Source organism: Eleutherodactylus coqui, chromosome 1 (assembly GCF_035609145.1).
Source record: "Eleutherodactylus coqui strain aEleCoq1 chromosome 1, aEleCoq1.hap1, whole genome shotgun sequence".
Lineage (NCBI taxonomy): Eukaryota > Metazoa > Chordata > Amphibia > Anura > Eleutherodactylidae > Eleutherodactylus > Eleutherodactylus coqui.
In genome coordinates, this window is record NC_089837.1 from 242,546,790 (window position 1) to 242,615,246 (window position 68,457).

Below are 68,457 nucleotides of genomic sequence, written 5' to 3' on the forward strand. Positions count from 1 at the left end.
TGTAGTTTTTATTGGTACTATTGTGGGGTACAAACAACTTTTTTGATTACTATTATTACATTTTTGTGAGGCAAAATGCTAAAAATTAGCATTTTGCCTCAGTTTTCTAGCATTTTCTTTTTACGCTTTTTGCCGTGCAGGATAAAATGTGGGTTCAACTCAGTGTATGTGTTGCTACAGACACGACGATATCAAATATGTGGGTTTTTTCTTGGGGGATGGGGGGGGGGTTAATGCTACTATGAGAAAAAGCCCCCAAAAAGGGGTTTTTTAACATTTTTTTTTACATTTTTATTTTTTGTACATTTTTCTTTTCTTTTACACCATTTGTGTCCCTCTGAGGGACTTACACAATACCAGCTCTGATCGTTAAGATAAGGCATTGCAGGACTTCTGTCCTGTAATGCCTTATCGTGTATTACAGCGATCATAGGCAATGGCAATACAGGACGCCGGTATCTGGCGTCCTGTTGCCATGGCAGCCAGCCAGGCTCTCTGCGATTACATTGCAAGAGCCCGGCAATGTCACAGAGGAAGCGCTATCCCTATGACGTAAGGGTACGTCCAGTTGCGGAAGTACCCCGCCTCCAGGACGTAGCCCTTACCTCATATAGAGGGAAGGGGTTAAAGCGGCCACCAGGGGGTACAAAAATTACAACTCCTACAATGCCTCATGCACGAGTTTGCATTCAGGACTGTACAAACTGTGTCATTACGGAATTTTTCAGCCTGATCAGTAAAACAGTGGATCCCAAAGCTCATAACCATTGAGTACCAATGAAGAGCTAAGCAGGGTGGGGCTGGACCGCAGGTAAAGTAATATCTCTGCAGCCTTGTAAAGCAAGTTGTAGCATTATATTACAAGGTTACATGTTATCGCCTTATGAAGTGTATAGCTTTCACTTTGAACTGCCGAAAATCCTTTAAGGCTCATCACCTCTCCAGACCATGAAGAACTACTGATACCAGCATACTGTGTAACTCAGTAAATGCTATTTTTACGGATGACGGTAAGACTGTTCCATTAGTTATCTTTTGAGGCTCTGACTTACTATTTGCTGTAGTATGTAAGCCTTTGGTGGTTTATACTTGCTTCTATTAGTTTTTTTGCTTCGGTTATTGCTTGTGGCAGCTGTATGGTTATATAGAAGGGACATTATAAAAAACGAAAAGAAACGATTAGGCATCGAGCTCTAGGGATCAGTGAACTTCACTGGACAGGGAACGGCTACTGTAGGCGAATTCACAGTTTACTACTCAGAAAATGAAAATATCCGAAGGAATGGTGTCGCCTTCACTACAAACAAAAGCTACCCAAGCCCGGCCAGCCCAAACGCTAACTGCACTCTGTCGCAGGACTTGGGAAACCAAATTGTGCCCAAGAGATTGCGCAAGGTCAGTAGTTTTCGTGCTGCTTCCCAAAAAAGGCGGCCTGAGAGAATACTCAAACTTCCACACGAAAGCCCTAATGTTGAATGCAGGCAAAGTCCTACTGAAGATTATACAAAAACGCATGATAGTGGAACGGAAACTCCCTGATGCACTAGGGGGTTTTCGTAAAGGAAGAGGAACAAGAGACCAAATTGTAAAGCTGCCTGTCCACGGGCAATGATCCGCGAGCAATTTATCGTCTGCGGATCATGCTCTGTGGAGCTTTTCATAGGGTTACGAGTGAAGAATCATAGCGATTCTCTGCTTGTGGGATTTATATCGCAGCATGCGATTGCCACGTTTCTCCGTGGTGAGCCTATCTATCAGATAGGCTCACCTCGAAGACCTGTCAGCGCTCCTCCCCTGCGGCAGAATATCGGCCGTGGATGGGGGGGCCTAAATTGGAAATAGTCTGGGAATTCTAGAAGGAGGTGTATGAACCTCCTTCCAGCAAAGCCTGTGATAGCTTTGTACATGACAAGCTGTTGCCATGGCCAAGACAAGTGGGAGTCCCGGGACATCTGGGGCAACTCATACAGTAGTTGTATGCGAACCAAGAGGCTGCGGTCAGCACCTCCAGAGGTAACATGGAACGGTTCAGAATCAGAAAGGCATGCGCCAAAGCCGCATCTTATCCCCTGCATTGTTCAACCTTTATGCAGCAGCGATGCAGAGGCAATGCAATATAGATGAATCCAACATTGGAGTCAAGACCGGTGGATGAAACACCCAACAATCTCACATATGCAGATGATAGAACCTTGCTGACAGGAAGTTAGGAAGATCTTCAACAACTGACACTAAAAGTTAAAGAAGGTAGTGGAAAAGCAGGCTTATACTTGAGTATCAAGAAAACTAAGATCATGCCAACAGCTGGTACAAGAAAAATCAAGGTGTTCAAGACTTCTTCTTCAGACCGAACATCAACTGCAGTGGAGAATCAGGACCTGCAATATAACGACGAATTGCGCAAGGCTGCAGCGAAATATTAAGTATGGATAAGATCTGGGAAAACAAAGACATAAGCATTGCAACGAAATTCCGGATAGTCAATGCAATCATTTTCTCAATCATAACTTACAGCTGCCAAAGTTGGACACTGAAGAAAATGGATTGCAGGAAGATAGAGATTGTATATAGATTTTGTATTTTAATGCATATTTATTGAAATGCTACGTGCTAATATACTATTTGCACCTCCTACTACTTATGCTGTGCTGGGGTCAGAAACGCTCTCTTTTCTCCTTAGTGAGAGCACCTAGACCAGTGGTGGCGAACCTATGGCACGGGTGCCAGAGGCAGCACGCAGAGCCCTCACTGCTGGCACATGTGCTGGCAGCTGCCCACCACGGTAGTGAATACCGGCCAGGTTGCCACGGCTCCCCTGCTGGTATTCATTTAGCAGCGCTGATCCTGGTGAACCTTGTGATGTCAGTCTGCCCTCGAAAAACTCCTCCCCCCCTCTACTGATGTCTTCTCCTTGGTTTCATGAGAGCAGAGGGGAGGAGGCGTCCGGACGCACACACTGACTTCACAGCGTGCACCTGGGATCAGCGCTAGCAGTGGCGCCGAGCAGAGGAGCATCGGTGCTTCAACAAGGAGGAGGGGGTAGGATATGGGTCTTGGGGGGTGCTATTACTACTGGGGCCGATATAGGGAACACTATTAGTAATAGTGTCCCCTATATCGGACCCAGTAGTAAAAGCATTACCACTGGGGCCGCTGTGGGGGTCACTATTACTATTTGGGCCGCTGTGGGGGTCACTATTACTGTGGAGACCACTGTGGGGAACACTATTGCTATGGAGACCACTGTAGGGAACACTATTACTGCTGAGGCCACTGTGGCGGTCACTATTACTACTGGGGTATGTTGACACTTGGCGAAAATGCTGCAGAATGTCCTAAGGGGAAATTTCTGTGTCAAATTCTGCAGCATTTCCGCATCCAAAAAGCAGTCAAAATCTGCATGCTGTCTATTTTGAAACAGCCTTGTCCTTTTTATAACGATGGAGGTAAAATCATACGTCGTGATAAGCCCCGCCCCCTGACGTGTTGGCACTTTGCGATAAATAAGTGGGCTTTGGGTTGCAGTTTGGGCACTCGGTCTCTAAAAGGTTCGCCATCACTGCTCTAGATGGTGAGTGAGGAGACTCAAATGGCCATGAATCTTCACACTAGCAAAAAGCAAAAGAATCTCCCCTCACTTTATTCATGTCAGTCCGTCTGTTTCTGCCTGCAGGGAGAATATACTCACGTCCAGAGAACCACTCGATCAGATGGTTTGCATTAACTGATGAATACGGGACATACGGGAATGTGGACACATAAAGAGTATATTCCTTGTTTTTATTAATAGTGCTTCACATAGTCAGACAAGCGGAAGAACGCGTTTCAGCTTTCAAGTGTTACTTACTCCTCTGGGTAATATGCAAATAAGAGAGGTGGAATAATACCTCCACAGCGCCACCTATTGGAAGGCAGCATTCCTTCAAGCCAAAGTTAGACTCTTCATACAAGCCTTGTAGCAATTCCCAGTCATTGTACAAGGCTTGTATAAAGTCTAACTTTGGCTTGAAGGAATGCTGCCTTCCGATAGGTGGCGCTGTGGAGGTATTATTCCACCTCCCTTCTGAAGATGCTGGTTATGGTGGAGCGCAGAGACTAGATTTGCTCTGGTTTTCTCATCGCTGCAGCTCGGTAATTTGTACGGACGATCCCACAACTAATTGTGTAAGGCGACCACTAGGGGGGGGGGGGAGCTGCTGCTGCTGTACCGACCAGCAGCAGCTCCAGGACATCTCCGGCACTCAGCAGCCGCTCTCCTCCTCAGCCAGGCAGCTCCTGAGCTCAGGGCTGATCACCTTCCGGCAGCAGCAGCGCACACTCTATACGTCACACACCGCGACATTATAGACTCAACCAATCGATAACCTGTGAGATCCATCCATCCCGTCTGTAGAGATAACGGTGCTGCTAATGTACTTACCGGCTAATGGTCTATAGCGTGCATGTCCGCCACATACGTGCGCGGGTAGAAGTGGATGCGTGGCGGTAACTCGCTCCCAGAGCGGAGCCAGCAGCTGAAGGGTAAAAGGGGCGGTGGAGAAGGCCAGGCAAGAGCAGTCGATGTCAGCGTCATCGATCCTTTCCTGAGCGTGGCCGGTAATCCTCAACGGCAGCTGACGCCGGCGGAGCCCTGTAGCAGCCCGTCTCGCTTCCATGGCCCATTAACCATGACGGACTACGCCGAGGAGCAGCGCAACGAGCTGGAGGCTCTGGAGTCTATATATGCCGACTCGTTCACAGGTGAGACACGGCGATCCCGGCGAGGGCTGCTGTATTGGATGGGTGACATCTGTCGTCCTGCGAGCGGCTGAGGACTACTTCTAGCTGCAATGCCGGTCTGATTCCTCTGGGGTAAGCTCTTATAAAGAATGCCCTGTGTGCCAACTTTCAAAGTTCTGCTCTATCCCCAGGATAGGCATTGGCATCTGGTGGGGCTGAGCCACCCTAGGACGAGGATCTGTGCCCCCGCCAAATGAATGGATTGGCAGGCGGGCGTGTGCGCTGCCGCTCGTCTCATTTCCATGGGATTGTTGGAAGTAGCCCAACGCTGGGGCTATTAATGGCAGTCCCATTGAATTAGTGGAGTGGCGGTACATGTGATTGACAGCCGCTCCATTTGCGCAAGGATATTTAGGATGCCATCCTCAGGATGATGGGGGACCTGCAGCGATCAGATACTACCCTGTTTCCCTGAAAATAAGACATACCCCGAAAATAAGACATAGCATGATTTTCCAGAATTTTTGAGGATTTAAAATGATTTTTCAGGTTTTTGAGGATGCTTGAAATATAAACCCTACTCCAAAATTAAGCCCTGCTAACAGTTAATTTAAAAAGTCAATTTAAATAGTGTCCAGGCAGCTATACATGTAAAAAAGTTAAACCTTTTTAAACAAAAATTAATGTAAGACACTGTCTTATTTTCAGGGAAACATGGTAGGTGGCACAACCCCTTTACCTCTGATGTCGCACCCAACTTTACTGATGTTTCATCTCCTATGTTGGAAAAAGTGGCGCACAGGGCGACTAGCGGCTCGGGAGCTTCAGTGAAAATAGGAGATTCCACAATCTTTAATGGTGTCCATGAAGTTTTTACTTCTGATACTGAGTATTTGTTCTAGTTTGCCCACCAGCCTGTTGGGGCTCGTTCACACCAGCGTTTGGCCTGCGCTCAGGCTTTTTGTCTCTGCTCCTTTGTTGGAGCAGAGAGATGGAATTAAACAGTTCAGTTTTCCCCTCCATTGATTTCAATGGGCTTAAAAAAAAAAATTTTAAAAAAATGCAAAGCTGCCAGATTGCTTCCACTCCATGGAAAAGAAGCAAACTGAAAGCTTTCTGGTTGATTTCAATAGGCATAAAAAAAAAACGGAATGCGATGAGGGGAAAAACTGAACCATTTAACCTCAAGCAATGGAAGAGAGAGGCCGATAGCTTGAACGCAGGCTGAATGCTAGTGTGAATGAGCCCTCAAACTACTAAATCGGTGACCTTTGAAGTTGTCCGATAAAAGGAAACAACCAGGTTGGTGACCCTGCTAGCAGAGGAACCTCAGAAATACTGCGTTTCCCCCAAAATAAGACCCTTTCTAATAATTTTTGCCCCAAAAGAGGTACTAGGTCTTATTTTGGGGAATGACATTTTATTCATCTAGCAGGCTCGGTCTAAATCCATCCTGCTGCTCTCCATAGCTCTGACGTGGTTCCCGCAGTCCTCGGCCGTCCACACAGGATTATGCCCTGCTTACGTGGCTCAGCCAATATATAAATCCCGCTTTCTCAAAGCGATGGCTGTGATTGGTTCTTCAAGCTTGCTAGCTAATCGCAGCTATTGCTTCATGGAGGCAGGATTAATAACTCCTGTAACCAGGAAGTGATCTTGTGTGGCTGGCTGAGGACTACGGGAGCCGCAATGGGGATCTGGAAAGCAGCGGGAAGCACCTGGACAGAGCCTGCTAGTTAATGTATTCATTTTTTTAATGTAATCTAGCCAGGGCTTATTTTCAGGGTAAGGCTTATATTTAAAGCTTCCATGAAAATCCAGAAAATCGAGCTAGGGCTTATTTTCAGGGCAGGTATTATTTTGGGGAAACAGGGTATGAACATCTGCCTAAATGCCACATTTGTCGATATACCTACACCAGAAATCAGTTGTAGATGCACTTCTAAATCTGTCCTCGTATATTCAGATTGTGGGATCTGCTGTCGTTATGCGGACTTATAGTTGTCATGCTATAAGAGGAGAATCTTTTTTTAAACCTGTTGTTTTCTCTCCTTTCAGTCTTCTCTACAACCCCAGAGAGTTTCTCCATCACTGTGTCTTCAGAAGCTGGAGAAGAAGAAGAAAGTGCGTTTTCGGAGAGTTCCATTCTGCTTGCGTGTTTCAGTCTTGTACACGGTCTCTTGTGAAGTTGTCCATATGTGGTTATGTGGGATGGAAATAGATATTCTAGACTCGAGTCTTCCCACGTTTAATGCCTCCAGAAAGAGTTTCTTGTAACTATACATCTCAGCTGACATCTGTCATCTTCGCAGTGAATTTATGTGCTGCTTGCACATAGTCTCAGCCACCGCCAATAATCCTAGTGTAGGCTGCCATGAAGAACAAGATGGTGGCTGGGTTACAGCGCAGGATCTCTTGTAATACTGTGATAGTTGTGGTGGGGGAATTAGTAGGGAGACGTCTTGTCTACCTGATGCGGTTATTCACAACATGGAAGGGGTTAAATGCACTCTTTACTCAGAGAAGCCCCAGCAGCTCCAAGTTAAGGCCCATTTACACCAGCCGATGATCGCTAATTGGCGATTGTTTTAGCGATAATCATTGCGTCTAAATGTGCGCCCATCGCGCGCTTTTCGGGAACTGCTAGCTGATCGTTAAATTCAGTCCAACCTAAAAATCGTAGGTCAGCCTTATCAGCAGTTCTCCACGGGGAGTGCTGATAGCATTGTTTTCCCCTGGAGAACAAAGGATCTGAATGCAGATAATAGCCTGGGGCTATTAACTGCATTCAGTGAAGGCTTTAGTTGCATACATAATTGCTATTAAGTAGCTGAGTAGTTACTTAAGGCCCATTTACACCAGTCAATGATCGCTGAAAAAAATCACTAATCGGCGATCGTTTTAGCGATAATCGGTGCGTGTAAATGTGCGCCCATCGTCCGCTTTTCGGGCACTGCTGGCTGATCGATAAATTCAGTCCAACCTAAAAATCGTTGCTCACTTATCAGCAGTTCTCCACGGGGAGTGTTGATAGCATTGTTTCCTTGTGGAGAACAAAGGATCTGAATGCAGATAAGAGCCCTCGGGCTCTTAACTGCATTCAGTGAAGGCTTCATTTGCACACCTAATTGGTATTTAAGTATCTGAGTAGCTACTTAATAGTTTATGTAAAATGATCGCTCAAAGCTGTCACTCAAACTGTCCTTTGAGCGATCGTTGGCCCATGTAAACCAGCCTTTATTCTGGTTTCACACCTGTTGGATCCTCCCAGTCGTAGCTTCTGAGTGAAAAGCAAACAGACCCCATTATAGTCGATGGGTTCTGTCCTGAGGCGGATTCCCCTTTCCTGCTCTCCACCCTTAGTCTTGCTGTTACAATCTGCCTTGTCTTACAGATGTACAGGTAACTCTGAAGTTTACCTATGTGGAGTCCTATCCAGATGAGGCTCCTCTCTCTGAAATAGTTTCCCAAGAGAACCTTGAAGATAATGACGCTTCTGCTGTGTTGGCCTTATTGCAGGAGCAGGTAAGTCCTACATTTTACCAGATTTAGTTTTTGGACTTTTGGTAACTATTCTTCAATTCCTAATAAAGACACGTGTTAATGCACATGTGCTTCTATACCTGTACTAGTGAGTCGGACATAGTATACATTGTATACCCACAAGCCATGGGACTGCTCCTGAGGTCATGGTAACAATAGTTCTGAAAGCTGTAGAGCTGTGTGCAGATTGCAAGCCACTGTATTCTGCCACAGAGCAATTTCATCATAAAGAAAGTGATTCCAATAAAAGTGTAGAATGGAGAAAAAATACTTAAAGCTGATGTGGCAGGCAGCAAAGATATAATGTGCCCCCATCCACACCTAAAGGGTGTTCTTCAGTCCTTGCCAGTGGCCAATCAGCTGCCCCCCATCATACAAGTCTTCACTCTGGTTTAAAGGGATTGTATGAGTTAAGAAAAAAGTCTGCTTTCTTCTAGAAACAGCGCCATTCATGTACGTGGGCTGTTTCTGGTACTACAGCTCTGTGCTATTCACACCTTTATGGACATGTTAGGCTAGGTAAACAAAAATAATTTATGCTGAAGCATTGAATTTCCAATACCCCACCAAACCACATTCAATTGGAAACTGATAATTGTTTTTAGGGTATGTTCAGACCATTAAAATCCACATCGGAGAAATCCGCCTCAGATTGAATTTTTGTTTTTTTTAGTGCATGAACATCTTGTACTCCCCCTAGCTAAGGATTTGGTTTGGTGGTCCACATCTCATATAATGAGTGATCAACAGTGTTGTTTCTTGTACATTGGATAAAATTTGAAGAACTAATCCTGGAATCTTCCGTAGGCTCAGGAGAACCTCGGGATGGTGATGATTTTCACTTTAGTGTCTGCGGTCCAAGATAAACTAAATGAAATTGTAGACCAAATAAAAACTAGAAGAGAAGAGGAAAAAGTAAAGCAGGAAAAGGAGGCAGAAGAAGCAGAAAAGGTAAGGAAGCGTTCTTGGTTGTCAGTATAGTGCTGCTGTCACTAGAAGATGTGCATGAAGCACTAATTCCTAAGGCAAAATTGACATGGGCGAGCGTGATATGGGGCCATGAATCCCACCCCCAAATCACGCTCCCCACCATGTGCATTTTCCAGGGATGAGAGGCAGTTGACTGCCATGGCAGAGGATTGTGGAATTTCTCACATTGTTGTCAATGGGAGACCTTACATCATGTGTACCTAGCATGTGGTGCGATGCTGCTGCCGGCCCCATTGAAAACAATGGGTGGTGCGATGCGAGAGCACGCACAAGATGGAACATTCGGTGTTTTTTTTCCTGCGTAGCATCGCATTGTGCTGCCATGCAGGAAAAAATCGCTAATGTGAATGAACTCATTCAAAAGAATGGGGTTCAGTCTTGCAACGCCCAGATCTCATGCAATTTTCTCACTTGTGTGAAGGCAGTCTAAGGATGCCATCTCACTGGTGAGAAAATTACGTTGCGATGCTATGCAGGATAAAAATCACAGTATGTCCTAACTTTTTGCAATATCGCCCATTGTTTTTAAGGGAGCCGGCGACTGAAGCGCCAGCTCCATTGAAAACAATGGGAGAATTCCACTACTGTGATAGCCCCAGTGGGGGATTTCTTCATCCTCACAGAGATGCGAGGCTGTTTCCATGTGAAAACACCTTGCATCCACAGGTTTCTCATGGATAGCAAGGGGGTGTATTGGGGCGTGATTAACGGTCCAACATTGCCCTCACCAGTGTGACGGAGCCCTAAGGCTGCACTATTTTTTTATTTTTTTTTTGTTCTTCGCGACGCAAACACCTTCTCAATCGTATATCCAGAGCCACAACTTTATCCTTTTCCTGCTGCTCCTACCCAAATGTAACATTTTTTTTTTTTCTTGGAGGATTGCTTATTTTTAATGGCATGATTTTAGGGCACATATAATGTATTGAGTAACTTATTTTTTGTGGGAAGGATGGCAAATCAGCCATTTTTTTTCTGTTCATTGACTGCATTGTATAAGGACTTTTTTTCCATTGGTACCATTTTGCATTACATAAAGCTTATTGGCCAAAATGAACACCATTCGAGATGAAATTCCAGTTCACCTTTGCGAAAAACTTCTTCCATCAATAGACCGTATACATAAACCTAGAAGCGCATATAAAGTATAGCTGATTTAAAACACACCCTGATTAGTGTACCCCATAAGAGGGGAGCTAAAGATTGGGCAGTTTCAGTATTTGTTGGCAAGGAGTTATTTGTACGTTTTACACTATAGCTCCAGCTGTATCTCCCTTGAGGCATCCTTGAATTCATGAGGAGGATGATAGGGGTATAATGGAGTGTATAAGGCTGCCCTTCTCGGGGGGATGACCCTGTTTGTCAAGAAGAGCGAGGATAGAGCATGTATGGTGGTATCTTTGGTAATGTATTGATGTAGCAAGTGTAAACTTGAATTTTTGTAATGCTTTTTATGATAACTTAACTCGACTTAAAGCATTGTAGTTATCATGATGCAGCAGTCATGTTAACAATTGCCACATCTGTAGCTAGGTGGTATCCATCAGCTGAATTGCTCTAGGAGACACTAGGTAATCCTTTAAATTATTATAAATAATGCATAAAGTAAGTAATTTAAAATGGTCTTTAAGTTTATGTATACTGATTAAATCATTACCTTTTCAGCAAACCTTTTCTTACGGGGTAGCCACTGTAACAAGTAGCAAATCACTTTATTTAGGCCACATTCTCATCTGCAGGTCTATGTTGGCTGCTCTTCTTGCTCAAGAAAACTATTCAGTAGAATCCGTAGAATTAGGAATAATAGTTATAATCTAAAGGCATCTGCTATTTCCTATACACAAAATACTCAGTGAAAACCAATGTGGAGGTCCCTTTTGCGTTCCCCCTCCCTCCTCCCCACTGACCTACTTTTGTAGACTTTGCTAGAATTTTTCAGAAGTCTCAGCAGGATTTTCTTTTATTCTTAACACGTCTGATTAAAATGTTTTCCAGTAAACAGCATTCCAATGACGTTTGTTGTACAAGGTGGCCACGGGAATGTAGCCCGGCACAACACTGTTATAAAAGCTGTTAAAATGAAAATCTGTCTTCCTTGCTCATAGCAACCAATCACAGTGCAGCTTTCAGCAGTATAAGAAATGAAAGTTGTGCTGTGATTGGTTGCTTTGGGCAGCAAAGCTTTTATTTTAGCCAGCTTTCATAAGAGTGTGATGGTGGGGTACTTTTCTGTGGCAACCCTGTAGATGCTATGGTGATGATGAGTGAGTGTGAGACATAGGGAGTAGTTTATATAATGCATCCACAGGGTTGTTTTCATAACAAACTGCAGCTCAACAGGCTTAGGCTGGGTTCACACAGGGCGGATTTGCCGCGCGGAATTCAGCCACGGCAAATCCGCCCGCGGCCGCTAATCTCGGGATTAGCCAGCCATATGGACGAGATTTCTGAGAAATCTCATCCACACGCCCGGCCAATCCGCTGCGGTAAGTCCGGCTGAAGCTGCGGCCGCGGTTTCAAGAGATGCAGCATGTCTATTTATTGTTTACTTTCGTCGCGGCCACGCTCTCCTCTATGGGAGCGCCGGCCGCAACGGAAAAGCGAGCGGCCGGGCCGCTTCAGGGAATACGGCCGTGTCGGAGTCTGACACGAACGTGGGCATGAGGCCTAAGGTGTGTGTGTGTGTGTGTGTGTGTGTGTGTGTGTGTGTGTGTGTGTAAATATTACATATATAATATGCTCAAGGAACCCCACAATCAGCATGGGTCATCAATATCTTAGTCCAAAAGAACCCTGTTAATGCTTCTGTATTACAGCGTGCGGTGCGTGTTGGTATAAAACTGACAGGCAGACCATTAGGCCTTACCGCTGGCACCCAAATGTCTATTTATACATTTTTAGGAGGAATAAGGATCTATTTACATGGACAATTAATTCTGTATGAATTCTGTCCAATTGCAAGATAGACAGAACTCGCACTTGATTAAAAAAACATTAATTTCATTTAAGTTAATACACTTGCATTGCGCTATATATATATATATATATTATATATATATATATTAGTTCATTATCGAAGCGTATTCCCCCCCCCCCCCAACTCCACTGCAAGATTTGTCAATTATTTTCTACTGAAGCGTGAAAAAAACCCGCATTGCACTCGTATGCCATGTTTTTCAAGCATTTTACTATTGGAACCACATGCAATTTGTATAAGACCGTGTTTTCCCCAAAATTCATCCTACCCAGTAATAAGGCTTACCCTTGGTTTTGGGGGAGGCTTGAAAAAAAAAGGCCTTCCCTGAAAATAAGACCTAGCTAACCTGCATAAAAATAAAAAATCAATACTCTCCTGGTCTGTGGCATCCCGATGGTCTCCACTGTGATTGGCTCGTTAAGTGTCATCAGCCAATCACAGTTGGCGCTCGATGAGCCAATCACAGCCATTCAGTGATGTCATTCACCGAGTGGCGCTGATTAGTTCATCGAGCGTCGACTGCGATTGGCTGCTGGCGCCTGATTAGCCAATCACAGCGCTTGCTTTGCTGGAGGCGGGGTAGTCAAAGCACTGTCACCAAAAGAAGCTGAGATGGCGGACTGGGAGGAGATAGTAGTTTGCGGCAGCGCCGCCGGAGACCATTGCGAGGCATCGGGATGCCGCAGACCAGGTGAGTAGAAGGGCTCCCCCTTCCTGAAAATAAGACACTGTTCCTCTTTTGGGGCAAAAATCAATATAAGACAGTGTCTTATTTTCAGGGAAACACGGTATGCATATGCGGCGAAAAAACAGATGTAAATATCTTGCAAATTACACGTTTTAATTCAAACGCATTGTACACGCCAGAAACTTTCACTGGTCTGCATCTCCCTGGTGTGTGTATATGCAGGGACGGCACAATAGAGAGGTCTAGGAAAAGATGGTTCAAAATAATTTCCTGGGGAATACAATTATTTGCTAAATCCTACACAAGGAGAAGGTGGTCAGCTGCCTGTTGTAAGATGTGTTGTGACGTGAACATTCTGTCTTTTAACGTTCAGCTTATCCACATGGACATTAGTTATCTGCAACTAATCCTTCTTTTAGATACGTTTTCATGGAACTCCTGTAACTATTGAAAACTTCCTTAATTGGAAAGCCAAATTTGATTCAGAGATGGTAGAAATGAGGAGAAAAAGACAAAAGGAAGAAGAGCAAGCAGGAAAAATTAAATTATCAGGTAAGTCTGCTGTCACCTGCATTGTATCTGTTCCCGATAACATGGCCGCACTACTTACACCCATTCAAAGACTGCGCTGTAGAAGCGAGTGGTGTCGCACAGTAGTGCATTTTTTGGGGGATATAAGGCGCAGACATGATCAAGAGCAGGTTATGGGCAGATGAGTGCTAAAAAACTGAAGTTTTATGTAACCATTAGCAGATCAGTAGCCAATATTTGTAGAGCTGTCATAGTACAGTCATACCTCTAGTTTCTTTGTCTTCTACTTTCGCGGTTTCCAGTTTTGCCTCTACTTTCACTGTTTGCTTCTACTTTCGCTGCCGGCCCACATGACCTCGCTGCTGACGTGGCCCACAGATGCTCCAATCGCAGCCATTCATGGATTGCTGTAATCACGGCCATTGATGGGTGAATGGCTGTGAATGGCGCATCCAGCGCTGGCTGTGATTGGCTGAGCAGGCTGTCACTCAGCCAATCGGAGCTGGAGGCAATCCCTGTCACTAGCAAGATGCTCTGCCGGCTTGACAAGTACCCGGCAGCCTGCACTGAGGTCTGGGGAGCAGCCCCCGAGACACCGACAGCACCTGCAAGTTGAGTATTGATTTTTATTTTTTTTTTGTTTCTTCCTCTCGGGTAGTGTGGTTAGGGTGTTTAGCGCTGCCAAAAAACGCAGTATATAGTTGTGACGCATTTTCGGCAGCGCTGAAACTGCTGCCCATTCATTTCAGTGGGCGGCGCAGGGCTGAAAACGGCCAAAGATAGAACATGCATCACTGTCAAAACGCAGCGTTAGAAACTCTGCGCTTTGACACGTGTGTGAGCAGCCCCACTGAAATAAAGGGGAGAGTTGTACAGTGTTTAGCTGAAAAAGTAGCGCTAAACGCTGTACAAAAATGTGGTTGGGTGTGTTTTGTTTTTTTTTGCAATGTCTGGAACAAATTAATTGGATTTACATTGATTCCTATGGAAATAATTGCCTTGAGTTTCATTGGTTTCAAGTTTGGCCGATTGCTTTCAGATGGATTACCAAGGAAACTAGAGGTTTGACTGTATAGTAGAGTGTCCATCTACCAGGATGTTGACATCTCTTGACTTTGTTCCAATCCAATAGTAATGCTGTAACAGTATTTTGGCATGTTTTGTAAGTTATTGCCCACACCATGTACGTATCCTAAATTATTTTGAGGATACACCATCAAAAGTCAATCGGTGGGGGCCCTCCACCCAGGATCCCGGCCAAACAGCTGTTTGCTGGGCTATTGCGCTCTTGCACTGACCTGATTTCTGCAAGAAAAGTACAGCTCCGTTCCTAGTGCAGTGGCCAGGCTTGGTATAACGCGTAATGTTCTTATTAATGTGAATAAGAATGTTGCCTGGAGACTGCACTTGGAATAGAGCTGTCTGCTTCCTGCACGTGTGCACTGCCTTGGTGAACAGCTAATTGATGGGAGTACACGACTTATGTACTATTGATGGCCTATCCTGAGGATAGCCCATCAGTAGTTTACAACTGGACAACATCTTTAAACTTGTTTGTTCTTGTGCAGGAAAGCAGTTATTTGAAAGGGATCATAATCTGGACACCTCCGACATCAAATTTCTGGAAGAAGGTCAGTTATAAAAGTTACATATTAGTCATGCCTTCTGTTTATATGTTCATAGGATATAAATCACTGACAGCATTCTCCTTTACAAATAACCTGAGCCATCCCTGCATTTAATACATTTGTATATATGATTATCTTTATTTGTATAGCGCCAACTTATTTTGCAGCGCTTTTGAGGCACATGGGGAACTCAAACAATACGAAAATTACTGAAATGACAAAAGTTACATATGGTATTCAATTATTTGGAAACAAAAGGGGTGGGGGTGATACAGAAGGTACAGGGACAGGAGGTGGAGCAAGCAGAAACACAGGAGTGGGACGATAACGTGATATACAGTTTTTAGGACACAAACTGGGTGGGTGTAGTACAGGAAGCATGGGGCAGGAAGGGTACGTGATAGGCAAAAGTGGAAAGGCATAGGGAGGGGCAGGGGGCATACTGTGGGGGTAGACACTAGGTCAGGAGGTATGGTATGCCTCTCAAGAGGTGTGTTTTTAAGGTGCGTCTGAAGTTTCGTGCATCAGGAATTTTTGGGGTAGAGCGTTCCATAGGACAGGTGCTGCTCTGGTGAAGTCCTGTAGGCGAGCATGTGAGGTTCGTATTAGAGGGGTGTTTAATCTGAGTGTGTTAGCGGAGCACGCGGGTGGTGTATAAACAGGAGGAAGGTGATGTACGGTGGCACGGCGCCATGGAGGGCTTTGTGGGTGTGGGTGATTAGATTGAATTGAGTTCTGTAGTGTATGGGCAGTTAGTGCAGCGACTGGCATAGTGCAGAGGCATCTCAGAAGCGGCTGAACAGGAAGAAGGGTCTAACTGCCACATTTAGTATGGATTGGAGAGGGGAGAGTCTGGTGTGGGGAAGGCCCATAAGCAGCGAGTTACAGTAATCGAGCTGGGAATGGATGAGTTAGCGTGTCTGTGGTGAGGAACGGACGAATTTTTGCATTATTCCTGAGGTGCAGGTGGCATGTTCGGGCCAGAAATTCGATTGGGGGGGTAAAGGAGAGGTCAGAGTCCAGGCCCCCACCCCCAAGACAGCAGGCCTGCTGTCTGGGGGTTATGATGGTGCCAGATACTGATATGGAGTTGGGGGGAGGTCGGCTGGTTGAGGGTGGAAAGACAAGGTCAGGTTTTGAGAGGTTAAGTTTTAGAAAAAGGGAGGACATAGTGTTAAAGACAGCAGACAGGTAGACAGTGATTATTTTTATTTATTTATTTTTTTGAGTAACGGTGCGGAGATAATGGAATTGTTCATGTTTTTATGTCAGTTTTCTCCACCAAGTTCTTGGGGTGAAGTAAAAGAATGTCTTAATGATTGACTGAAACAGAAGCTAGTTTTCACTATTCCACTCATAAAGAATACATTACCAGCTGCTTCCAGACCCTATAACTCTACCAAATCTATGCATGTAGTAAGGTCTACCTGCAGGATATGACATGGTGACATATAAAGCTGTATGTTATGACATATGGTAAAACGTATTCAATTAAGGTGGTGATCTACTATAACTGCTAACTTATTGTGCTCTATACTCAGGTAGAGCCACTAGGTGGCGCACACTTTTATCCTAGTGGTGATCACTTATTTATAGGGTGGTTTCACATCTGTGCTCAGGGAGCAGAAAAGAGGAATTTCAGTGGCTGAACGGTTTCCGAACTATAATGGCGCCCGTTCGGTTTCCGCTCAACTGCCTGGCTTTTGGATGGAAGACAAATCACTGCATACCATGCTATTTCTTCCTGTGTTTTTGAGCCTAGTCCGTGACGGAACCTCTGGCTGGAGGTTCCAACACAGATGTGAAACCGACCTTAGTAAAACGTTTGTGTGTTATGCAATATGTTGTAGATACATGACTGTTTGCTCTTTTCCTTGCAGCTGGTAACAGCGTTGAAGTGGATGAATCTCTATTCCAAGAATTAGATGATTTAGAATTGGATGATGAAGATGATTTAGATTACAACCCTATTGATCTAGAAAGTGACTGATCACCATGGACTCATCTCTCTTCAAGAGTCAGGAAAGTCACAGTATCTGTGACTAATAAGTATACATCCACTGCTATTAAGTTGTTTCTTTTTTTTTAAGTCCTATTTTAATTATCAGGAGATTCTTCTTCTGAGCACTTCAACGATCACAACAAATAAAGCTACTTAAAATCACTTGATTACAAAGTTTTTGGGGGTTTTATTTTGTGTATCATGAAAGTAAATAAAAAAATGTTATATGTCAGCGATGGAGTTGCAAACCAGTTGGGCTGTGTCATTAATTTTAAGGCCATTTTGAATGCCACCATCTTGGATTCAACTCTTAATTTCTCCAATGGGAAGGAAGGTGTGTGATATATCAGACTTGCAGAGAATTTCACCAGAAAAGGAGGAAGATGTAGCTGATAGACACTTTGGGAATCTGGATACCAGAGAAGTAACATCTTGGCCAGAGGTAAATTTGAGTGTCGTCTGAATAAAGGTGGTTTTAGAAGCCATGGGATTCTATAAGCGGTCCTAGTCCAAAGGTGTAGATGGAGCAGAGTAAGATGTGGTTGATGTAGGAGACTCTAGATGTTAAGATGGTCACTGAGCAATCGTGATGGCCAGGTTTCTTAATACCATGGAAGGAAAGAGTTTGTAACAGCATGGTGTGTCGAAGGCAGAGGACAGGTGTAGATGGAGGAACACAGTAACTTTTTGTGACTTGCCGTCAACAGATCTTTAGTGACTTTTGTTAGGGCAGTTTATGTAGAATGGTGGAAGCCAGATTGTGGTTACTTAAACAGCGTGTTGGATGAGAGGTGGAGGACAGGTCACGGTGAACGTGCTGGTCCAGGAATTTGGAGGTAAACTGGAGTAGCAATTTGGGACGACAGTTGGGCAAAGTGGAGAGATTGAAAGATGGATGAATGTCTAAAAGGCTAAAGGGACTTTTGGTCAATGAAAGGTTGAAAAGGTAGTTTAGGGCTTGGATAAACACTGTAGTATGGTTGGAGATGTGATGAGATGGGATTGGGGCAGGTACACTGGTGGTGAGGTGCTATTTGAAGAGTAGGGTTGTTAACCTGCTTCTGTCCTATTACTGGAGAAAAGCTATGAGGGACGAGCCTAGGGTTCTTTTCATATACAGGGTTAAAAGTCTCCATGCAGTATATACAATATGCAAATATTACAGACTACACCTCATGGTACACTGGTACAGATTAAGGGGGACGTCAGCAGTAACACGTGGGAAAATGTAGCTAAACTTTGTTATACCTTTATGGTAACTGGTATAGATCTGAGACCTAAAATGTGGAGGCGGTTGGGAACAAACTACGGAATAGGGAGACCTTTTGGGTTTTGTCCTTGGGATGGCACCAGCCTGGTGGTCTCAACCTCGGATAGACCCCATGTACATTTGATATTCAAGAATATTATTTTGTTTTTTCTCTTCCATTCTATTTCATAATTTTGCGATTGCTACTAAATGGTTAATTCTCATTAATTAGATTAGTCTTGTAGTCCATTAATTTTCTACATGTGAAGAATGGTAGGTTTTTGTTTTAAGTTGCTTTGTCCTAACTTGTGGAGCTGATTGAGCTTAAAGGGGTTGTCTCGTGAAATCAAGTGGGGTTCAGCACTTCTGTATGGCCATATTAATGCACTTTGTAATATACATCGTGCATTAATTATGAGCCATACAGAAGTTATTCACTTACCTGCTCCGTTGCTAGCGTCCCCGTCGCCATGGATCCGTCTAAATTCGCTGTCTTCTGGCGTTTTTAGATGCGCTTGCGCAGTCTGGTCTTCTCCCTGGTGAATGGGGCCGCTCGTGCCGGAGAGCTGGTCCTCGCAGCTCCACCCCGTCACGTGTGCCGATTCCAGCCAATCAGGAGGCTGGAATCGGCAATGGACCGCACAGAGCCCACGGTGCACCATGGGAGAAGACCCGCGGTGCATCGTGGGTGAAGATCCCGGCGGCCATCTTGGTAAAGGAAGAAAGAAGTCGCTGCAGCGCGGGGATTCGGGTAAGTAATAAACTTTTTTTTTTTTAACCCATCCCTTGGGTTTGTCTCGCGCCGAACGGGGGGCCTATTGAATAAAAAAAAAACCCCAGTTTCGGCGTGAGACAACCCCTTTAATGAACTGACAAGCTTTTTAGGCTCGAAAGACATCATGCTTCATGTTTAGTTTTTCTTTTGTTTGTTTTCTTTTACTCCCTGTCTTTCTAGATGTTGCTTTTAACTACTATGAAATAAAGAATATTTTTATCTTTGTTATGTGCTTTAGACAACTGATGCATACTATTCAGTTTCCATCAGGTAGTCAGAGAAGCGATCTAGCCATCTTTATTTCTCAAGGTCCAGGGGGTCAGTTTAAAATTCTGGCCACTAGGGGTCTCCCTTCCTCCTAACCTGCTGTCAAAGGATAGGAGACATGCTGCTGTAGAGGAGGTGGACCATTCTCATTGAAATGTATGCAGAGCAGAGTCAGGGGGGTGGAGAGAATCCCAAACACTGCCTACACAGCTAAGGCCTCATGTCCACGGGGACATATCCGCAGCGGATCACCCGTACGCGTGATCCGCGCCCCATAGGAATGCATTGGACACCCGCAGGTAATTAAATACCTGCGGATGTCATTTTCCCCTGAGGCGCGGATTGCATGTGCAGGAAAACGCCTGCAGCATGCTCCATTTTAGTGCGGGTTTCCCGCAGGCTTCTATTGAAGCCTATGGAAGCCATCCGGATCCACGGCACACCCGCAGCTGAATTTCTGCTCTGCCGTGAAAGTGCAGGAGTTAAAACAAACAAAAAAAGTGTGTGCTGCGTATGTGCGCGGCACACTGCCGGTGTGCCAAACACATCCACCAGGCCGAAGAAAGAAGATCCGGCTGCGACGGAGGGCAGATCCGCAGCGTCCGGATAGGTAAGTAAAATGTTATTTTCAGGCCTCACGTCTGTGGGAAAGGAGGGACTTGCTGCGGGATTCTGCATGGAGAATTCACACGGGCCTGAATTTCCCCGTGGACATGAGGGCTAATAGTAAATCAATACTTACTGTGTTTTCTACACTGTTCAGTTTTACTGTACACTGTCCTATCTTATGATCTGAGCTACCATATTTGGAACTTTGTGTTATCCGTGGATTTAGAACGGCTAGCTCATGGGCCCATTACAGGTCCATAAGGCTGTGCACTTTGTATTTTCATGCAGATGAAGGGTCAATGTGAAAAGAAACTCATGGCATGTCCTATTCCAATCTGTTTCAATCAGATGTGAGTTGTACTTGAGCCTCTTAGGCCGGAGGCCTTAAAGGAGTTACCCAGTCTTTAAAAATTGATGGTCTATCCTCAGAATAGGCCATCAAAACCCGATCAGTGGAGGTCTTCTGCTTAGGAACCCTGTTGATCAAATGATTGAAGGGGCCGCAGTGCATTTTGCAAGGACTGTGGCCTCTTCAATGTTGACATCTGAATACAATGCTCAGAGCGCAGTATTTTCTATAGTGGCCTCTCTGAGCACTGCTGCCTTGTCCAATTCACTGAAATGAGACCGTGCCTCATGCAAAGACACTCAGATTGCTACATTTTCTCACATTGCAGAGTCACACTAAAAGCGAACGTTACAAAACTTGTTCACTTGATTTTATGCTGCACTTTGGGGTCATGTTTCTAATTTGCATACAGGGAGGCTTACATTGTGAATGGCAGGTGTCTCTAATAAACAAGCCATTCACTGTAATTAGAATGTTTTTTCCAAACCATATTTCAGCATTGCCCACGAGTCATGGTCCCTCTGACGATGCAAGGACCCATAGTATTTAGGATAAGAGAGCAGGCGCCATAAAGGGACCATGCAAATATTTACAAACCTTCATATCTTAAACAATATAAAGTTGAAAGAAAGTGGTGTGTCAGGCCTCGTGCCCACAGCCGTCGCAGCCAGATAGTGCTGAAAAAAAGTGTGTTAGAAACGCTGCGTCCGAACACTAGTCTGAGAAGTCTCATTGAGATTGCATAAAAAGCTGGCTATGTGTGAGAGCAGCCGTAGACTGGTGACATTTAGTGGAAAGTTTAAATGACCACTCTTTATCTCATCTGACACTTCATTTTCCTCTGTGATTTCACTGGATAAAAAACTATTTATTAGATTTGCTTTAGGCCTCTTTCAAATGGGCGACAGCGATATTGGCATAAAAATCGCAGCGATATCTCAACTTTGTAGTAGTCTTGCCAGGATTTTTTTTTTTGGGGGGGGGGGGGGCTTAAAATATAAGCCCTATTCTTAAAATAAGCCCTAGCTGCATGAAAAAAAACAAAACAATACATCACCCAAAGAGGCGTTGTCCGCTTCGCTACACGTCTTCTCTGCAGCTCCGGCACTTGTTTGTCGTCTTCAGTGAGTGCTTCCTGGTCAGGGGTTTCAAAAACCCCACCTCCAGGAAGGGCTGCCTCTGACTGTTTCATCAAGCTCTGGCTATGATTGGCTGAGCTTAGGCCCTTGAGAACCAATCACAGCCATTCAAGACACATCTAGTAAGTGGCAAACACATCTTAACTACTTAATGCCACATAACGTACAATTACATTTCGGGTATTCGGGCTGTGTATGATGCTGGATTGGGAACAGAGTAAAACTATACAAACTTTCGTATTATCGTAATCGTACTTACCCACAGCATAAAGTTACTATGTCATTTTTGTTGCAGTGTGTGCCATAAAAACAAGTCACCACCAAGGTGATGGAATTTCGTTTGTTTCCATTTCTCTCCACTTTGAAATTTTGAAAAGCTTTTCAGTACATTATATGGTACATTAAATAGTACCCTTGAAAAATACAACTCCTCTAACAAAAATGGATAAATAGTGGGGAGGGGGGGGGGAGGGGAACTAGGGGGGAAAAGTGCTGCGTCATTACGGGGTTAATATATTAGGTACATCCTCTGCGAGTTGGGCTGCATATTAAGACCGGAATATGAAGCACTGGTCTTAATAAATCTACCCTATTGTGTTTGAACATAGAAGAAAACCATGTGTCCCAGTCCAGCATGGACATGGTCCTGTAACTGGATGGGGAAGAGTTGGGAGGATCCCCAAACCTCATTCCATCCCATGAATTACACCTGCTGCTCTGACTGACCAGGTGAGAAGAGCTGACTCTATAGGAGCACTAGTGAGTGATGCCTGTAAGGCTGGAGCAGACTAGAGAGGTAAGAACAGGGCAGAGACTACTGATGGGTCTGTGCTGCTAGTATGACCCTGCTAGAATGGAGGAGTACTAGTGAGTGATCGCTGTAAGACTGGAGCAGACAAGAGGGGTAAGACCAGTGCAGGCTGCTGTTGGGTCTGTGCTGCTAGTATGACCCTGCTGTCACGGAGGAGTACTAGTAAGTGATGGCTGTAAGACCGGAGCAGACAAGAGGGGTAAGGCCAGTGCAGCCTGCTGTTGGGTCTGTGCTGCTAGTATGACCCTGCTAGCACAGAGGAGTACTAGTGAATGATGGCTGTAAGACCGGAGCAGACAAGAGGGGTAAGAACAGGGCAGAGACTGATGGGTCTGTGCTGCTAGTATGACCCTGCTAGCACGGAGGAGTACTAGTGAGTGATCGCTGTAAGACTGGAGCAGACAAGAGGGATAAGACCAGTGCATAGACTGCTGCTGGTTCTGTGCTGCTAGTATGACCCTACTAGCACGGAGGAGTACTAGTAAGTGATGGCTGTAAGACTGGAGCAGACAAGAGGGGTAAGAACAGTGCAGGCTGCTGTTGGGTCTGTGCAGCTATGACCCTGCTGTCACGGAGGAGTACTAGTGAGTGATCGCTGAAAGACTGGAGCAGGCGAGAGGGGTAAGACCAGTGAATAAACTGCTGATGGGTCTGTGCTGTTAGTATGACCCTGCTAGCATAGAGAAGTACTAGTGAGTGATCGGCGTAAGACTGGAGCAGACAAGAGGGGTAAGACCAGTGCAGGCTGCTGTTGGGTCTGTGCTGCTAGTATGACCCTGCTGTCACGGAGGAGGTTTTTTGGGTTGCTTATACAGTGGGATAATATACTGTAACATACAGAGAGGAGCCTCTATTGGACTGTAGAACCCCTTAGGAGATGGGAACACTGGAAAGGCTGTGGATTCCTCATAGTACATTGTGACAACTCTGCAGCGTTTCACAGTTCTTGAAAGACACATCTGCCACCCACACACTGGAAAAATTCACTTTAGTTTGTTCTATTTTATGGCAGTAAGGCCCCCTGCACACGGGTGGAAATTTTGCAGCGGGATTTCCTGCAGAATTTCCGACCGCGCCCGCATGCATAGGATTGCATTGAAAAACGCAATCCTATGCACACAGCCGTGATTTGTCCGCGTGAAAACGTGCGAAAAAACAAATCGTGGCATGTTCTATTTCTGTGCGGGTCTCTCAGAGGCCCCCACAAAAATGTCACTCCCGGGCCGCCGTCTCCGCACTGCGCATGCGCCGGCTTGGCGGCAGCTGGCACATCAGAGAGCCGCGGGCGCAGGTGAGACCAGCACTAGTCCCTGCAGGGGCGCAGGTCAGATCCAGCTGGGAGAATTCTCGCTGGGGATCTGACCCGGCCGTCTGCAGGTGGCCTAACTGAAATGATTTATAGTGTAAATCTGTTTCTGCTCATAGGTGTAAATCTGACACAAAGATGTGGCATATCCATTAATGGGCCTCTTAATAAACTGAAAGCTTCTTGTGCAAAGGTTTGTAACACATTCCAGTATTAGTAAAATCTCCCCCACAACTTAATATTCCTAGTGACCGCTGTGTGATGTGGAGGCTTTATGGCTTTGCTGGGAATGAGTTGGTAGTAAAAACAGCAGTTGCACCCTCTTTCTTGTTTTAATGTTCTTATATTGTGCAGTATAAGGCTGGGTTCACACAGGGCGGATTTGCCGCAAAAAGTCCGTGCAGAGTTTCGCTGCAGCGAATCCGCCGCTCATTTCGGGATTAGTCAGCCATGTGGACAAGATTTGTCAAAAATCTTGTCCACACGGAACGGCCAATCCTTCGCGGCAAAGCTGGCATTAGCTGGCGCTGTCGCGCGGATTCTCCAGCCGCAGCATGTCTTTTTTTCTTCTCTATGGGAGCACCGGCTGCAACGGAAAAGCATGCGGCCAAGCCGCTCTGAAACCCGCGGCTAATTGCCGCAGGTTTTAAAGCTGCGCTTTCCTGGCTGAAATCTCACCTTTTTTTCGCTGCGGAACAATCGCAACATTTCCGGCGGGTTTCCACCCTGTGTGAACCCAGCCTAAGTGCTAACTTTATTCTGCAGGGTTAGGCCGGCTGCACACGACCAGGTTGGATTCAGCAATGTGGGAGCCCGCAAAGGAACCTGACCTTGTGCTCAGATGGCATCCACACATACCTGTCATTCATTTTTCTTGTTTGTGTACTGTGGATGGTCTGCACAACGAGCTGTCGGACATGCGCAGTACAGGTATTTTTTTTTAACTCCCGCTGTTCCCGTGTCATCTTTAAGCGATGATGTGGAATCTGTTACCTTTCTGCAATGTCATTGAGGAAGGACCTCAGGTCAGACAGCTTCCATTGACTCCAATGGAAGCCGTCCATGCGGAATCCGCACAGAAATAGAGCAGGCTGCGATTTTTCTTTTTTCCCCTCCCGGAGTGGAAAATCACAATTGATTAACGCTCATGTAGAAGAAAAAGCATTTTTACATCGCATGCTATGGGCGGTATTTGCTGCGGAATCCGGAGGTGGACACAATGGTGCTATTTAATGTACCATATAATGTACTAAAAAGGTTTTTAAAAAATTCTAAGTGGAGTAAAATGAAAAAAAAAATGACATCTTTCAGTGCGTCTTGTCTCGTCAGTGCACAAACTGCAACAAAAATGACATGATAACTTTATTCTATCGGTCAGTGTGATTACTATACCAAACTTACAAAGTTTTTTTGGTTTTTTTGCTGTAGTACTTTTATTTTTATTCAAAGACCTTTAATTTTTTGAAATTATTTTCTGCTGCCATCTTCTGCGCGTAATAACTTTTTTATTTTTCTGACGACATAGTTGTGCGAGGGCTCATTTTGTGCAGTACGTCCATGTATTTTGGAATACATACGACTTTTTGATCGTTTTTTATTGCACTTTTTGTTGGAAACAGGGTGTCTAAAAAAAGTGCTTTTCTGATGTTCTTTATTTATTTGGACAACGTTCATTGTGTGGGGTAAATAATGCGTTACTTTGATAGATCAGACTTTTACGGACGCGGTGATACCAAATATGTATTTTTATTTTAGTATTTAGATTCTTTTATTGTAAATATGGCAAAATGATTTTTTTATTTTAACCTTTATTCCTTTTTTTTAACTATTAGTAAAACTTTATCCTTATTTTTACTTTTTTCTTTAGCCCACACAGGGGACCACAAAATGCAATGCTTTGATCGCTCCTGCCATGACACCCGCATGGCTCCCTGTGATCTCATCGCGGGGGGCCGTATGGGACCCCCGAACATTGGTCGGGGGATTTAAATAGCGCTGTCAGAATTGATAGTGGCATTTAAAGGGTTAACAGTCTTGATCGGCCACGCAGCCGATTGCACCTGTTGCCGCTGGGTGTCGGCTGCAATAAACAGCCTGCATCTGCGATTGTTTGAAGAGAGATAGCTGTGTGATCTCTCTTCATACATACCCCAACCCTACATAGACATAACTATACGTCCTATAGCAGGAAGGGGTTAGGTTATGGTGCTGTTGGAGCACATGACAGGCGGGTTGGAGAGCATGTACACGGGACTCCGAAAATAGCTGGATTTTTGTGCTGCCACCCAAATTCATCAAGTGACCTCACTGGGTTGCAGGAACCCGTGATTAAAAAAAAAATCAACCAGTTCCCGGTCACGTCCCTAACAGCGCCATAACTTCCTTTATGTTGAGGACGTGACAGGTTATTTTAAATTCCTGCTCGGCATGCGTCACAGCCTGACCAATCAGAGGCAGATCTCACTCACACCCATTCATGAATTCAGCGCAGCTCTCAGCTGAATGACAGCAGTTCAGCACCACAGTGCAGGGGACAGCAGGAGAAGATGAGGCTGTGCCCCGGCAGCTGAAGGGAGGTGAGTATCTATTTTTTTTTGTTTTTTAAATCCCTTTTAATTCATTTCCAGGGAATGGCTTATATGTAAAGCCCTTCCCTGAAAAAGAATTCAGGTGTGCCAGCGGACCATTGTCTTCAATGGAGTCACCGGCAGCAGCAGCGGCTCCATTGAAGAGAATGCCTGCATTTTTATTCTTTTTTACACTAAAATCTTTCTTTTTCAGGTAAGGGCTTATATTTTTAAGCCCTTCCCGAAAATTCATCCCGCGCTCGCCAGCAGCCCATTGCTTTCAATGGAGCCAGCTGTATTGCCGACTCCATTGAATTCAATGAGCTAGCATCGTTCTTCTCTGCCACAGCTGTTACAGCTGTGGCAGAGGAAAACGATCTTAATGCTGACATAATTTTTTTTTTTTTACACATTTCTGGATGATTTTCAGGTAAGGGCTTATATTTTTAAGCCCTTCCCGAAAATTCATCCCGCGCTCGCTGGCAGCCCATTGCTTTCAATGGATCCGGCTGTATTGCCGGCTCCATTGAATTCAATGGACTAACATCGTTCTTCTCTGCCACAGCTGTTACAGCTGTGGCAGAGGAGAACGATCGTTATGCTGACAGTGGGGGGGGGGCTCTCACTCTTGCCACTATTGTGGCTTAATAGTGAGACCTCGGAGCCCGAAATGCAGCCCTGTATGTTGCTCCTCGCCTGCCCTATCCATTTCTGTGTTTTTTACATGACTTTGGTGATTTGCTAAGATTTTCACAAATGAAAACCTTAGCGGAGCACCAGTCATATACAAAAATTCTCGAGTCGCCCATTGACTTCAATGGGGTTCGTTACTCGAAACGAACTCTCGAGCATCACTGAAAGTTCGACTCGAGTAACGAGCACTCGAGCATTTTGGTGCTCGCTCATCTCTAATCCTTACCAACACCATACAACCAAATAAAGCTCTTCACAGACCTCTCACAAACGACGATTCAAGCAAGAAAGAAATTCCGCGAAATTACTCTAGCCCTTCGAGACAACAAGATACTCTACAAATAGGGCTTCCCGCCCAAACTAATTATAAACAAAGACGGAAATACCTACTTAATACAGAATCCAGAGGAAGGCTTCCAATTACTTAAAAAATGGAATATACATGCGGAAAGGGCCAACACCCTGAAGCATCTTGATCCAGAATGGAATGAAGCACCTAAAGGTTGAAATTAAATACCAAAAAAGAATTTCAAAAGAACCTCCGGTGTGCTCCCCACTCCTCGGACAGAGAGCGACCACAGAAAGAATTAAGAACCCTCCACGATATCCTGTTTATGTGTTAAAAAGGGCCTGAATTCTCGTAAAGGCTGGACTTTGTTTACCCCCCAAACAATAAGTGATGTTCTCTCGGAAGACGCCTGAAAGCCGAACGAGAGAAACTCTCACTTTACCTTTGTTCACTGTTTTATTCCCCGCTTGGTTAGGGGACCAGTTCACACCCTATTACCTTCCCCCACACCAAAGGCACAACACATCTAAGGCACCAAAGCCAAAACAAAAAGAATATAACAAGAAGAAACGAACAGAAAATTCTTCCTTTGAAAAGAACAACCTGACAAATCCAAGCTCTAAATTTAAAAAGCTGAAAGGAAAGCATCCAAATACTCCACCGCCATGAGTGTGAAGATCATGTCATACAATGTAAAAGGCCTCAACTCTCCACACAAAAGGTCTTCTCTTCGGAAGGATGCATTAGCAGCAAAAACGGACATTATATGCCTACAAGAGACTCACTTTATAAAAGGAAAACACCCAAAATTTACACATCCAAAATTTCCCAAGATATATTTGTCTTGCACAGAAAAGAAGAAAGCAGGGGTATTAATAGCGATCAAAGACTCGGTGGACTTCAAGTTGGTTGAATCAACAACGGACGTGAATGGTAGATATGTAATACTGATTTGTGAATTGAATGGTTTTTTAGTAACATTAGTTAACGTATATGTTCCGAATAATGCTCAGATACGTTTCCTTAACAGGCTGATGAAGAAAATTAACAAAATTTAAAAAGGCCAGCTTTTATTATGTGGTGACTTTAATTTAATCCACGATAGAAGTATTGACACTAATAATAAAAGAATGGCATCACCCACGTTGGCACCTTGGCTTCTAAAGGAGGAGATGTATGATTCATACAGATGTATCAACGCAAATGCAAAAGAATTTACATTCTACTCCACAAGGCATAGAACGTTCACCAGGATCGATATGATCTTGGTGGACTTCTTCCTACTGCCAAAGGTAAAAGATGCCTCAATCGGAATAACCTCTTGGTCAGACCACGCACCAGTTTTCCTGACCATGAGATTATCACACTCAACAAACACTCCAAAAATATGGAGAAATAACTTGTTTCTGATTAAAGCTGACCCATATAAAAAACAAATTTCTGAAGCCATTAGGGAATATTTTACATTTAATGACCTCCCCAATACGAACCCATTTGTACTATGGAACGCACACAAGTCGGTCATTAGAGGTATGCTAATTCAACAAGGCTCCCGCTATAAAAAGGAAAAAGCAAAAACTCTTGACAACCTACTCACACAACTAAAAAACTTGGAAACGGAAATCCAAAAAACACCGACAGACACGCTACACAAAAAACTACTCAACACCAGACAACAACTAAGAGACCTGCTATTACTACAACACGAAAAACAGATCAGAACATACAAAACAACCTATTACACAGATAACAATAAATTTACCAGTTACATGGCACGCAGAGTTAAACAAGCAAGAATTAAAGCAAAAATTCCATATATAAAAGAAATAGGATCTGAGCATAAAATACACAACCCAAAAGACATAGTAGAAGTATTCAATAAATTTTATGCCAAACTCTACAACATGAGAGATGACCCGACGGTGACCCAACCCAACGAAAACAGCATTGGAGAGTTTTTAAACAACATCAAACTCCCAACCATTAACAGAGAGCAACTAGACTCACTGAATGCCCCAATAACAGAGCAAGAGGTTCTGAAGATAATTAACGCCTTAAAAAAAGATAAAGCACCAGGACCCGATGGGTACTCTAATGAGTACTATCAAACTTTTAAAATAGAACTAATTAAAAACCTCACAAAAACTTTCAACGAAGCAAAAAAAACAGGTACCCTACCTGCAGAAATGCTGCAGGCCACAATTGTGGCAATCCCTAAACCCGGTAAGGACCTTTCATCCCCGACAAATTTCAGACCAATTTCGCTATTAAACAGTGATATACAAAATTTACACAAAAATCCTGGCCCAAAGACTAGTAAACATCATCCCAGATTTGGTGCATAGTGATCAAGTGGGGTTCACCCAGGGCCGGCAGGCATCAGATGGAACCAGGAGAATAATGGGGCTGCGAACGCCTTCTCTGCTCCTTACCTTGGATGCGGAGAAGGCGTTCGACAGGATCCATTGGGAGTACGCTTTCTCAGTCCTGAGGAAACTTGGATTTAAGGGAGAAATACTAGGAGCCATACAAGCACTATATTCAGTCCCATCCGCAAGAGTCTTGATAAATGGAACACTTTCAACCCCATTTCAAATAACCAATGGCACCCGACAAGGGTGTCCATTGTCCCCTCTGTTGTTTGTTCTAACAATGGAACCGTTCGCAGAAAAAATAAGAACAGACCCAGATATAAAAGGTATCCCACTACCATTTCGCCAACATAAAATCGGTCTATTTGCGGACGATGTTGCACTGCTTGTGACCAACCCACTACCTTCACTTAGAGCAATAATAGAAATCATTAACAAATTCGGACGAGTCTCATATTATAAAATTAACTCACACAAATCCCAATTATTAGGAGTTGGAGTACCTAAAACCCTTAAAGAAATAATTAAAAAAGAATTCCCCTTTTCTTGGGAAGACAAACAAATTCCGTATCTGGGACTAAAGATAACTACCCCACTGAGTGACACTCCCCAAATAAATATAACCTCACTGCTTAAGTCGCTGCAGTCTGACCTGGAAAGATTTGAAAAAACAGAACCATCATGGTTGGGAAGGATAACTCTTTACAAGATGATAACATTACCAAAGGTCCTCTATATTTTCAGGACTATGACCTGCCCCCTACCCCAAAAAATGATTAAAAGCCTCCAAAAACAAATGATGACATTCATATGGCAAAATAAAAAAACGAGAGTGGCAGCAGCAATATTATATTCTTCAAAAGAGAGAGGAGGAATGGGGGTCCCCAACCTCTCAGCATACCACAAAGCAACTATACTACAACAATTGAGAGTGTGGTGCCAACCCCAAAATAACACCAGCTGGCCAGAAATAGAGAAACACCTGGGAGGCGGCTGAAACCTTCGCACAACACTGCTGGCAAGCGCAATAGACCCAAAAATAAAGACTCCAAAATGCTTAGCAATCAGAACATCAATTGAAACCTGGAAACACACCATAAAAATCTCTAGGTCCCACCAATCGAGAAGTCAGGTAGCCCTCCCCATTGACATATTAGAACTACTAATACCAAACTTAACACTCACCGACTGGAAAAGAAAAGGGATTGAACTAATTTCAGATATTCAAGAGAACTCCCAACTAATGCCCTTCGACAGTCTGTGTAAAAAGAAAAACCTAACCAGAGATAACCTTTTCCAATACAGACAAATTAAAAGCTTCCTGATGGACAACAAAATCCCCACATTAACAGTACCCACATACCTACACAAATTCTTTTTTACTCAAGAAACCCCAAAAACGAAATTAAAATTTTGGTATGAGGTACTTAATGGAGAAGCTAAGGGAGACACAAATAAACAAAAAAAATCCACATACTTAACTGGGAGAGGGACCTGAAGACATCCTATGATATGGAATATTGGGCCAAATCTTGTAGAAGAGCCCACAAATGTACAGTTGGCTCTAGGTTACTAGAAGTTCACCAGAAAGTACTGACAAGATGGTACTACTCTCCTTTGAAATTAGCATCACTCTTTCCGAACACCTCAGAACTATGTTGAAGAGGATGTGGAAAGGCTGGATCCCTACTGCACCTACTATGGGAATGTTCATATATACGCCCATTATGGAACTCGGTACTAGCAATGACTAATCGACTATTAGGATTGAGAACCACGCTTGGACCACAGACAGCTATACTACTACTAGAACTAGAAAAAATACCACCCCATAACAGGAAGTTGATAGCACACATTCTCCTTAGTGTTAAACTACTGATTGTCAGAGAGTGGAAATCCACTAATACTCCTACCTTGAACAAACTTATTGACATGGTATCTGAGCATTGTTCATTTGAGAAACTGTATGCGTCCAAACAAGACACAATGTGTAATTACAGGGAAACATGGCAACCCTGGCTGGACGGAATAACTAAAGGACTACTGCCACACCAATAACCAAACGCAACTATGAGCATCGAACTAAGAAGAACCCGGATAACAAGAAATAGACAGCTTTAAACTAAGAAGCAAATTACAGGTTTAGTGCCTTTCACCTACCCACTTATCCCAACCTTGCCTCCTATCCCTCTCCCCTCCCCCCCCCCCCTCACTCCCTCCTTCCCCCCCTCCCCACACCCATTCCACATTTATGTTTGGAAAAACTAAAATAACAAGTGTAATGACTTGCAGAGACATTGTATATGTACTAGTTATATGTTTGTTACTGAAAATGCAAAAATGAATATCTGCTAACACTTTAATAAAAACCTATTGAAAATTTAAAAAAAAAAAAGAAAAACTCGGCCAACCCCTTTAATTGGCATTGCAGTGCCATGCAGGAAAACGCCATTCATGTGTATGACCCAATTTAAAAGAATGGGGTTCATATTTGTGCATCTCACAATACACAAATATTGCGTGTTTTTTTCGCCCGTGTGAAGTTGGCTTTATGGTATGTTCACACTTACCCGATTTAGTGCAGACTCTGCATCATTGAGACAGGTTCTGATGCACATCTAAAGGTCCCTTTACACAGGATGACTGTCGGGCAAACAATGCCCGGAACTCGTCCCTGTGTCTCCGCACTCCTGCAGGGGAGCTAGTAGAGCTGTCTCGCTCAAGGAGCGGCCAGCCGGGGGGCGGGGCAGTGCAGGAGATTTCTCTCCTCTTGCTCCCCCGCCCCCCTCTATTTACATAACACAGCGGCCGTTCACTACTGAACGGCCGTTGGTTAAACTGAATGATGAGCGATGAGCTTCATCGCTGATCTTTTATGCTGCATCGTGCAGCCCCGAGCAGGGAAATTTTTATTTACCCTGGAAATATGTACTTTTGCACATGAGTCCACTGCTTTCGCGATGTGCGCAGAAGCCGGGGGAAGGTACACAGATAAATCCAGCGGCCTTAGATTCTTAATTTTATCCTCTCACAGACATGATCTGTGAAGGGAGATCTAATGTAAGCTTTTTAAACTTTTTTTTTTAAATTTTTTTTTTTTTACACTTTTTAAATTTTTTTTTTTTTTTTAACAGTCATCACGTCCCCGGGAACCGCATACAGCAGTCCCCGGTGACACATGGTAGCCAAAAGCAGAGGTATTTTAAATTTGCCGGGGCGCGAGCCCCTCTGTGCAAGCAGCTGATATATGACGTTGTGCGCATGTGCAGACAGGAAATTCAGGACATGAGGGAGGACCGGTGTGAGTATTTTCATCTCCCCCCTCATGGATCCGATCCATGAGGGAGGTCAAACTAACTTTATTTGACTTTTTTGAAACTTTTCAGTGATTACTGCTATCCAATAGATCACTGGCCCGGGGACCACTCACCGGGAACCAGGCGTTTTCAAATGTCCCACGCCAGTCTCCTCTTCTGCGCATGCGCCACTACTTTTCCTTTGGCGCGTGTGCGCAGAAGACTGTGAAGGGTCCGTTCCAGACCAGATCATCACGGGACATCATGGAGGAGGGAGGTGAGTAGTTTCAGCGCCCCTCATGGATGCAATCTGTGAGGGGAGCTGAAACTCTAACTTTTCAATACTTTTTATTTACTTTAATGCGATCGGTGCTATCCATTGGATAGTGCCAATTGCATTGCCGGGGTGGGTGTGTTTCTGCAGCCCCACCCATCACAGCATTGTGTTGGTTCAGCGATCGCTGGACTGATTCTGATTGGTTTAGTGAGCGCTGCTCTCAGCCAATCATTCCCCAAGAATAAGACCTAGTAACATAGTTCGTAAGGCTGAATGAAGACAATGTCCAGCCTGTCTAGCCTCCTGTTTTGTTGATCCAGAGGAAGGCAAAAAAACCCAAGAGCAGAAGCCAATAGCCCTTTTGGGGGAAAAAATTCCTTCCCGACTCCCTAATGGCAATCAGACTGTTCCCTGGATCAACCCCTAATAGTTCCTACCTGCTTGTATACCAGGATTAACAGATAATCTTAAATTTATAGTTTATAATATCCTTCCTCTCCAGAAAGACATCTAGTCCCCTTTTAAACTCCTCTAAGGATTTTGCCATCACTACATCCTCAGGCAGAGAGTTCCACAGTCTAGCTGCTCTAACAGTAAAGAATCCCTTTCTATGTTGGTGATGAAACCTGCTTTCCTCTAAACGTAGCGGATGCCCTCTTGTTACCGTTGCAGTCCTGGGTATAAACAGATCCTGGGAGAGATCCTTGTATTGTCCCCTCATGTACTTATACATGGTTATTTGGTCGCCTCTTAACCTTCTTTTTTCTAGAGTAAATAGTCCCAATTTGGATAGCCTCTCTAGGTATGCCAGTCCCGTCATTCCATGTATTAGTTTAGTTGCCCTTCTTTGAACCCCCTTCAATACCGTAACATCTTTCCTGAGCACCGGTGACCAGAACTGTACGCAGTATTCCATGTGAGGCCTGACAAGTGCCTTATATGATGGAAGGATAATGTTCTCGTCCTTCGCCCTTATACCTCTTTTAATGCATCCCAAAACTTTATTTGCCTTTGCAGCAGCTGATTGGCATTGGTTACTCCAGTTTAGTCTATAGTCCACTAGTACCCCCAGGTCTTTTTCCATATCACTTTTCCCTAGCAGTACCCCATTTAGTGTATATTGGTGACATCCGTTTCTCCTGCCCATGTGCATAACCTTACATTTATCAACATTAAACTTCATTTGCCATTTTTCTGCCCAAGCCCCTAGCTTATCTAGGTCAGTTTGTAGACGCACATTGTCCTCCATTGCATTAATTATTTTGTATAATTTTGTGTCATCTGCAAATATTGATGTTTTACTGTGCAGTCCCTCTATCAGGTCGTTGATAAATATATTGAACAGAATGGGGCCCAATACTAAACCTTGTGGCACCCTGCTAGTGACTGTGGCCCAATGAGCAATTTATTACCACCCTCTGCTTTTTATCATTGAGCCAATTTTTAACCCAATTACACACGTTTTCACCCAAACCAAGCTGTCTCATTTTGTATATTAGCCTATTATGTGGCACGGTGTCAAACGCTTTAGAGAAGTCCAGATATACGAGATCCATAGACTCTCCCAGGTCCAGCTTAGAGCTTACTTCATCGTAGAAACTGATCAGATTTGTCTGACATGAGCGACCCTTCATGAATCCATGCTGGTGAGGAGTTATTCCCTTGTTCTCCTTGAGGTGCTCATCGATGGCGTCTCTCAGAATCCCCTCGAAAATTTTTCCCATTACTGAAGTGAGACTTACCGGCCTGTAGTTGCCAGGCTCACTTTTGGTCCCCTTTTTATAAATTGGAACCACGTTGGCAATGCGCCAATCCAATGGTACAACACCGGTCTTGAAAGTGTCTAGAAATATTAGGTATAGCGGCCTAGCTAACTCAACACTTAGTTCCCTTAGTATCCTTGGGTGTATTCCATCTGGGCCTGGCGATTTATCGATTTTAATCTTCTTTAACCTGTTCCGCACTTCCTCCTGCATTAGGTATCACATATTTTGCGAGGGGTTTATTTTATTCCCCTGTATCTCGTGTGACATTTCCTTTTCGTTTGTGAATACGCTTGAAAAGAAACTATTTAATAGATTTGCCTTCCCTCCATCATCTTCAATGATTTCCCCTGCATTATTTTTTAAAGGGCCAGTGCTCTCCCTGCAAATCCTTTTGCTGTTAATATAGTTGAAAAATAGTTTTGGGTTGTTTTTGCTCTCTTTGGCGATCAGTGTCTGTTTTGGTGCAAAAATTAATATAAGGCACGCTCTTATTTTCGGGGAAACTTGGTAGGACTCAAGGTATGGTGGCTACCCTATATTAGGCTAGTCATCCACACCAGGTGAGTCTTTTTCATACACTTCTGTTTTATCGCACAAGGCACAATCATTCTGATTCTTTTTCCTGTGCAAAAGCACAGGAGCGATTATTAACACTGAGTTTGCCCTATATGTTTCCAATGGTTTTTTAATTGCATTGGTGTAATAAGTAGATTCAGTCTTCTTTGTAACATAGGGTGATCAAGGTCGGACGCTGACCGAAACGCGTCCCTGGTTTTATCAATAATGCTGTGACACTACTAATAAAGGCAAAGTTTTTTCATACCTCCGAAGGCGAACCTCCTTTTTTCTGAACTGCTTCATGTGAATGTCGTGGGGGACTACGCAAATCGCTGAGGACGCTTGATATGCAGCCGAATTATAAGGATCAAGTGCATAAGAAGGAGAGGGAGAGCGCAAATGTGTTTTTTTTTGTCTTCAACCTCAGCTATATAAGAAAGCACTAATATTATAAATGGCGCATGGATGGTTGAGGAGTAGAGATGAGCGAGCATACTCGTCCGAGCTTGATGCTCGTTCGAGTATTAGGGTGCTCAAGATGCTCGTTACTCGAGAAGAGCACCACGCGGTACTCGTCTCGATTAAACGAACACTGACCATTGAATTCAATGAAGCCAGCAATACAGCCGGCTCCATTGAAAGCAATGGGCTGCCGGCGAGCGTGGGATGAATTTTCGGGAAGGGCTTAAAAATATAAGCCCTTACCTGGAAATCATCCTAAAATGTGTAAAAATAAAAAAAAAATTTATACTCCCCTTTCCGCTGCAGCCGGAGTTCAGCCACGTCTGGCCGGCAGTTCTCCTGAACTGCTTTCTGTAGTATTCAGCAGGTGGGGATTTAAAATCCCCACCTGCTGAATGGGCTGCCTCTGATTGGTCACAGCTCTCACCAATCAGAGGCAGCTCTCACTCACCCATTCATGAATGGGTGAGTGAGTGCTGCCTCTGATTGGCTCAGCGCAGGGACCAATCAGGGGCAGCTCTCAGCTGAATGACAGCTGAGAGCTGCCCCTGATTGGTCCCTGCGCTGAGCCAATCAGAGGCAGCACTCACTCACCCATTCATGAATTCATGAATGGGTGAGTGAGAGCTGCCTCTGATTGGTGAGGCTGTGACCAATCAGAGGCAGCTCATTCAGCAGGCGGGGATTTAAAATCCCCGGCTGCTGAATACTACTCACAGCAGTTCAGGAGAACTGCCGGCCGGCTGCGGCTGAACTGTCTGCTGGGACAAGGTGAGCATATTTTTTTTTTTTTTACTTTTTACACATTTCTGGATGAATTTCAGGGAAGGGCTTATATTTTTAAGCCCTTCCCAAAAATTCATCCCGCGCTCGCTGGCAGCCCATTGCTTTCAATGGAGCCGGCTGTATTGCCGGCTCCATTGAATTCAACGGGCCAACATCGTTCTTCTCTGCCACAGCTGTTACAGCTGTGGCAGAGGAAAACAAGCTTTATGCTGACAGTGCGGGGGGGGGGGTCTCACTCTTGCCACTATTGTGGCTTAATAGTGAGACCTCGGAGCCCGAAATGCAGCCCTGCATGTTGCTCCTCGCTTGCCCTATCCATTTCTGTGTTTTTTACATGACTTTGGTGATTTGCTAAGATTTTCACAATTGAAAACCTTAGCGGAACACCAGTCATATACAAAAATGCTCGAGTCGCCCATTGACTTCAATGGGGTTCGTTACTCGAATCGAACTCTCGAGCATCACTGAAAGTTCGACTCGAGTAACGAGCACTCGAGCATTTTGGTGCTCGCTCATCTCTATTGAGGAGCCATGTTATGGATTTTGCATAGGGGCTCCATACATTTAGCTTCTACCTATTTATTTTTAGATTCTAGCAATAGCCCCTGGTGTTACACTGATGGGCTTCTTAAGAGACCGAGTGATGTAGAGGAAAGTTACGGCTGCGCCTCCATTCTGAACTTTTGCATCCAGGCCCCTGAGCCTTGAGCTACCCCTGTGATTCTACCTCTTCAAATGAGGGGGTGAAAACTACACCCAAATCCGTCAAAATCCATGCATCACATGCAAATGTTGGTACAGATCCACATGAAAAATACACTATGTGTGCGCATAGCCTAGAGAGGTTTTGCGAAACTGAAATATTAATGACCCATCAATATCATATCAGTCGTGGTCTGCTGCTCTTGACTCTCGCTAATAAGCTGTTTGAAGAGACCACGGTGCTTGGATGATTTAACATTTAATGGTCACGTGGCCTAAAAGCAGTTCATTCCCATTCAAGTGAATAAGATTCATTCAAAAGCTGTGGAATCAAAATATGCAGTACACCCCGAGATGAACTCGATAAGGGGTCTAGTTTTGAAAATAGGGTCATTTATGAGGGTTTTCTGTCGTTTTGGCAGCTCAAGGGATCTGCAAGTGTGCAATGAGCCTTAAACTCCTTCAAGCAAAAACTCTGTTCTAAAAGCCACTGGCTGCATACAGACATAATATTAGGGCCACAATGGGTATGTTTCTGAACACAGGACAAACAGGGGTATCTGTTTTGGGTTGCAAATCCTCGTTTTCATGTGTACTATAGAAAAAAAACCTGTTTTTAAAATAACATATTTACAAATGTCTGAAATTTTCTCCTCTAAATTGCATTAACTCCTGAAGAAAAATTGTGGGATAAAAATGCCCATGACACCCCTCAGAGAATACATTAGGGGGTGTATTTTTTTAACCACGTGATGCATTTTTTAGTTATTTACAGGTTAAAAATGTCACTTTTTTTTATTAGCAATTTAAATTCTATGATTCTTTCTGAACTTGGGAGTGTAATGTTTTTAAAAGTATTTAGTATAGTTTAGGAGATATGATGCAATGGGATGCAGGCAACCCCAGCAGTGATTTTTGGGAAAGTGCCCTTCCGTGAAAACCATCCCTAGCTTGTTTAAAAAATTAAAAATATATATACTCACCTCTCTGCCGCTGTCAGGGTCTGGTGGGTCTTGTCGCTTGGCACCCTGGCTAGCTTGTGTAAATAATAAAAAAATATATATACTCACCTCTCAAAATGGTACCTTGAAAATCCTCCCTAGCTTGTGTAAAAAATAAAAAAAATATACATACTCGCCTCTCCGCTGCTGCCGGAGCTTGGCGCGACCCCCTGCTTGGCTCCCCAGCTCTATACTGAAGATCTTTCAGCTGGCAGGGATTTAAAATCCCTGCTTCCTAAAAGTGCTGCATCTGATTGGCTGAGCGTTTAGCCATTCATTGATTGACAGCTGAACGCTGCCTGTGATTGGTCACAGCGCTCAGCGAATCACAGGCAGCGCTCAGCCATTCATGAATTTATCAAATATATTTTTTTTTATTTTTTACACACATTTGGGATGATTTTCAGGGAAGGACTTATAGTTCCAGTACACCCCAAAAATCATTGCCGTGGGGAGTCCCCTCATCACTGAACACTGTGACAGCACTGTCACAATGTTCAGTGATGAGGGGACTCTCCGTGAGGCTGAAAGAATCCTCTGCCACTGCTAATACAGCAGTGGCAGCGGATCACGATCATCGCCCATTGACAAATTAAATTTTTTTTCTCTTGAATGCATGCCTGACAAGGGAGTCACGCAAGTGGTTAAAATGGGGTCATTTGTCAGGCAGTTCTATCATTCTGGCACCTATTAGCCATTGCAATACTGGTTTGGTGTAGGAAAAAAAAGTTACAATTTTAATTCATGTTAAATTTGTACATCTCCTAAATTGATTTAAAAAAACGAATGTTTTTCAAATGTGCTTCCAGAATAAAGTAAACAGATATAATATATCTCATTAAAAAATTGACCTATTAAAGTTGAAAATGTGAAAAATGACAATTTTTCAACATTTTCCCAATTTTGGCGCTTTTAATAAATATACACAAATTCTTTCGGTCTATTTTTACCACCCAAATGAATTACAATATGTGGTAAAAAAAACTGTGTCAAAATTACTTGTAAATGCAAAACCTTTACGGAGTTATCCAATGTTAAAGTGACACGTGTCAGATTTCCAAAATTTGGACTGGTCATTAAGGTGCAAAGAGGCTTTGTCACTAAAGGGTTAATCATTAAATCCTATTCATTTCTGTAGGATGCCAGCTGCTAAGGTGCAAATCTTTAAAAAAAAAATTTATTATTCAATCTGGGTGGCAGTTAAATGTCTGGAAGACAATAAAAAATTTGAATATGGAATGTTCTCTTCCTTTAATAATAGGCATGACCACCTCGCAGTATCACAAAGGGTAAGTTAACTTTTCCTTTTTTAATGTGAGGGGTTAAATAAGTCGATAAGCGTAGTTAAATTTGTTTACTTGAACTGGCTAGACCACAATACAAAGTTTCAAATTAGGCCCTTCATTTATAATTCTTTATTTAAATTACTGGCCTGTTTGTATGAGGAAAAGTGACATCACAGGAACCCTAAATCCTAAGGGACCAAGAAAGAGTGCATGCTTTGTACCCACTACAGTTATGCTTTTGTACCTACACTTTTCTGCTATTTTTTCTAGATTATCAGTAAAGTGATGAAAGCACACTCAGCAAAAGGGGACCTGTCATGTCCCCATAAGACTATAAAATAAGTTATAGAGGATGTGACAGGGACCCAGATGATGTATTTTTTGTACTCATCCTCTCCAGTGATGAAGTACTGTGAAAAGCGTGCCTCGCAGGAAAAACTGACTTATATGGGAGCACGCATGCATGGGAACCTGAAAAGACTCAGATTTTCTTTTGCCATGTGGTCTTTACTGGGTGACAGCGCTGGTTCTTGGGAGCGGACGAGTATAAACATACATCATCTGGCTCCATGTAACGTCCTCTAACAGCATCATTACTTAGTTTATGGTGGGGATGTGTCAGGTTATCTTTAAAGGTTGGTAGAAAAAATTGTCTAGTCAATCTGCTGAATATTTAGGTTGTCTAGGTTGCATTTTTGAGTGTTACTTCTAACCCCTTAAGGACAGGGCCTATTTTGGCGTTGAGGAAGCAACTATTTTTGGGGGATTTTCATCTCCACTTTTCAAAAGCCATAACTTTTTTATTTTTCCATTGACATGGTCATATGAGGGCTTGTTTTTTTGTGTGAGGAACTGTAGTTTGTATTGGTGCCATTTTTAGATACACAGATTATACTGTAAAACTTTTAGGGTGGCTAAAAGTCCCTGCGCCCCTGTGGTTTCTCCAGCTGATCGGAGAGAGGGAAGAACCTCAGCTCCTCCATAGGGAGCCTCTCCTTCTCCATTTTCTTTTTTTCATATGATTATATTTTTATTAACGAAAAAATTTTTTCATACAAAGAAATTATATTTAAACAAAAAGGAGGTACATTTTCATTTCCATTACCGGGTATACAGTTGTCACTGATATATTAATTGTAAGACAGACATCAAATTCTTGTAATCTAGAGGGAAGAGATCTATGCATACATCTCCAGTGGGGATTATTTGGCACAAGAGGGCATTTCCGCACCCGGAGCTGGCCCGACCCACGCATTTGGATCTCCTTCATCGCAAACCTTCCACCCCCACAGACCCCAATCACGAAGGGATTGCCACCATATAGTTCAACCATGTTGCCCAAGAGGACATCCATGAGGACTTAGTGGCGTATCTGCGAGAATAAGTTTCTTCCAAGTGATAAATTTTATTCACCGAGTTTCTTACCTCAAGAATAGAGGGAGCTTCCTTTGATCTCCACTGTCTAGTGATTGTTAATCGTGATGCAAGAATGATGTGCGAGGTGAGAGCCGAGTAAAAAGGGGACAGTTTGTTCGTATTTAAAAAACAAAGGGCCCGCGCCTGGTCCAGGGACACAAATTGGTGCGACATGGAATAACTGAAATCGAAAACTGTATTCCAAAAGGAGCATATAACGGGCATGACCACCACATGTGGAAATAAGTACCCTTCGCACCGCACCCCCTCCAGCATGTCTCAGGTAGACTTTATTCATTTTAGACAACCTTGCTGGTGTCAAATACCAGCGTATAAATATCTTCTGGGAGGATTCCCAGTGGGCAATGCCGTGCGATATCTTCTTGGTTCAGTTGAGGGCCCGGTTCCACTCCCCTAAACTAAAGTGTCGCTTAAAGTCTAACTCCCATAATGTCATATGTGCAGACTTAGACTGTGTGTCCTGAAAAAACAAGTCCTCGTAGAATGTGGATATACCATCAGAGACACTCGAGGGGAGTGAAAAGAAAATGAAGGCTGCCTTAGGAGTTCAGTTGATTCCAGATCTGGACCGAGACATTAAGGCTTGGAAGAGCATGTGTCAGCAAGGAGAGTGGCTTAGCTCTGAGAAGGGTAATCAAGGGAGCGCCCAGAGCATCCATTTTTTGTGTGACAGGGTAACCCACCATTGTTTAATGTGGTCTAATATGGCTGCAGCAAAATACCGCTTGATGTCGGGTGCCCTCATGCCTCCTAACTCATATGGTCTTGCCAGGGTGGAAAATTTAATTCTAGCATGAGCACCCTCCCAAATAAATTGGTTGATAATATATTGGAGCTTAGAAAGGAAGCATGTTGTAATTTGGATCGCTACTGTTCTAAAGATATACAGAATTTGTGGTAGTATCATCATCTTAACAGCTGCAATTCTGCCTGCCCAAGATATAAAGGGTTTGCGGAAATTACTTAAAATTTGTGGGATATGATTAAGAAGTAGTGAGTAGTTTTTTGCAAAGTTAAGGGAACTAGGGCATGCTATATTGATGCCTAAGTACGTTATAGAGTGCTCATTCCAGGTGAAAGGAAATTATTCCATTATAGTTTGTTTTGGCGTCTAGACTGATATTTAACATCTGTGATTTTTGTGTTGCTCACCTTGTAAATGGAAACCTCACCAAAGTGTATTAGGGTAGATTGGGCCTGCGCAAGAGAGGTGACAGGGTTAGTAATTGCTAATATAACATCGTCTGTGTATAAATCTTATGTTCTTGAGAGGCTATTCCTTGTATATTTTGGTTACACCTGATCTGCTCGGCTAACGGCTCCATAAGCAAAGCAAAAATTAGGGGTGAAAGGGGGCGCCCCTGCCTTGTGCCATTGGAAATAACAAATGAGGGGGACATACATCCCGAGGAGAAGACTCTCGCAGAAAGCGACGGATACAGGGACATAATCGCCGCATTGAAACTAAACTTCTCCAGAGTAGCCTTCAGGAATCCCCAATGAATCCGATCGAATGCTTTCTCTGCATCCAGGAGCAGAGCAGGGATCCCGTTCCTCTCTGCCATCCTGACAAGGTTCAGAAACTGCCAGGTACCATCAGGGGCCTGCCTCTGGGGGATAAATCCCACTTCATCTGTTGCTACTAGAGAAGGGTGGACTGAAAACATCCTTACACTTAGGAGCTTCGCATAGATTTTAACGTCCGTGTTCAATAGGGAGATGGGATGAAAGTTGGCCGGAGATGTATTCTCCTTACCTGGTTTAGTTATCATAACGATCAATGCTTTCAGCATCTCAGGTGGGAAGGAGCCATTCTTCGTCGCCCCGTTGAACACAGACGTCAGATGAGGAGCCAGCAAAAGGGCATACTTTCTGTAGTAGCCATTTGAGAAGCCATCTAGACCCCGTTCCTTATGGGGCTTCAATAATTTAATTGTGTCCAGGACTTCATGGGGAGTGATTGGTACTGAGAGTGCAGCTACTTGTTCGGGAGGTAGGCTGGGAAGCTTGATATTTTGTAGGAAACACTGTATTTTCTCCTCCCGAGGATGATGTATATTTTGGTTATTCTTTAGATTGTAGCCCTTGAACCAAATTTTATAAACAAGCCTCTCATGAAGGCTTTGTGTGCGTTTCACACTGAGAATGTTTTCGGGACAGAGCTTGCATTGGTCAAAAAAACCTCCTATAACTCCTCTGAGGGGTTGTTCATATTCGGGGTGATTAAGAATATATTTGTTCATTCTCCACGGGAATGATGGGGATTGGCAAATTTTTTTTTGAAGGGACAGGGATATAGGGGCATGGTCAGACCACGTAATGGTCCCAATCTCAGCCTGCACGACCTCTGTCAGTCCTCTCCGCGGCAGCAAAAACATGTTGATTCTAGAATAGGAAGAGTGGGGCAGGGAGAGAAACGTATAATCCCTCTCCAACCCATGTAGACCTCTCCAAGCGTTGTATAGTTCCTCCCTATGCAGGATCGAAACGACGGCAATGGGTGCCTAGTGCTCGAGGAGGAGTCTAGCAGAGGGTCCAATACCGAATTAAAATCTCCTCTGACTACTAAATTTCCCTCCTGGATTTTAGCTACCTCTGACAGAATGTGCCTAAAAAATCTAGCCTGTCGTTTAGGAGGAAAGTAAACATTTACCAAAGTGTAGATAGTAGCATTAAAGGGGTTGTCCCGCGGCAGCAAGTGGGTCTATAGACTTCTGTATGGCCATAATAATGCACTTTGTAATATACATTGTGCATTAATTATGAGCCATACAGAAGTTATAAAAAGTTTTTTACTTACCTGCTCCGTTGTTAGCGTCCTCGTTTCCATGGAGCCGACTAATTTTCGCCCTCCGATGGCCAAATTAGCCGCGCTTGCGCAGTCCGGGTCTTCTGCAGTCTTCTATGGGGCTCCGTGTAGCTCCGTGTAGCTCCGCCCCGTCACGTGCCGATTCCAGCCAATCAGGAGGCTGGAATCGGCAATGGACCGCACAGAAGAGCTGCGGTCCACGGAGCAAGAGGATACCGGCGGCCATCTTCACCGGTAAGTATTGAAGTCACCGGAGCGCGGGGATTAAGGTAAGCGCTCCGGTAAGCTTCCTTTAGGTCCCTGCATCGGGGTTGTCTCGCGCCGAACGGGGGGGGGGGTTGAAAAAAAAAAAAACCCGTTTCGGCGCGGGACAACCCCTTTAATCTCGCACACTAGTATTATAAAGCGGCCCACTGGGTCTACGTATAAATTTCTTTGGGAGAATGCTACTGACTGGCTAACAGCTATTAGTACACCTCCTCTCTTTTTTTCCGGAATGGAGGCCAAGAATAGGTTTGGGAATTTACGGTGTGTGCAAGAAGGATGTTTGTCCTTCAGGAAATGTGTTTCCTGTGCGAAAAAGACATCCGAACGAAGTCTAACGGCCCCCCCACCATAGCATGCTGCGTTTGTAGGGGCTATTCAAACCCTTAACATTCAATGATGTGATATTAATAGGCATAACTATCAGATGAGCTAGGGGCTGAGCTGCCACAGTGTCTTGTTATCATAGAAAGAGACATGGAATGGGGAAGAGACCTCCAAGATAAACAATAAAGACCAGCAAAAACATAAGAACAGATACTAACATTTGAAAATATCAAAATGTTGTTCACCCAATGTCGGTGGGCATTCGATGAACAGAAACTGGGGGGATCAGCATATCAAACCATCTATAACTGGCTCCGGATTACAGAAGAACTGACAGATAACTAAGTTTACGTGTGATGACCATGCTTGTCTGCGGTTGACCATTCTTGACCGATCCTTGAGGGAGATTTCACAGCCATTTCCGGGGTTTTCTGGGAGACCTGGACTTCCCACGCCTTCAGAAGAGACATGCCCTCCTCCACAGATGCTGCGACATGGAATGTTCCATTTCTGGAAATCAGTAGTTTAGTAGGGAAGCCCCATTTGTAGTTGATGTGAGCGCCTCGGAGTGCTGCTGTGACCTCCGCTAATTGTCTGCGTGACTGTAGTGTAGCAGCCGAAAGGTCTGGGAATATCTGTATGTTCTCGTGTAGGGCTGGCGTCTTCCAATGGACAGAATCTCTTCCTTAGTTTTGTAAAAGTGAATCCTAGCTAAGATGTCCCTCATGGCAGATTCAAGAACAGAACAAGCTTTCGGAATTCTGTGAGCTCTGTCGATAGAGTATTCCATGGTGGGGAGATCTGGAAGAAGTGTTTGGAGCACCTTGAGTAAGTAGTGGGGGATATCAGATGGAGACACCGATTCCGGGATTCTCCTAAACTTGAGGTTATTTTTTCTTAATCGGTCCTCCAGATCTATAATTTTTTCTCGCAGGCGGATACTTCTTCCTCCAGATTTCCATGATCATCAACCGGCTCATTATGTGCCTTAGTGAATTCTCCCATTTTCTGTTCGATGTGATCAGTGCAGGCAGCCACATGGTCAATATTGGATTGGAGTTGACCTGAGAGGTTTTGTATGTCTTCTGAAATGTCCTTCTGTAGAGATAACAGCAGGTCTTTCAAAGTAATAGTGGTTAGAGGACTTTCAGAGTCACAGTAGGATTGAAGGTTACTGGAGGTCTCTATCTGTGGAGATAATTCTGGGGATGAGTTGTTTTGGCTCTTTTTGGTTGTTGGGTCTTTTGAGGAAGGGGGGTCCTTGGGCGTCTCTCTTGCTATTTTCCCTGGTCAGGGAAGTGGTGCTCTCCAGGACAGGAGATAGCAAATCTGATGCAGATTTTGGGGATGGGGAGTTGTGCCCTTGGGAGCTAGGTTCTTATTCAGCCATTTCAGGACTGTGTGTATGAGAGACTGTGCTCTTGTTCCTGCTGCGTGGTCCAGATGGGAAGAAATCTGAGAGTCTCCTTGGAACAGCCGGTTTAATACGACACTTTCCCATTGTAGTATGGCAATGTAAGGTTGTATGAATTGAGTTAGGCACTGTTTTCGTAGAGAGAAATCAGACAAGGAAACCGTTATTTGTAGTGAACGTTGGAAGACGTAGTCAAGGTAGTCAATGATCCTTCGAACAGAATTAGTGCTAAGTGGTCATGTTATGAGCTGCTCTAGAGCCATGTTGTTTTGGAAAGGATGGTTTCAAGCAGCCATAATTTTCTGTTCCCATCAAAATGACCAGGACAGGACGGAGCACAGGTCACAGCTGAGAGAGAAACATTGTGATCATGTATGTGCACCTCCGGCCTGGTAGGGGTTTCTAGTGGGTCTGCGGTATATGTCTAGGTGTTACGAGTTAGGTTGAACAGGTAGTACTTAGAGCCTGACTGGTTCCGCCAATTGTGGTCTTTTTCAAATATATGTATAGGTTATGGCAGAGTAAGATATCAGCATTTGTTACTAGGTTGCATCAGTAATTTGAAAGATGAGTTTTGAATGCAGTGCCTATTTTTGCCACTAGATGTCAGCAGCACTCTCGGGGAGATGTGAATGGGGATGCAGTTCTATATTTCACCGCTAGATGGCAGCAGCACTCTCGGGGAGATGTGAATGGGGATGCAGTTCTATATTTCACCGCTAGATGGCAGCAGCACTCTCGGGGAGATGTGAATGGGGATGCAGTTCTATATTTTACCGCTAGATGGCAGCAGCACTCTCGGGAAAATGTGAATGGAGATGCAGTTCTGTAATTCACCACCAGATGGCGGCAGCAGCTTCAGGAAAGAGCAGTGCAAGGCTCCTGATGATACTTTTGATCTGGAGTGAAGGGCAGTCCGACCACTTATTAGGTAAGTTTTTCCCTATCTCTCTTCCTCCTTCTCTTCTCTCCCTGCCCTCTTGTTTTATTTCTTTAGAAATAAAGTGGCAGCATCCAATGGTGCAAAAAAATCCAATGCGTTTATTTTCCCACAAGCGACGTTTCGATCAGCAGTCTGATCTTTATCAAGCTCAATTACAAATGAACAAACTGCTCTTTAAATAACAAAGTGAATGCACATGCATCCAGTCACAAAACACAAGACACATGAATGAATAATTAACACATAATTAAAACAGTCCCCACAGATGTTACAAGCAATTTAGGAATGTAATCATACTTTGTCACAAGTTGATCCATCCATCCGGTCCATCCCGGACTCGTATGGTTACAACGATACCAAAATTCTTTCGATGTACGGAGCTCTATGAGGGCTTATTTTTTGCGAGACGAGCTGTAGTTTTTACTGGTACCATTTCAGGGTACATACGGCTTTTTTGATCACTTTTATTGCATTTTTAGTGAGGCAAAATGCTAAAAATTCGAATTTTGCCTCCATTTTTTAGCGGGTTTTTTTTTTGCGTTTTTTTCCGTGCACAGTCAAAAGCATGTGCATCTTATTGTATGCGTCGTTACGGACCCGACAATACCAAATCTGTGAGATTTTATTTATTTTTTTATGCTAATCTGAGAAAAAGCATAAAAAAAGTGTGTTTTTTTTTTTTTTTTTTTTTAATCTTTGTTTTTTTTACAACATTTGTGTCCCTGGGGGACTTTGACCACTGCCCTGATGATCGCTGTCATAAGGCATGGCAGAGCTACTGCTCTGCCATGCCTTATCGCTTATACAGCGATATCCGGCACTGGTAACACAGGACGCCAGTGTCCTGTTACCATGGCGACAGGCCGTTCTCTCGCGATAACATCGCGAGAGCCGGCCGGAGACACAGAGGGAGCGCGCTCCCTCTGTGAACTCTTTCCCTGCTGCGATCTACTTAGATCGCAGCAGGGAAAGTGTTAACAGCGGGGGTCGCATCTCCGATGCCCCCCCGCTGTTGCAGCGGGACGCCGGCTGTGACTGACAGCCGTCTCCCGCTGCGGGATAGCGCAGGATCATATGTGATCCCGCGCTATCGCCAGGACGTAAGTTTACGTCCTGTAGCGGGAAGTACCAGGCTCCCAGGACATAAACTTACGCCCTGCAGCGGGAATGGGTTAAAGAGCACTTTGTTCATTTGTTATTGAGCTTGATAAAGATCAGATTGCTGATCGAAACGTCGCTTGTGGGAAAATAAACGCATTGGGGTTTTTTTGCACCATTGGATGCTGCCACTTTATTTCTATTGCTGCTGCTTTTGGGATTGGATCCGTAACCTGGTGGCTGTTGCATCCCAAGACTGTGTCCCAGCCTTATGGCAATAGGACTGCTGCTTCTGTGCATATACTTGTCCTGGGATTGTTTTATTTCTTTAATGGGCTTAGGGAGGAGGTTATGAGGGGGCTGTCTGTCTCACCTTCTCAGGCGTGGTGACAGGTTCCTGACGCCGGACCCACCGCTGTGTTGCGCTATTGTTTTGGAGTCCGCTGTTAGTTCGGGGGGTCGTCCAGTCCACGGCTACCAGATTGGCCTGCCAGGCACCAGAGGTTCAGGCCGCGGTGTTCTCCAGCACAGGGTCGCAGGTCTCTTCTGATCTCCGGTCTCCTGGGAGGGGCTTCCCTTTATTCTCGCCTTGTCCTCCGGTGGTAATCTGTGCTCTCCGGAGGGGCCTACAGGCTGGTCCCCAGCCTATATCAGGTACTGCGGGCCGCGGCTTCGGGTCCTCCACTCCCGTCCCCATTTCGTAGTCGCTGGTAGCAGGGCCGGCGGCTCGCTCTTTCCTCCCGCCACACGTCAGTCTTCCCGCAGTTTCTTGAAAAGCGGCTGCTGGGTTGGAGGCCAAGGGAGTCCCAGGCTTTAGGCCCCGAGGTAGGTCGCACGTCCTCGAGCAGTATTTAAAAGGTCTCGCTAGCCCTTCTCTGCACCCTGCAACTCTAGGCAGTGCAGAGGAGAGTTATTTAGTGTGGGCTCTTACTTTAGCTCGGCTAAATCTGTCTTTTTATGGGGCTTCTTGGCGGAGCACCGTTCTTCTCCATTTTCAATGCAGGGAAGCTGAAGGTTCTTCCCTGCATCACTGTGGCTCCTCCGACAGCATGGGAAGATGGAAGATCATCAACAACCTTTCCCGCTCTCAGACACTCACTTTTATAAGCTCACTTGTACCACATGACACAGTAGGAAAGATACATTCAGCAGCAGAGCTGACAGGCAATAATTTTAAGGGATTTAACTCTTCAGACGCTGCAGCTGTGCAACACACATACTGAAATAGGCATGAGATGGCCGCCGGGATCTTCACCCTCGGTGGACCGCAGGGCTTCTGTGCGGTCCATTGCCGATTCCAGCCTCCTGATTGGCTGGAATCGGCACGTGACGGGGCGGAGCTACACGGAGCCGGCATCCTGCACGAGCGATCCCATTCATAAAAGAAGAAGATCCGGACTGCGCAAGCGCGGCTAATTTGGCCATTAGACGGCGAAAATTAGTCGGCTCCATGGAAACGAGGACGCTAGCAACGGAGCAGGTAAGTGAAAAACTTCTTATAACTTCTGTATGGCTCATAATTAATGCACAATGTACATTACAAAGTGCATTAATATGGCCATACAGAAGTGTATAGACCCACTTGCTGCCGCAGGACAACCCCTTTAATATGAAGGCCTAGGGCCTATTGAAAAATAAACTGGTTATATTCAACCCAGTACAATGCAAACATGGATTATAATTGTGTACAGAGTAACATAACTTAAAGCTGCTGGGCCCTAATGCAGTCTATTATGAAAGAAAGAGCTATAACAGGCCTTAATATGAAGAAATTAAAGGGGTTGTCCAAGTGGAAGGTTTCCCTTAAAACGCCTTTCCAATGCATTCAAATAATTAACAGGCCTATACAGTGGGGAAAAATGTATTTAGTCAGATACCAATTGTACAAGTTCTCCCACTTAAAAAGATGAGAGGCCTGTAATTGACATCATAGGTAGACCTCATCATAGGTAGAAAACAAATCCAGAAAATCACATTGTCTGATTTTTAACGAATTTATTTGCAAATTATTGTGGAAAATAAGTATTTGGTCACCTACAAACAAGCAAGATTTCTGGATCTCACAGACCTGTAACTTCTTCTTTAAGAGGCTCCTCTGTCCTCCACTCATTACCTGTAGGCACCTGTTTGAACTTGTTATCAGTATAAAAGACACCTGTCCACAACCTCAAGCAGTCACACTCCAAACTCCACTATGGTGAACTGAAGACCAAAGAGCTGTTGAAGGACACCAGAAACAAAATTGTAGCCCTGCACCAGACTGGAAAGACTGAATCTGCAATAGGCAAGTAGCTTGGTGTGAAGAAATCAACTGTGGGAGCAATAATTAGAGAATGGAAGAGATACAAGATCAGTGATAATCTCCCTTGATCTGGGGCTACACGCAAGATCTCACCCCGTGGGGTCAAAATGATCACAAGAACGGTGAGCAAAAATCCCAGAACCACATGGGAGAACCTAGTGAATGACCTGTAGAGAGCTGGGACCAACGTAACAAAGGCTACAATCAGTAACACAGTACGCCGCCAAGGACTCAGATCCTGCAGTGCCTGATGTGTCCCCCTGCTTAAGCCAGTACATGTCCGGGGCCGACTGAAGTTTGCTAGAGAGCATTTGGATGATCCAGAAGAGTATTGGGAGAATGTCATATGGCCAGATGAAACCAAAGTAGAACTGTTTGGCAGAAACACAACTGTTCGTGTTTGGAGGAGAAAGAATGCTAGTTGCATCCAAAGAACACCATACCTACTGTGAAGCATGGGGGTGGCAACATCATGCTTTGGGGCTGTTTCTCTGCAAAGGGACCAGGACGACTGATCCGTATACATGAAAGAATGAATGGGGCCATGTATCGTGAGATTTTGAGTGCAAAACTCCTTCCATCAGCAAGGGCACTGAAGATGTAACGTGGTTCGGTCTTTCAGCATGACAATGATCCCAAGGACACCGCCAGGGGAAACACAGGAGTGGCTTTGTAAGAAGCATTTCAAGGTCCTGGAATGGCCTAGCCAGTCTCCAGATCTCAACCCTATAGAAAACCTGTGGAGGAAGTTGAAAGTCCGTGTTGCCCAGCGACAGCCCCAAAATATCACTGCTCTTGAGGAGATCTGCATGGAGGAATGGGCCAACATACCAGCAACAGTGTGTGCCAACCTTGTAAGGACTTACAGAAAATGTTTGACCTCTGTCATTGCCAATAAAGAATATATAACAAAGTATTGAGATGAACTTTCGTTATTGACCAAATACTTATTTTCCACCATAATTTGCAAATAAATTCGTTAAAAATCAGACAGTGATTTTCTGGATGTGTTTTCTCATGTTGTCTCTCATAGTTGAGGTCTACCTATGATGTCAATTACAGGCATCTCTCATCTCTTCAATTGGTATCTGCCTAAATACTTTTTTCCCCACTGTACTTACCTGTTGTGTTATAAATGTTCTCTTAAGATATGTTTTCTGTCCCTGCACTACCAGTCCTATTACCCAGGCTGCGAGTGTGCGGTGCTGAGGAGTCCCAGTTTTAGGGACCTCTCCAGGCCACTGTGAGCAGCTACGCCGGCTCCGGGCACACGCCCATGTGCACCTAGTTAGCCGGGTTGCTGGGGACACTGCAGGTTACTGCGCTGTGCCGCGTCCCATTACACCTGGGCACGTTCCTGTTGTCGCTGCCTGTCTTTAGCAGGCAAGGGGGCGGTTCACTCCTGGCGTCCTGTGATTAAGTCGGGAGTTTTGATAGCATTTAAACTGCTCAGTTTCCTCCAGACCTTGCCAGTGTATGTTTGGTCTCCAGCTACACCTGCGTTACCTGTATTTGATTCCCTGTTTTGACTCGCTTGCTTTGGACCTTCGCCTGACGCCTAGTACCTTGTTCTCTCCTGTTGCCGAACCGGATTGCGTGACCTGCCTTTTGAGAGTTTGTGTTTTTACTGGTATTTGTCTTTGAGTCTGACTCCTGCCCCGCATCCCTAGTGAGCATAGGGACTGTTGCCCAGTTGTCGTCCTAGGGCAAGTAGGTAGGGACAGGGGTTGTGGGTAGGACTAGGAAATCCCCTTCCCAGACTCCAGTCGTGATAGCGAGTGAGATAGATAGATAGATAGAGCGTATGTATGTATTTTTGGGAGGCAGACCATAACCAGTAGACACACAGATTAGCTGGGAGGGAGAGTCAAGCTGAGACTTTGCACTCAGGCCCATGAGCCTTTAGCTAGGCCCTGTTTATGGCCTCTCAGCCAAGCCAAGCAGAACTCTATTGTACACTGACAGAGGGCAAGAACCACAAAACAGCTATATGTATTTAGGTATTCTGATTTGGCTTGCATCCCTAGTCATGTTGTTAGACTTCTTAAAAAGTCAGATATTGACTCATAGGGTAGCCTCCTTCCAATAGATGGTGCTGTGGACTAATAAGACGAAATAGAAACATGATAATTTGAACATTCACATACTGGAAATTTCCTGAAATCAGAATAATTTTAATGCTATAAAATGTGAATGGTTATTTTTACCACTAGATACGGAAGGTTGTAGGCTGTTAGGAGCAGTGTAATTGATCTTGTTTTTGTACCATTTGCTTATGTCTATTGAATTCAATAACCTATTTGCACTCTCAGCCGCATTCACAGTAAGCATGCTTTTTCTTTGTTCATTCAAAATGAAGTGAATTCCAAACCCACTGCTATTGAATAATTATTTTTCAGTATTGAGAGTGAGTGTTTTTATGTTAAAAAGATTTTTATTGAAACTTTCAGGGTAATATAAGAAACATGAATGCATTAAACCATCAAAGATATAACAAATAAGCTGTAATAAAATAAATTGTGTAACTTGTCATATTGTCTTTTGCTTTATAACAATGTAATCAAATTTTCATATAGACTAAGGCTGCCTGCAGATGGTCGGTTTGGATCCCGCTGCAAGAATTCTCACCTCTGAGGGACCAGCGCGGCACTCACCTCTCCCGCCACTCTGCCTCTTTGATGTGCTGGCCAGCATGCGCAGAGCGGAGCTACGGGCCGTGGAGTGACATTTTTGTGTGGGGCTCTGCAAGCCACGCACAGAAATAGAGCATGCTGCGATTTGTTTTCTGCGTGTGATTTCGCGCAGACAAATCGCGGACGTCTGCCTAGGATTGCCTTTTCTAATGCAATCCTATGGCAGCTTCCACGGGCTGAAATTCTGCAGGAAATCCCGCTGCGGAATTTCCGCCCGTGTGCAGGGGGCCTTAGAGGGAGTAATTTTGTTGGTGACATATGCCACCTATCCGTATATCCATCTCAAGTGTGACTATGCCTGAGGCTCTGGTTACGATAACCGGAAAGCGATCCATATATTATGTTATTCTCCCGTTGCTTAAGTTGCATCCATTTCAAACATAAAGTAAGAAACCAAGTAACTAAGTTTGGAAATTAAAAAAGGAAACAAAAAATAGAAAAGAGGGAGAGGTAATATATTGGGGTATCTAGGAACAGGGAAGATAAAGAGTAGAGTAGCAAAAAAGAAAGATCAAAAGAAAAGAAGAAGCAGCTCTGAAGATGTGGACCGTGAGTTATGAACAGGGATAGTCTATTGGGTGCTTAAATAGCTGTATAGATACAGTATCCCCTCTAACTGTACAATTCTGCTTGCTAGCCAGCTAGAGAATGATGGCGAGTCTTGAAAGGCTATCCATACCGCCCAGGTGAAGTAGAAATCTGTACATTCTTCTTCAAGATCAGAGGATCTCTGTTCCTCCATATGTTTTATTGGATCAATAGCTTCTATCTATGCTATTCTCAGGATCACATTCCTTTGTTTCCAGTATCTGTGGATGATTTATTGTATTGCTGTGATAAAATGTCTTAACAAACCTTTTTTTGTTTTTAGATATTGATCCTGGGAACATGGACAAAAGTGCCATCTGGAGTGATTGAGATTCTACATACTGCCCTATATAAGCTAGAGATGTCCAGCCATAAGGGAGCTATAAGCGGACACTCCCACCAAATGTGCAACATTAATCCAGAGTCGGACAAGCATCTCCAGCATTGGTCAGATACAGAGTGAAACATTTTTTGTACCGTATTTTCCGGCATTTAAGACAACTTTTTAACCCAGGAAAATCTTCTCCAAAATCGGGCGTCGTCTTATACACTGGGAATACCCTGTAGAAAAAAAAACCAATACTTGCCTCCCGCGGCGCTACTGCAGGCTGTCGCTCCCCCCTCCACGTTGACAGAGCATTGCTTTCTGGATGTGGGGATTGAATGCTCCACCTACAGAAAGGTAATGCTCTTATTAGTTAACTCAGCGCGTCGTCAGCCAATGAAAGCCAGCGCTGGGTTAACCAATCACAGCCATTCAATGACATAATTTCTACAGCGTATTCCCGGCATATCAGTCGACAGTTGGGGGTCGTCTTATATGCCCAGTCATTTTATACGCCGGAAAACACTGGTGATTGGTTGGGGTTCTGTACCATTGCGAGACTATTTTAAAGTTGAGCTCTTGTAGCCTACTTGATCTAGTCCTCTTATAAGTCAGTATGTAGGATTTAGACCAGAGCTCTCCAGTGAAAGACCTACCCAATGCCTTCTCCCACTTCCCCACCCAGCTAGGTTCAAAGCCCTCAGTCTGTTAATATAGTAACAGTCCACAGACTAGAGAAATCACATGTCTAGGTGCTTTAGGGGTGATACATAGCTTCTCAAAAGGGGTAAGATCTACTGTTAAATTTTTGTTTTAAATTCTGTTTTTATTAAATTTACAATAATATAACAAAGATCAATGCATGTTCAAAACATTAACCATAACTTTTTGCATATTATTAAGCTAGATTGCTCTTAGTGGGAAGTGGGGGTGGGGAAGGGAGTAGAAAGGGTTCAAGGATGAAAACGGAATGGATTTGATTTTTTTGTTTTTAGTTTCAAAAGAAGTTTTTTAATGATTTTTGCAAAGTTATAAAATAACAACCTGTTGTGCTACTTATTACCCCTCGCAGGAGGATCTTATATGTTCAATCGCAAATACATCATAACAAACAAATAAATAGACTTACAAACAAACATTGCCTTAATGACTTAATAAGTTGGTGTTCTGGTGCAAACAGGATTAGCTTAATATTACTGTGTGTTCTACTTTCTGACCCTCCCGTCTCTTCTTCCTCTGTTTCATAATATCATCAAATTCCCACCCTTTCTCTCTCCTCCCCCCCCCCCCTTATTCAAGGTCCAAAGTCAGCCCCTCACAACGTTAGTAGCCGGGGCAAGCCCGGGATATTTAGGTACTCAGACCATGGCTGCCACGTCTTAAGGAATCCTTCCACACGATCTTCTCTTATGGCGGACAACTTTTCATATAGCATCATTCGAGATACTCTTGTTGCAACTGGTTCCAGGTGTAGAACAGGCGAAAGCCACTTGGAGGCAATATAAGTTCTAGCCGCCATGCAGATGTATTGGGATAGCTTGTGCTGTTGATTTGTAAGACCCCCAGGTGGATTCGATTTTGTTTTTTTTTTGGAAGAAGTCCTACGGGGTACACCTTGATGAATCAATGCATATAATTTACACAGGACTTTATGCACATTTACAAACTTAGACTTTATTCAACAATCTCTAAGAAAACATTTTTCTATTACTTCTAACAGATTACACAGGATTAGATCATGGGTCCCAGCTAACTGAATTTTTCGTGAGTTCTATTAGCCCAACTTGTTAGTTCAAGTCTCCTAATTTCATTTACTTTAGCCACCCATTGGTTATATGTAGGTGCTTCTGTCTACTGTTAAATTTGATTTTAGGGTTAAGGTGTTTATATAACTACATAGTAGAAAATACTGGAACCAAGATCTAGTTGGTAGATCCAAGTAACCCTTTATTCAAAAAGAGTTCACACACCCCTGGTGCCCATGACATCTTATATCCAGGGAGATGTCACTTCTGGGAGGAATGAAAGTAATGCTGTGGTTGAGTAGTTGGTAACTGGGGATAACCCACTAATTGAGTGAGAGGCCAGGTTGTGAAATCACAATTCTGCCCCACGCGTTAAGTAATGTTGTTAATAGAGATGAAGCTGCAATTCTCTCGCAATCCAGTGCCCGATGAATCCAGAAAGCCCCTTGTATCTGAAAACGATTTAGATCTTGTTCCATCTTCACCCATAGCTTAGTTGCAGACTGTTGAAAGAAATCCAGAATACAGTTACCTATTGTGGCCTTATGGCACAGTTCAATATTAGGTAGTCCTGCACCCCCCCCTGTCCTTTTAGGTCTAGTTAATATGTCATAAGAGGCATGGTGGTGAGTCTCACCAGATAAATTTGGTGATCGCTTTGTAAAATAACATTTAGGTAAATCCCAGGGGATAGTCTGGAATTGGGGGCAAAATATCCATTTTGAGTGCATTAATGTTTCCCAACCAGGAAAGCGGAAGTTTTTGCCATTCTTTGAATTCTGACTATAGAGAGAATGAGTGTTTTAGATGTGGACTACAAAAATAAAGTCTACCTGAAGACTAAGATAGTAAGCCAATTACAAAATAGTCCTACAAATATCTAAACGCAAATATATTAATATTTAATAATCATCTTTGTATATCGCCAACATATTCTGTAGGATTTTAAAAATCTGTGGGGACATAGATAAAATAAGACACATACAGTATTAAACCTATAGACAATAGGAGTGAGGGCCCTGCTCGGAAGAGCTTACAATCTATGAGGAAAAAGGGGTGACATAAGAGGTACAAGTGCTTGTTCTGTACAATGGGCAGGCCATCTTTTAAATAAATGGGATAGTATACATAATGCTATATGAGGGGTCACCAGCCGGTATCTGTACATGTACAGATTTGGAGTACATTACGGTATAAGGTGTTTGGGGGATACTGTGAAATGAAAGGGATCAGGTTTTGAGGGGAAATGTAGAAGCAAGGTCAATGGAGAAGAGTGGTGTCTTTTGTTACGGTTCTCAACCACAATTAAAAATCCTATAAACACATGTATTATTAAAACTTACATTCCCGGACTCAGCGAATAACCTACTTTAAGCCCATAATCTTAATTTTTAGAGTTCAAAGTAGCTGACAGATTCCCGGGGTGTTGCGGACTAACCGGATAGTCTGAGGTAGAGCACTCCAGAGAACTGGTACAGTTTGCAAACAATCTTGGAGATGGAAGGGTCAGATTAAAGAGGAACTTAGGCCAGTGGACACAGCCATATTTCCATGTAATTCAACAAATAGCACATTATGGCCTATGAGGCTATACACATGGATGTTTTTTTCACAAGGATCCATGGTCCACATGAAAAAACTCATGGCATATCCTATTTCTGCCCATTTCATGGAGAAAAAATAGGACATGCGTTGCCCGCCAATGTGCATTGTGTATTGATATCAGTAAGCACATGGATGGGTGTTTGTGTGTTGCCTGATACAAATTTCTACAGTTACGGCCGTGTCGCGCTAGCCTTAGTGTGTGTGGTCATTAGCAGAGTGGAGAGCATGGGAAGGGTGGTAGACAGAGATAAGGAAAAGATATAGGCCAATGCAACACTGTGGAGAGCGTTACATAGAAGGGTTCTGAGTGTAAGGACTCTTGTCCACGACTGTGTTTTCACCGCATACTGTGTGTGCGTTCTACAGACGTGTGATATGCGAAGAATGGAGTCTATGAAAGTCAATGGACTGAAGAGGAGATAGTTTGTAGTTTGATAGTAAATAACCTTAATTTATATTATTCATTTTCTTGCCACAAGAGGTCACTTTAGTTCCAAGTTTCATCTGTTTCAAGCAAGATCGTTTTTTTTTAATAAAAATAGAAAGACAAAAGGGAAAATTAACAACAAATGTGAAACAGAAATGTGTAACCCTAGAAAAACTATTGTCAGTTTTCTGTGTAATTTCATGTCAGGTACGACTAGTAATAAATTGCACAGCATTACCAAGCTATGAAAAGGACTACATAGTTGGGTGAATATAGGCCTGAAGGCCCATTTACACAGGCCAATGATCGCTCAAATGACAGTTTGAGTGACAGCTTTGAGCGATCATTTTGCATAAACTATTAAGTAGCTACGCAGCTTCCTAATAGCTTATTAGCGTGCAAATGAAGCCTTTAGCTGAAAGCCGTTAAGAGCCTGAGGGCTATTATCTGCTTTCAGTTCCGTTGTTCTCCGATGGGAAACAATGCTATCAGCACTACCCGTGGAGAACTCCTGATAAGGCTGAACAACGATTTTTAGTTTGGCCTGAACTTAACGATCAGCTAGCAGTGCACGATGGGGGCACATTTAGATGCAACGATTATCGCTAAAACGATCGCCTTTTAGTGATTTTTTTTTTTTTTTTTTTAACCGATCATCGCTTCGTGTAAATGGGCCTTAATACAGTTGCTTTGGTAGCACATGTTCTGTCTAATGTAATGCAGCTTTGTAATGCCCATGCGATATTATTGAAATTACTTTTTTTAAATTTTGCTACATGATTTGCAGTAACTACTTCTAAAGCCTCTCACAAGGTGCTTTTTACTGCGATTAATGTACCATTTTGAGCGCTGCCCTAATCGCAGTATTACGCTCCCATTTAAATCAATGGGGCTTTAGACAAGGGGGCTTTCCAGGGCCGTGATTTTTGAGTGGAGTCTTTCTATATTTAGCTGCTTAGTGCACGTCATCACCCATCACAATCATAGGGGGCATTAAAACATGCTGTCAGCCACAGCTGAGAGTGAAAGTAAAATCGCGGCAAGGCACTGCATTTCAAATTGTGGCTCTTTGCCATGTTCATGTGTGAGGGCGGCCTTAGTAACAAGCAGGAGGATTGTACAAGTGACAACTACAGTTCAAAATAAAGAGAAATTATATTAGTTATTAAATGATCACTAACATTTTAAGCAACTTGTGCATATGTGATAACTAATATGGCAACCAGCAAAACTGCAGTTCACTTTATTTACTTAGAATTAGGTTTTTGTGATGAAAAATCTCTTTAAAGTGCTGGTCGCTAGGGATCTCCCTTCTAATGTCTGATGTGGATGAGGGTGATTACTTGTACTACTCATTGAAGTGTATAGAGAGCAGAAGGGAGGGGGGAGGAGGAGAGAAGCAGAGACACAAGGATGTGCTGTTAAAGTAAATGTACGGCAATGTACCCTTTTTTCATAGGAAGAGGAGGATATGGTCGGCAAGAGGTGAGGTGACCTGGGGGCCTGGAGGAGCCATGAGAAGATAGGTGAAGAGAAGATCTGGTAAGCAAACTGACGGGGAAGGAATAGGTAAGTATAGAATTTTTTTTCTAATGACAAACCCCCTTTACCTACATCAGGACTGCCCATATACATTTTAAAAGGTCCTTGCAGAGAATCCCCATATGCCCCCCCCCCCCCCACCACCACCACCACCACACATACACACACACACACACACACACACACAGTTCAGGAGATCTGTGATCTGAGTATCTAATGACAGCTCTGATTATAGCATGAGCATGGTCTTCAGGTATGTGATGGCCATGAAAACCAGTCAGAGCCATCTCGGTGATAAAGTACTGCTGTGCCCATCCCCCCTCCCATTTCAGAAATTACACTGTTCATATTTAGAAAAAAGAAAAACAATTATAGTGAATAATAGTATAGTAAATGTTTATTTATTAACTGTTTAGCGCGGTATGACTTTGCATTACAAGCAGAGAATGTAAAATTATAAAAAAGACTAAATTTCTCTAAATATTCTTTTGGACTTTTTTTCTAAGTAAACGCAAAACAAACCAACCATTATTTACTATGGATATATAGTAAAACGTGTCACGAAAACATAATATCAGAATCACTTGAATAAGTAAGACCGAAGTTTTTACTACATAAATTGAAACATGTCAGATTTGAAAAATTGGTCTTGCTAACACAGGCTAAAACTGGCTTTGGGGGGCAAGTACTTAAGTATATATTAACACATAGCCGGATTTTGGTTGGTATTATTCTGAAGTGGAAAATCTGCATCATTGATGCAGATTTCACCTCTTTTAATTGAAACAGTAAAATCTGCTGCGGATTCACACCAAAACCTGCAAAGCAAAATATACTGCGGATTTTGAGGTGGATCTTTATCAAAACCTGCTACATGTGAAGTACCCTAAAAGAGTTCTCCAAGACTTTACTATTCATTACCTGTCCTCAGGATAGGCCATCAATAATTGATCGGCAGGGGTTCGCTGTTTAAGAGCCCTGCCAATCAGCTGATATCAGACTAACTGTTATTGCGGAGTTGGAAGCAGACACCTTTATTATCCATAGTGCAGCAGCCCAGTTAGGTAATGCAGTCATAGTTCACAGCTTGGTGAATAGTTGATCATTGGGGATCCTGAGCAGTGGACTCCTGCTGATCAACTACTGATGATCTATCATGATGATAGGTCATCCATAGAAAAGTCCACGACAACCACTTTAAATGGCATGTGGCGAATCTCAGCAAAAAGTAAACCTACGTTTGAACCCCTTCCTGACATCTGCTATACATAGACAGAAGAGCTGAGCCCAGTCCATGTGCAGCTGACAGTCTATTCCAAATGACAGAATCAGAGATAACCATGAATCGGGCTGTTTAACTGCTTATATGTACCATTCAATAGTGACCGTGACATCTAAGTGGTTTGACTGGAGGACTTACAGCTCCATCGGCATCCCCGCAATGGGATGACAGAATTCTAATGCATAGTCATGACAGCTAGGGGTTTAATAAATATCACCAGGGCTGCCATCTTAGTACATCACTATCTGACAGTTACAATGCACAACAATATAGAAATATTGCAGTGTATTACACAAGTAATTGCATGGTAAAGCCTCTTAGTGAGACTACTGTGTTTAACCGAAAGTAAGACCTATGTCTAAAATAAGCCCTACCCTGATTTTCAATGGAGTGGCTTGAAATATAGTCCCTACCCAAAAAATAAGCCCTAGCTATAGTATGTGAAAAAAAAAAATACCTAGCAGGTGCGCCATCCAGGTCCCTCTCACTGCTTTCTGGCAGGCTTGCTTGCAGTTCCCAGCACTGAGAGAATCAAAGTGATTGCTCTGATTGGTTTATCGAGTGCCACAGTCATTGGTTCTCGAGCGCCACAGCTCAGCCAATCACAGCCATTACCCTTTACATAATGCAGTCAATGTTACTGTGACATGTACAGGGATGAAAGAGGGAGAGGGCTCCCGCTGTCGCCCATCGGACCACTGCAATGTGATCATGGGGTCCTGATGGGTTGCTGTGGCACCTGGAGGCTTGAATATGGACTCCAGGTCTACCAGCTATGGTGGTGTATGAAACTGAGCTTCATAGGCTCTATAATACACTGCTATGTAGTATAGTAGTGTATTATAATAATGATAAAAGATGGTGATATTTAAGTCCCCTAGTGAAACAAAAATAAAAAGTTAAAGGGGTTGTCTCGCGCCGAAACAGGTTTTTTTTTTTTCCATAGGCCCCCCGTTCGGCGCAGGACAACCCCAAAGGATGTGTTAAAAAAAATTTTAATTACTTACCCGAATTCCTTCCTTCCTTCCTTCACCAAGATGGCCGCCGGGATCTTCACCCACGATGCCCCGCGGGTCTTCTCCCATGGTGCACCGTGGGCTCTGTGCGGTCCATTGCCGATTCCAGCCTCCTGATTGGCTGGAATCGGCACACATGACGGGGCGGAGCTACGAGGACCAGCTCTCCGGCACGAGTGGCCCCATTCACCAGGAAGAAGACCGCACAGCGCAAGCGCGTCTAAAAAAGCAAGAAGACATCAGAATTAGACGGATCCATGGCGACGGGGACGCTAGCAATGGAGCAGGTAAATGAATAACTTCTGTATGGCTCATATTTAATGCACGATGTATATTACAAAGTGCATTAATATGGCCATACAGAAGTGTATAACCCCACTTGCTGCCGCGAGACAACCCCTTTAAAGTATTAAAAACATTGTAAAAAAAAAAACATCAAAACCCCACATTTCCTGCTCTGTTATGTTAAAAAAAAAATCACAAATCTGGTATTGCTGCCAGAGAAACAAAAGTTAATTCATTACTTAACCCACATGGTGAATGTTATGAAAAAAAATTTACATAAAAACAGGGCAAAAATAGCTACTTTTTCTTATCTTGCCTTACAAAAAATTACATATGGGTCAACAAATGGTACCATTAAAAAGTACAACTCATCCTGCAAAAAGAAAACCCTTATACAGCACTGTTAACGAAAAAAAAAGAAAAATGTTAGTAGTCTTTAAATGTGGTAATAAAAAAACTAATTTTTTTAAACGTTTGAAAGAGTTGGAAATTTTTTTTGGTAATGACGTAATCGTATCGGCCTCCTGAAGTAATGCAGCATATTATTTATACTGTACACTGATTGCTGTTAAATTCAAGAAACATGCCAGAATTGCAGATTTTGTTACTCTTGTGTCTAGAAAAAGAATTGGATAGAAATCCAAAAATTGGATAAATAAAGACTAGAGTTCATCCCACAAAAAACAAGCCCTCATAGAGCTCATCGATGGAAAAATGAAAATGTTATGGCTTTTGGAATGTGGCAACACAAAACAAATTGCTAAAAAATAGCATTATTAGTGTACAAAAATAGGGAAATATTTTCAAGAAACTGTATACACTTGGAATCGCTGGAATTGTGCCAACACAAAAAATAATTGTATCACTTTATTTACTCTGGATGCTAAACGCGGTAATAATGAAATTTTTTTAAAAAGGTGGAATTTCTTTTTTCCGCAACACATCCCACATCCAAAAAATAAAGGTCACATATATGTACCCCTAAATTATCTCATTAAGTAATACAACTTGTCCCGTAAAAACAAGCCGTGATAAAAGCCCTTCAAAAACTGAAAAATTGGTTGGTTATCAGAGCATAAAGTGGGCCCGTCACTAAGGGGTTAATATACATTTATGTGACTGAAGTGATTAGCTGTGTTTACCATCACCAGAACTTAAGTTGACTATTCCAAGGTCTCACAGCAGGAGACTGAGCCTTTCTTCCTCTGGCCTGAGAGGGTTGAAGGGGTGGGGGCGGGGGGGTCACAAAACTGTGATATTTCTAAAAACATCCCTTTAAATACCAAATGGTGTAATCTGATTTGCATTAGTGTACATCTGTGGTTACATTACCAGATTCACACAAGGTGTGGCAGTGTGATGTGATGCACATTTCAGAGATTTAGGTTTTCAAAAATACAAACCACATCTGCAACAATTGGGATATTCCATAGAAAGCATCCCATACAGCCAATTGTTGCAGATTTTTTGCAATGTACAAAGATTTTTTGCTTTGTAGTGGATACACAAATCACAGAAACGATACAAAACAATAGCTGACCATTAATGCCATATACTTTTCCACAAAGTAGAGAAAAAATGATTGAATCAATTTTGAGAAAAAAAATTGTAGAGTAATCCAAAGAAAATCATTCCTTCTCCGGTCTTATAGAGTCGGAATTCTATCAGGCATAAGCCTCAATAATAAGTAATATCCTACTGATGTGGTTCCAAATTTTTCAAACAGTGGTTGACAGATCAGCTTTGCAGGATGCAGCAGTCATGGACCACTTTTCTAAATACCCACCATAAATTCAAATTGAGCTCCATACTGTTGGCTGGCCATGTTGCTGCTTTCATAGGACTTTTTTTTTTTTTAAAGAACGGCTAACATTTTTAACTCTGTTTCAATATGTATTACCATCCTGCACAAATTACTTAAAGGGGTTGTCCCGCACTGAAATCAAAAACATTTTTTCCCCACAGACCCCACATTAGCAGAGAGTTTTAAAAAATCCATTTGTTATTTAAAAAAAAAAAAAAAATTTGCTTACCTGCATCCCCGTTCTGCAGCTTTGAAGATTCTTCTTTTCTTGTTTCAAAGATGGCGCCGCGGGTCTTCTCCCATGGTGCACTGTGGATTTTCTTCTCCAGTCTAGCATTCCACTGTCGATTACAGCCACTTCATTGGCTGATCGGCACCACGTGACGGAGGCGGAGCTACGATGATGCAAAGAAGAGGGAGGAGCCAGGACGCAGCTCGTGAGCCCGGAGGGAGACAGAAGAGGAATCCTTCAGTGCGCAAGCGCGACTGTTCGTGCGACCAGAGAAGAAGCTTCATCATCGCCATGGAGACGGGGACGCCAGCGCCGGAGGGGGTAAGTGTATAACTTCTGTATGGCCAATATTTAATGCACGATGTATATTACAAAGTGCATTAATATGGCCATACAGAAGTGTATAACCCCACTTGCTGCCGCGAGACAACCCCTTTAATTATCACCAAACCTGTTTTTCATCGATTGAATGATTAAAGTGTTCACACCTTACCCTATTGCTGGGGTAATTATTGACATAGTTCCTGGCCCTTTACCCGATATGCTTCCTCCTATCCAAAATGAGTGGAGAAATGTGATTGTTTTCTTCTTTATAAGTTATATTAGGGCGGCACCAGATAAAAGTTTCAACATACTCGTAATTTCCTTGGCCGATGCAAATTCGCGATTCATCGTTGAATATCACTTTCATCCTTCCATTTTCTTTCCAGCCTGCTGTAACGTGTTTTCTTCTGTTTAGGTGTTATTGCTGGTTTTCATTTGGCTTTCCAATATGTAATTCCCATTTCATTCCGCTAATTTTTTACAGGTCTGTCACAAACACTGACTGCTATTTTAACCCATTTTTTGTTTTGTCTTGCATTTTCTATTTTCAATGTATATTGCTTTACGTTTTCTATCCTGACACAGACAACTTCCTTGGTCTGCCTCATATACTTTACTCCAAATTTTACACACAGATGACTAGAATATTGTGGTAAAATATTTTACCACACTCAACGTTGGATTTTCATGAAGATGATTTTATATTCATTAACTGCTTAATGACTGCCTGTAAATCTTTTGATGGCAGCTGTTTAGGGTCTGTAGTCTGCAGTGTTGTCAAACATGTAGAAAGATAAGTATAAAAAAAAATGTTAAAAACAAAAAACAACAAAACCCCACCTTTCCCCCTTTAGGGCGAAGTCAAACGAGTGTTTTTTTGCACACGCCTATGTGTGCAAAAAAAGCATGTCTGATAAAACCATTGGTTCCCTATGATGTGTTCACATGTACGTCTTTTACAGTCGCAAAATACTCGCACCTGTAAAAGGTAGGACATCTATGCACTGGGAAGGTCCTCGCTGTGCGTAAAGATTTCCCATGGGGGGTCCCCTCATCACTGAACACTGTGACAGCACTGTCACAGTGTTCAGTGATGATGGGACTCCTCCGCAAGAACAAAAGAATGCCCTACAACAGCTGTGGCAAAGGACCACGATGCCATTAGCATTACTGCCTCCCCATTGGAAGCAATGGGAGCAGATCACTAACCTCTGCTGGGGCTGTGATAGCTGCAGCAGGGGATTCCTTGGATGTAAAACCCCTGGATGCTGTCACATCCAGGGGTATTACCTTGTTGCCACAGCTGTAGCAAAGGAACAAAATGTTCTCCCATTTCTTTCAAGGGGGCCAGCGCTGCTGCTGGGCCCATTGAAAGTAATGGGATGCAGGCAACTCCTGCAGTAATTTTTGGGAAAGGGCTTTAAAGATAAGCTCTTCCCTGAAAATCATCTCTAGTTGTAGGAAAAAAAAAACATTAATTCACCTAGCAACGCTATCGGGGCTCTGGCGCTTCTTCTCTCTGGCTCCCCAGCAGTCTTCATCTGTCTTCTGGCAGCCAGGGATTAAAAAATCCCTGCCTCCGAAAAGTGCTGCCTCTGATTGGCTGAGCACTGTGACCAATCAGAGGAAGTGCTTAGCTATTGAATGACAGCTGAGCGCTGCCTATAATTGGTCACAGCGCTCAGGTAATTGGAGGCAGCGCTCAGCCATTCATTGCATTCAATGAATGGCAGCACTCAGACATTTATTGAATTCAATGAATAGCTGAGCGCTGTGACCAATCACAGGCAGCACTCAGCTGTCATTCAATGAATGGTAGAGCGATGCCGGAGAGAAGACATGCCGGAACCCTGATAGCGCTAGAGAGGTGATGTGTTTTTTTTTTTGTTTTTTTTTTTACAGCAGCTGGGGATGATTTTCAGGGAAGGGCTTATATTTAATAAAGCCCTTTCCTCAAAATCACTGTGGTGGTTGCCTGCATCCCATTGATTTCAATAGGGGTGGCGGCAGTAACGCCTGCCCCATTGAAAGCAATGGGCATAGAGCTACAGTCACGTGCATTTTAAACATGCATGGAGCGCAAAACAACCCCGCTCATCTGTTAGAGCCCTTGGGGTACCTTCACACAAGCATGTTTATGTGCGTGCATAATCGCGCACAAAAACAAGCGTCTATTACAACCACTGCATTCCCTATGGTATGTTCACATGTCCATGCTTTACAGGCATGCGCCTGTAAATATAGGACATGCGTGCAACATAGGGAATGCACGCATTGTCCTCAATGGAGCCGCGGCTGCTGCCAGCGGCTCCATTGAAGGCAATGGTCTGCTGGCACCCCTGAAGTGATTTTCCATTTTATTGTAAAGAAGAAAAAAAAAGACAGCTGGGTCCTCTACCACAGCTGTCATTTGTGACAGCTGCACTAGCCAATTCTTTATTCCCCATGGGGATGAAGAACTCCTTTGCTGCATCTGTCTTCATCTCCGCGGGGATGAAGTAAACATCTGGCGCATGTGGCAGATGTGTTCTTCATACCCGAACCTTGCATCAGCGTGAAAAACACACGTTTACAAGCGTGATATCAGACGTGTAAATCTAGCACATTAATTAAAATAATTTACTTTAATTTTTTGAGATTGGTTTCATGAAATCATAATGTTTGGCTAATAAACATTGTTTTGTGTCATATCTGTGACTTGTGCATTTGCTAAGTCTTGGTAAATATCCTAATTGTGGTGATACCAAAATTTTTGCTAAGGGTTTTATGTTCCTCTAATTATTTAAATCTTAGTAGTGAAAAATATTCTAAACAATAGTCGGACCAAGGACAAATTGATATATGTATACTAAACGCAGTGAAAATCCATCCTTTTACAACATTTCACAGTTTAACCCCTTTAGGACCAGGCACTGTAAGATTACGACGCCTGGTCCTGGGCTCTAAGCCTACTGCATGTAAAAAATACGGCGGGGCTTTAAACATCGGGCGCACGCATGCTAGTGCGTGCTCGTTCCCGTGCGGCAGTGCCCGAGTTGTCAAACTTCTGCTTGGAGACACTGTAGCGGCGGGAACGATCGGGACCAATCCTGTGTCCCTTCACATGTGATCACCATGAGCACCAATCATGGTGATCACAAAGAGAATTGTTACGTAAATAAGTGACAGGCAGCTTCACTCTGCCCCCTTCTCTCTTCAGATCATTTCATTTCTGAGTAGAGAGGAGGAGACAGATTGTTACAGCTACCTATAAAGCAGTTACAGGAAAAAAGACATTTTATAAAAAAATACATAGTTTCAGAGGATTAGTGTAGGTAGTGTAGAATTTACAGCTTTAGGCCTCGTTCAGACGAGCGTGTTTTCGCGCACAAAACTGCGCGCCTATTTAAAACTATGGAGTTCCTATGAAGTGTTCACATGGGCGTGTTTTTACTGCGTGCGAACGTGTGCAGCAACGAAGAAAGGACATGCGTGCCAGTTTGGTCCGTACTGCGCTGCTATTAATATTGGCTCCTATGGGACATGCTGCACGCGAGTCCGCTCGTGTGAACGACCAAATAGACAGCAATGTAAATTTTTTTTTTTATGCTAAAGCTAAATGCTTTTGTGTCTTTCCCTTTGCATAAAGCACTCCATGTTGGGGTCCGGATGTGTTTTGTTGTAAACACCAATAAACGATGTGCAGCCTGTTATATAAAGGAAGAAACTTAGTAATCCAAAGTTCGCTGGGGCGCCAAAGAAATCGTCTGTCTCACAACTATCAATAGTTAAAATACTGGCGCCGTGTATATTGGCTGGGATGCTGATACAGCTCAAGGTATGAAGCGCATCTACATGCGCTCCATGCAGCCAAAATCACATTTGCTAACACGCATATGTAAAGCACGGACCTTCGTTCACGCACATTTTTGCGCGCACGTTCAAACGCGCGCATGTACGCGCGGATTAGCACATACGCATACGCTCGTCTGAACGCACCCTTAGGGAGTTATATGTCACGTATAGTTTTTATATATATATATATATATATTTTAGATTAGTATATATAATAGTACAGTAGTTTTACAGGTTATGTTAGGGCACATTATTCATCTAGGGTCGCTGTATATTTTCGTACGTTAGAGTTATAAATCATATAATTATATATATATACTAGCGTACCCGTCGCGCGTTGCTGCGAAGACAGACATACATACATACTTCGTTTTTATATATCTAGATGACGGCAGCAGCGACCACTGAGGTTTTGTAGGCCGCTGCTTCCCCCTTCCAGGCTGAATAAAATAGCCGTTGTGTGAGAATCGCTGGGGGGGGGAGACATTCTTACTGCTGGGAGAATTGCTGGGGGGAGGGGGGG

General features: G+C 43.6%; 1 protein-coding gene across 1 annotated transcript; it reads left to right on the forward strand.

Annotated features, from left to right (window-relative positions):
* Window positions 1-4,241: 4,241 nt before the first annotated feature.
* RWDD1 (RWD domain containing 1) lies at window positions 4,242-17,240 on the forward strand. The gene is made up of 7 exons (XM_066607356.1): window positions 4,242-4,740; window positions 6,778-6,843; window positions 8,114-8,244; window positions 9,070-9,213; window positions 13,337-13,469; window positions 15,017-15,079; window positions 16,957-17,240. Exons 1-7 carry the CDS (start codon window positions 4,476-4,478, stop codon window positions 17,064-17,066), a joined length of 912 nt encoding a protein of 303 aa, XP_066463453.1. The 5' UTR covers window positions 4,242-4,475; the 3' UTR covers window positions 17,067-17,240.
* The last annotated feature ends 51,217 nt before the right edge of the window (window positions 17,241-68,457 follow it).

What these genes read in the sequence shown, in the direction of transcription:
- RWDD1 (XM_066607356.1), top strand. Translation starts at nt 4,476, where the DNA reads ATGCGTGGCGGTAACTCGCTCCCAGAGCGGAGCCAGCAGCTGAAGGGT. An exon ending in AGCTGGAGAAGAAGAAGAAA is followed by an intron (nt 6,844 to 8,113) that starts GTGCGTTTTCGG and finishes CTTGTCTTACAG; the next exon opens with ATGTACAGGTAACTCTGAAG. An exon ending in AGGCAGAAGAAGCAGAAAAG is followed by an intron (nt 9,214 to 13,336) that starts GTAAGGAAGCGT and finishes TCCTTCTTTTAG; the next exon opens with ATACGTTTTCATGGAACTCC.